Below are 72,089 nucleotides of genomic sequence, written 5' to 3' on the forward strand. Positions count from 1 at the left end.
CTGGACGCCACGATCGCCAGATTTAACACCCTGCGTCTTCTTTCTGTGGGGCTACATCAAGGACTCGGCGTATCTGCCCCCCCAGCCACAGTATCTGAACGACCTGAGACAACACATCACTGAATTATTGGAGTCCATATCCAAGAATATGCTGGCACACGTCTGAACAGAACTGGACTACCGCCTAGACATGCCGTGTCAACGATGGAAATCACTTTGAACATTTGTAGTGTATAGATAAAACTTGGATAAATAGTGTGTCTTTTCATGTTTATACATTTGTGTTATGTTCTCTATAATTTTGCACCATCCTTTTTGAATCACCCTGAATATTAAAAAATAATCAACAGATAATGTTGGACCTCGAAATTATATGGTGTTAAAAGGCAGACATTGACTTTAAAGGCTATTTACACCTTTGACAACTTTTTTTTTGTTTGTTAATAAAACAGTGTATCAGTGTGCTTGGTGCAACTTTCTAATTCCATTTTATTAAAAATTATTTTTACTTTTTGGCATACAGCTGCTTTGTATCCTGTATACAGATATCTTGTGCTGAGACCTGAATCCGTCAGGTCAGCGTGACTGACTGGTTCAGAGACAGCGGGTCCTGCGTGTCTCTGACAAGCAGGATCCACTTGTTATCGATCACATGTCAGTTATGAACTTAGATGTGATCGATTACAGGTGGATCCTGCATGTCAGAGATACAAAGGACCCGCTGTCACTGAACCTGTCAATCCCGCTGACCTGATGGATACAGGTTTCAGCGCTAGATCTAGCTCTTCTGTATAAAGGATACAAAGCAGCTGTATCTCAAAAATAAAAAAATATTTTGAATAAAAAGCAATTAGAAAGTTGAAGTTGCACTAAACACACTGATTTTTATTTTATATATATATATATATATATATATATATAGGTGTACATAGCCTTTAAGAGGGAGGTTCCTACATAACCTGTACATTTACATTGCTTACTACTTTCATATTAGGAGAAGTGATGAAATCAGACTGATGGGTAGCTGGCTGCTTTTCACATGGATCTTTCACTTAAATCAGATACTAGTTTTTTCTATACGAGCAAGGATGCTAGAACTATTTAGTACTGTACTTTAGTATATTTTACTGTACTATATATTTTACTTGTACTTTACTGTATTAAGAGCTGTGCTTTCCTAACAGTGTAATTTGCTAAAAAGACCTGATATGGAAACCAGTGAACTGCTATGTAAGTAAATTATCGTTTCCTTTTACCTATTTATTAAAACAATGAACTTGTGATATATTTATTATTTACAGAAAAAAGAAATGTAAGAAAACTCACCACACATTCAGGACAACTAAAATATGTTGTATATTGGACGAAAAAAATATATTTAATTTTTTTTCAGTTGAGATGAAATACAGATAATTTTAGCTCATTCTTATGACTATTCATGTGCTCCTCCCTAAATGCCTGCTTAGTTTAGTACTTATATTTAGTTTTTGAACAGGAATTTTGGGAGAGGAAAATAATTCTTGATTAAGATCTCTTTGATCCTGTGTAATTTTACAAAGTAAATGTGAAAGGCCTGGAGACAAATCATGTAAGTTGAAATTGATTTATACACTAATGCTTCTCTCTGCGCAGAACCCATGAATATACAAACTGCACAAAGCAAAATTGTAAATACCATTTTTATTGAAGAATGACAGAGCTGAGGTCTGGTCTTAACTTCAGCACCATGGACAGTATCAAGTATTAAATTCTGGTTTTATACAGAGAGGTAATACCATACACAGACAACCCGACTGTGTATTAACTGTAATTTAAAAAAAACCTCATGAACAGTTAATAACAATAAGAAAAGTTTTGTCTATTATAATAATTTGATGAGTCTTTGGTGTTTTTTTTTTTGTTTTTTTTTAAGCTGGAGGATCTTCTCCTGGTACTGTGATTGTAATTTTCATGATTTTACAGTTCACAAAAAATGCTTATAAAATGGTTCATATAAGTAATCTGAGCCAGAGACCTCTATTACTTTTCATCTTTATGATTACATTGTTGGTTTTCCAATTTGTCCATAAAAAATTTAAGTGTCCGTGATTTTTAGCTAAGTGTTTCAGAAAAATCAGATATGGAGATTGGTGATCATGAATACATGTGACACACTCTACAAAAAATTCTAAATTTCAACTACATAGTGGATCAGATTGTGTGAATGATCTGATTTGTTCAGCATTTAAGGCCCCACCGGTGCAGAGAGTTTAAGGGTATGTGCACACGATATCGACCATTACGGCTGAAATTACGGAGCTGTTTTCAGGAGAAAACAGCTCCGTCATTTCAGACGTAATTGCTTGTACTCGCATTTTGCGAGGCGTCATTGATGGCCGTAATTTGGAGCTGTTCTTCATTGGATTAAATGAAAAATGGCTCAAATTACATCCAAAAAAGTGTCCTGCACTTCTTTGCCGAGGCTGTTATTTTACGCGCCGTCTTTTGACAGCGACGCATAAAATTACAGGTCGTCGGTACAGTACGTCGGCAAACCCATTCAAATGAATGGGCAGATGTATATATATATACACACACATACATTATCCTTTTTATGTAATTTTCTTTTCTGCCAACCCCCCTACCAGATCTGATAAGGACTGGGGGGATGGCTGTATTGTGTGGCTGGATGCCTCTAGTGGAAGCAGCTACAAGGAAGTAATTTGCTCCCTGACCTGCCATCTTCATGTAGTCCACCAGCCTCTTTCACCCAGCAGTCTACAAAGAACCCTGCATTACCAGATGCTGGCCAGCATGATGCGATAAAGTTATTACTCATTCTAGTGTGAGGCTACAGACTGCCCAGGACGCGGTCCAGAAGAGACCCATGACGTGCAGTGCTGGACTCCTTAGTGGGAACGAGAATAGGTAAGTGTAGCGTTAACAGGGCCGGCCTTAGGTTGGATGGTGCACTGTGCAGGACTCTCTATTGCTGCTCTCCACAAACCAAAAATTAACCACATATATAGACACGCACATACTGGAACATATATACACAGTACATGCATAAAGGAAGATATTTAGACAAACAGGAAAATATATATATGCACACATTCTGGAATATATACATACATAAAAGGTAAATATATAAAAATACAGACATGTATATATATATTTATATCAACACACACACACACTGGCACATAAATACACATACAGGAACATATACAAATACATAAAGGCACATATATAGACATACAGGAACATATACAAATACATAAAAGGCACATATATACAAGCACATAGACACATTCAAATACAGACCCATATATACCCACACAGGCACATATATACACAGTGTAGACAATGTAGTAAATTTCACTTGCCTTCCTATGTAACACCACATATTACACAATGATAACTCTGAGTACAGATAATATAGTAGATTTCACCTGCAGTCCTATGTAACACCCCAGATAACACAGTGATAGCTCTCTTGAGTACAGATAATGTAGAAGATGTTACCTGCAGTCCTATGTGACACCACAAATAGAGTGATAACGGAGTACAGATAACGTAGATTTAAACTGCAGTCCTATGTAACGCCACAGATAACACAGTGATGATCCTCCAAGTACCGATAATCTAGTAGATGTCACCTGCAGTCCTATGTAAGGAGACATATAATACAGTGATAGCCCTCCTAGTACAGATAATGTAGTAGTGTTATCTGCAGTCCTATGTAACACCACTAATAACACACTGATAACTGATGTGTGTGTGTGTGTGTGTGTGTGTGTGTGTGTGTGTGTGTGTGTGCGTGCGTGTGTGTGTGTGTGTGTGTGTGTGTGTGTGTGTGTGTGCCTGTGCGGGTATATCATGCAGTGCACCTCCAACTGGAGATAAACTTTAAAAATATTATTTTCATAAATTAATTACCATGAATTGGTTGAAGTTTTATAGATTACCATATATGAAAATGTGGTGTTTCCCTTAAGGGGCAGCAGAGTATATAAGGGGCAGCTTAGTATATAAGGGGCAACATAGTATATAGGGACAGCAAAGTATATAAGGGGCATCATAGTATATAAGGGGCATCGTAGTTTATAATGGGCAGCATAGTATATAGGGGCAGCATAGTATATAGGAGCAGCATAGTATATAAGGGGCAGCATAGTATATACGGCGCAGCATGGTATATAGGGGCAGAATAGTATATAAGGGGCAGCATAGTATATAAGTGGCAGCGTAGTATATAGGGGCAGCATAGTATATAAGGGGCAGCATAGTATATAGGGGCAACATAGTATATACGGGAAACATAGTATCTAGGGGCAGCATAGTATATAGGGGCAGCATAGTATATAAGGGGCAGCATAGTATATGAGGGGCAGCATAGTATATACAGATGTAGCCATCTTTACCTTGACTTTTAATACATGAAATAAACAACGGCTAGATCTCTTATCTTGACTTTTTCAATTACTTTTTAACGTCTTTTGTTGTGTGATATCACGCTGCAGCAAGTTATCAGAATCAAGTTAAAGATGGCTACATCCGTAGGGGGCAGTATAGTATATAAAGGGCAGCATAATATATAAGGGGCAACACAGTATATAGGCAGCAGCATAGTATATAAGGGGCATCATAGTATATAAGGGGCAGCATAGTATATATGGGGCAGAATAGTATATAGGGGCAGCATAGTATATAGGGGCAGCATAGTGTATAAGGGGCAGTATAGTTTATAGTGGAAGCATAGTATATAAACGAAAGCAAAGTATATAAGGGGCAGCATAGTGTATAGGGGCAGGAGAGTATATAGGGGACATCACAGATATCTTCAGTATTAAAGTAGAACAAATAAAATGAACACACACATACAAAGAGACTTATATACACATGCAGACACAGGTATAGACTCATTTATAGACACACACACATACATACTGGAACATATACACATACAAACTTACCATCTCTCCTTTCTGACAGGATCACAGGTTTCTGGCTGTGGGCGGAGCTTCCTCCTCTTCTCTTGCTCCTCGGCCGTTGTTTACTCCGTGTGTGTAACTAAAATCAGAGCACAGAGTAGAGGCAGAGCCCAGTGGCGCCCCCTACATGCTGGGAGGCTGCAGCGCCCTGTGCACTCACACAGGTCGCACACCCCTAAGGCCGGCCCTGGTAGTGTATTAATAAAAATCAATAGGTAGTTCACCGTTAACACCGTTAACAACACAATGGGGGGGGGGCAGAGATACACTAAGACTGGCGTTTCAAATGTCAGTCTTGAACTAATTTACGTCAGTGGAAAATGCGCCAAATTTATTAAGAGATGCACACCTTTCAGTAAACTTGGTGCATCTTTGGGCTGTTCGGTGACAGAAATGCAAATCTACATCTGCTGTAAAATGGTGCAGATTTGCGCCATAACTTACGCAGCTCCTGACGTAAAATATAATAAATATGTCGTTCCGGTGGAAACACTGCCCTATTCGACTAAACCCCGCCCCCTTTTTTCGCCACTTTTGGAAAAGTAACGAGAAAAGTGAAAAATCTAAAATTTTAGACCAACTATGGTGTCCATTAAAATGTGCTACTTTTTTATACCAGAAACCTGGCTTATATCGGCTTAGAATTCAGGGCATTTCTGGTGAATTCTATTGCAAGGGGTGAAATTCGCTGAAAATCTGTGACAAAATCTGCAGCAGGAAAATTTTCGCTGCATCTGGACTAAAATAAATAAGGTTTACACAATAAGGCTACATGCACACGTACATCCGAAACCAAAACCGCAGGTGTACACACGGAATTCCGCATCTAAAATCGCTCCTAATGGTGCGGTTTTTTTATACGTTTTTAGGTGTGGCATTTACATTTTGATGCGGAAATAGGTGCGGTTTTATGCTGCGTATTTTGGTGCGTTTTCCTTTAAAGCTGGTCAGATACAATTCGCAAGCGGAAACGCAAGATAAAATGACATGATTTACGAATTTTAAAATATGCACCGCAGGTCAATTTACCCGCAGAAAAAAATATGCACCGTGTAGATGAGATTTCTTGAAATCTCATTTACTTTGCTGGTACTGTATTACGCTGCAGATTTGCCTCATGAAAATGCACGCAGAAAATCCACACGTAATACGCAACGTGTGCATTCAGCCTTAATTAAAGAAACAAAGTAAAATATAGCAGTATCACATAAAACATTTCACAATGCACTGCATATAAGATCAGCAGCACCTGTTGGGCCTCCGCAGGGCAACGGAATAGAATTTGTATTGATAAAAGTATCACTACAAATTAGCAACAAAAAGCAACAGTAATCATTTAAAACTGTGGTGACCATTATAAGTGACCATGGCCTATGTTACAATCGCTTAGGCTCCATGCACACAACCGTGCCCGTAATTACGACCCGTAATTATGGGCACGGACGGCCGTGGACAGCTGGCCGTATTTACGGGCTGTGCTCCCATTATAAAGTACGGGAGCACGGTCCGTAAATTAAAAAAAATTGGACAAGTTTCAATGGCAAATATACGTCCATAGAAACTAATGGGTCCGTAATTACGGGCAATTTTACGGTCGTGTGCATGGGGCCTGAAGATGTATTACAAGACTCCACAACTTCATGACAAAGTCACTAAAGATGTATTACAAGACTCCACATTTTCCATTTTAATTTTCCAAATGTGTAGAATAATAGGGTCTTGTCATATAGATCATGTAAAAAGTCACACTATAAATATATTCGGAAAAATAGGGTCTCCTGTAAAAGTGAAAAAATAAGCATTTTTTTAATTGTTATCTTATAAGATGCGTGTATTTATTTATTCATTAGCTTTATACTGTAGTCTGTAACAACAACGCTCTGTGCTTATCTGGTGAAAACAAACAAACTCTGCACTAAAGGCTGCGCTGCTCACCACTCCTGAGGTTGCCATGCCCTTTTTGATAGAGTGGAGTTAGATATTCATTGTGCTTGTAGTTCCACATGGTGGTTACAGCTGTGCTTGGCATGCTTGTATATTTACACAGGTGAAGTCCCACATGGTTGCGGCTAAAGTTTTGTGCATTTGCAGGTATGGTTGCGCTTCATCTAAATGTACACTTGGGAGGTGCAACTGTGTCTCTTTAAATCTTTCTAATTTTTGTAGTGGTTTGGCTACTAATTATTAGGGTGGGCACTATCTACGTATATTTACCTATTTACTTTGGAGCACATTGTGAGGGGATTCCCTTTCTCTATTTTTGGGAGCACTGTGTGTGGTACTATTTTTGGGGACACTGTGTATGGCACAGCAGGCCCACTATTGAGGGCATGAAGAGTATTGGGGGTAGTAGCAGGCGCTGTAGTGATGGTAGCAATAGCATGGCACAAGGATCAGCAGGATGGTACTGGGGAGGATGTGCAGCAAAAGTGAGGAGCAAGACAAGTTTGTGGCTGGAAAAAGCATTTATGATGGTCTGGGCCGGATAGAGAAGAAACAAGAAGGTAAATGACTACAACCAAAGAAGACAGAAGAGTCAACTGTGAGTCATTGGATTTAATTGTCGCTTATTCTGCCTCTCACTGCATCTGATCAGTTTTCAATTTGAGGATGCCCCACAGATCACCTGTGTGGAACTGGTATCTGACCACTTTATGGTCTCTGTATGACGGTATTGTTCAGTTACTGTATGGTGGTATTATTGGACTTCATATCGTCTTTGTTATTTAGTCACTGTTTGGTGATATTATTCAGTAACGGAAAAGCTGTATTATTAACTGAATGGTGCAAGTGTTCAGTTGCTATGTGGTGTTAATACTTTGCCTTATTATAGTTCTTTCTACTTTTAACATGAAGGTAACTCCCACTTATGTATCTTTATACAAATGACATTCATGCCGAATGTACCAGTAATTTATTTTTAATGCATTTCCAAAACTAGTGTAAATGCGTTGATACGTGATCGCCATTGACTTAATGGGGGTATGTAGTGTTAGCATCTAGGGCAGCTTAAGTTATAATTATGGCCTTAGGTTCGTACAAAACTGATTTTTGCTGGGTCACTAAGGTGTTTTTCTACAGTATAGTTGTCCCATTCACTTGATACTCCTCTATAGAAGACACAATAGAGGACACCATAGGACAGTGGGCCGTTGGGTCCTTTATTTTATTTACCCAATTTTTGTATGGGAAAAAATAGTAATATGCTTTACAGTGGTATAACATGTACCCCTGGGGCCTCATAGCCATAACCACCATCAGTAGTTTATACATTTGAGTAATATAAATGTTATGATTTTATTTTCTTCCTTGTTTTGGCTCTTGCCTTCATTTATCTACTGCCTTTCCTTTTTTGCTTATTGTGCTTCCATTATTACTTTCTATCTCAACTGGAGAAAAACAGTGATCATTACTCTCCATTATCACTAAGGCTACTTCAAGAGTCAAGGTGGGCCCCCCTCAGGTGCTAGGACCTATAGCATCTGCCGCGCCTGATACCTTTGAAGTTACACCCTTAATACTTTTCTTTTAATTATCCGATTCACTCAGATGTCATCATTGCATTGAAATTTTCAAGAAGAAAAATCACAGAAATAAATGACTGGACCCTCCCCCTGTGCTCTATAAACATAGACAGGTATGTATGAAAAAGGGGCTAAATATAACTATATTTTCCACCAATGTGAGGAGTGAGATTGGAATTTTTCCATGGGTCTTAGACAGGTAGTAATGCAAGGGGAAGGAAAAAGTGCTATGTGATTCAGACACTATTTTTGTATATACAGTTAGGTCCAGAATTATTTGGGCTGTGACACAAGTTTTGTAATGTTAGCTGTTTACCAAAACATATTGAATATCCAGTTATATAATCAATATGAGCTTAAAGTACAGACTCTCGGCTTTAATTTGAGGGTATTCACATCCTAATTTGCGGAAGGGTTTAGGAATTACAGCTCTTTAATATGTAGCTGCCTCTTTTTCAAGGGACCAAAAGTAATTGGACAATTGTCTCAAAAGCTATTTAATGGGCTATTCCCACGTTAATCCATCATCAATTAAGCAGGTAAAAGGTGTGGAGTTGATTCCAGATGTGGCAGTTGCATTTGGAAGCTGTTGCTGTGAACCCACAACATGAGGTCAAAGGAGCTCTCAATGCAAGTGAAACAAACCATCGTTAGGCTGAAAAAAAATGAAGAAATCCATCAGAGAGATAGCACAAATGTTAGGAGTGGCCATATCAAAAGTTTGCTACATTCTGGAAGAAAAAGAGCGCACTGGTGATCTCGTGAACTCCAAAAGACCTGGACATCCACGGAAGACAACAGTGGAGGATGATCGCACAATCCTTTCCATGGTGAAGAAAAACACCTTCACAACATCTACTCAAGTGAAGAACACTCTCCTGGAAGTAGGTGTATCAGTATCTAAGTCTAACATAAAGAGAAGACTTCATGAGAGCAAATACAGAGGGTTCACCACAAGGTGCAAACCAATAATCAGCCTCAAAAATAGAAATGCCAGATTAGACTTTGCCAAACAACATGTCAAGAAGCCAACCCAGTTCTGGAACAGCATTCTTTGGACAGATGAAACTAAGATCACCCTGTACCAGAATGATGGGAGGAAGAAAGTATGGAGAAGGCTTGGAACGGCTCATGATCCAAAGCACGCCACATCCTCTGTAAAACATGGTGGGGGCAGTGTGATGGCATGGGCATGCATGGCTGCCAAAGGCACTGGGACAGTAGTGTTTATTGATGATGTTACTGAAGACAGAAGCAGCCGGATGAATTCTGAGGTGTTCAGGGATATACTTTCTGCTCAGATTCAACCAAATGCAGCAAGGTTGACTGGACGTCGCTTCACAATACAGATGGACAGTGACCCAAATCATACTGCAAAACCAACCCAGGAGTTTTTTAGGGCAAAAAAGTGGAATATTCTGCAATGGCCAAAGTCAATCACCAGATCTCAACCCGATCAAGCATGCATTTCCCTTGCTTAAGACAAAACTTAGGGCAGAAAGACCCAAACGGAGTGTCATAATGATCAGCCGCGCATCATATAATGATGACACACGGAGCTGTTAAGTGCCTTTTGTGCACGCAAAACGCAGCGTTTTTTGAGTGCGCAAAACGCACACGCTGGTGTAAATCTGGCCTAATTCTGAAAAACAGGGGACCATTGTGTGGCAGCTGCATAATGTGAAAACCTACCCTGGTGAAACAGGTGATAGAAAAGTGTTACTTTCCGTTATCTAATAAAATATGGGTGTACATATTCATACTTATAGACAACCCCGGTTACATATATGATCACCTCTTATTTTCTGGTAATAATATTGTTGGTATTACTCTGTTTATTCATAAAAAATTTGCTGGTGAAAATTAGAAATTACAAAAAGGAGATAGTTTTAAGTGTCATAGTGCAAATCCTTACGACACATCAGTCCTAGTTCACATGGAGTATTTTGCAGGCAGAAAAATCTGCCTCGCAGATTTTAACCTGCTGGCAGAACACTTGCCGCGTTTTTCGCCTACGGCCATTAAGTGCTACGGGCAAAAAACGCAGCTCAAAGCACATTCTCTGCCTCCCATTGATGTCAATGGGAGGTCAGAGATGGAAACGCTTGAAGAAAGCGTTTTTTACCGTTTGATTTCAATGAGAGGCGATTTCAGGCTTTTTTGGCACTGTTTCCGACGCGGTTTCTGCATTAAAAACAGCGCCAAAATTCTCAGTGTGAACTAGCCCTAAAGAGCATGGCTGACAAGTATAATCCCTGCACGAATCCATACAAATATTGTAATTGAATTGGCAAAGAAAAACACTAAACTGGCTCATAGAGGGGGCTGGGCAAGGGAACCCTCTACTATATTATGTCCATATGTCTTAATAGGGAATATGGAGTGCTGTCATCTTGAAACAACACCCTTTAAATTTCTCCTTAACTGGAATCATGAAAAACAGAACTAGATTTAATTCCTCTTCCACTAAACTTAATTGTTGTTACTGTACACTCAAGAAGGAAGCATTTGTCTGGCATCTTCCAAACCTTGTGAAACTAAATACAAATAATGCACAAACACAAATCCGGAACCCAATGGTAGTGTTTATACGACTCTATCAGACGTTTGGGGGCTGGGGACTTTATCAACCTTTCTATGCCAGTTATCTGGCGTAGAAAAGTTGCAAAAGGGTGCGGTGCAAATTATGGATTTTGTCCTTTTTATGCTGCTCTCACCACTTTTGTGGAAAGGGGGCAAGGCTTCACAAAAGTGGACAGAGCCACAGTAACCTGAAATTGGCATAAATGATAGTTCAGGAGCTGACGTAGATTCCACTCTGTCGGGTGTAGCACATCAGAGGCGCATGCCGGGCCTTGGACATTGCCCACCTATCAGACTACCCCCCCCCCCACCCCCTTTGGACAATTAAAAAATGTAAAAAAAAATGTATGCTCACCTCACACACACCTCAGGGGTGGACTATATGTGGAGCACTATATACAGGGTTGGGCTATATCTACAGGGGGGCTATATACAGGGGTGGGCTTTCTGTGGAGCACTATAGGGGGAGCTATTTGTGGGATATTATATACAGGGGTGGGCTATATCTACAGGGGGACTATATACAGGGGTGGGCTATATCTACAGTGGGGCTATATACAGGGGTGGACGATCTATGGAGCACCATATACAGGGGTGGGCTATATCTACAGGGGGCTATATACAGGGGTGGACTATATGTGGAGCACTATTTACATGGGTGGACTATATGTGGAGCACTATATACAGGGGTGGGCTATATCTACAGGGGGGCTATATACAGGGGTGGGCTATTTGTGGAGCACTATATACAGGGGTGGGCTATATCTACAGGGGGCTATATACAGGGGTGGGCTATCTGTTGAGCACTATATACAGGGGTGGGCTATATCTACAGGGGGGCTATATACAGGGGTGGGCTATCTGTGGAGCACTATATACAGGGGTGGGCTATATATACAGGGGCCTATATACAGGGTTGGGCTATATGTGGAGCACTATATACAGGGATGGGCTATACCTACAGGGGGCTATATACAGGGGTGGGCTATCTGTAGAGTACTATAGGGGGAGCTATTTGTGGGACACTATATACAGGGGTGGGTTATATGAGGCACTATCTCCAGGGGGCTCTATGGCAGACACTATCTACAGGGGGCACAGTGTGTGTGTGTGTGTGTGTGTGTGTGTGTGTGTGTGTGTGTGTGTGAGAACCGGTGTATGGTGCTATTATAATTAGAGGTGCAGTGTATGGCGCTATTATATTTAGGGGCGTAGTGTGTGGTATAATGATAATTTTATCTTTATTTATAGGTGTAGAAATGTTGGAAAAGTGAGAAGCTGAAGACATCTGAGCGGCAAACTGCAGAAATGGGCTGTGACCGGGAGAAGACATCATAGAGGTCTGGACCGGATGGAGAAAAAGTACTAGAATCTGAGACGTCACCGGTGAGTCACTTAATGTAAATGTTCATTCTGCCTCTAATCAGCACTGTAGTCACTGTATGATCTGCAGCGAGATGATGGGTGGTATGATTATGATATGATTTATTTTTTTGTGAAACAGCAACTCCCAGCATAGCCTTACCATTGTTCGGGCCATGCTGGGAGCTGCAGTTTTACGCCGTACAAACCTGTACAGCAGGGGTTGTACTAAATTGAGCTGTATTTGTGCTGGTGTTTTATTTATGTACTGAGCTTGGTTCTGGTGCTGTATATATGTACTGAGCTTGGTTCTGGAGTTGTGTATAGAACTATATTGCTTGTAAAATGTACAAATGTTTTTATGCTCGAGTTACATAAATAGAAATGTGGAAAAAAAATTACACGTCATTGATTGGTAGAGAAAACAAACACGGCGAGGGGGAAGGAGATGTCGGGAAAGAGGTTGGGGTGGGGGGGCGCCAAACTGAATCTTTGCCCCGAGTGCTGGAGAACCTAGCTACGCCTCTGATTTAAGGTATCTGTTAGGCGTCATGCACACTTCCTTCACCGTTTTCATGTCCGTTTTGCTAACCGTGTGGTTTCTGTTTGTACTCCACGTCCATTCCGTTGTTCCGTTTTAAACAGACGTTGTGCTTCCGTTGGACTTCCATTTTTAACGGTCTGATAAAAAAACTGAAGGTATTAAACTTCATTTGAACTTGTCACATGTCACAGGAAATACCCAGAGGAAGGTCACATGATCGTTTTGGCGTGCTTTTCTGTAGCTTTCAGAGCATAGAGAACGGTTTGAGAGATCCCTCTGCTTGTCTTGCTTTGGTTTCTTGTGACCTTTTGACTGAAAAGATGAGCTCCAAACTAGTTGATCGTGTACTTTTAGCCTGGCGTATTTCTCGGTGCTTTGGACAGCAATCTGCTATGCTGGAAGAAGAACCGAGGAGGAGAAGGAGGTATTGGGTTCATCCTATTGTCTCCCAACAGGCTTCTAAAGGGCATTTCCATACCCTCTACCACAGGGGTCTCAAGCACGTGGCCCGCGGGCCGCATGCGGCCCCTGGGGCTGTCATCTGCGGCCAGTGGGACACAGAGCCGCTAGTATCGGCTCTGCTCCGAGACTCTGGAATTCCCTGACATCGCTGTCCACATATGAACAGCGATGTCTGGGGCTTCCCCAGAGCCGGAGTCCCGGGCAGAGCGCTAGTACAGGCTCTGCTCCGGGACTCTGTGGAATTCCCTGACATCGCTGCCCATATATGGACAGTGTGTCAGGGTCTTCCCCAGAGCGGAGTCCCGGGCAGAGCGCTAGTACAGGCTCTGCTCCGGGACTCTGTGGAATTCCCTGACATCGCTTCCCATATATGGACAGTGTGTCAGGGTCTTCCCCGGAGAGGAGTCCCGGGCAGAGCGCTAATATCGGCTCTGCTCCGGGACTCTGTGGAATTCCCTGACATCGCTGTCCATGTTTGGACACACGATGTCTGGGGCTTCCCCAGAGACGGAGTCCCGTGCAGAGCGCTAGTATAGGCTCTGCTCCGGGACTCTGTGGAATTCCTTGACATCGCTGTCCATATATGGACAGTGTGTCAGGGTCTTCCCCAGAGCGGAGTCCCGGGCAGAGCGCTAGTATAGGCTCTGCTCTGGGGAAACCTCTGACATCACTGTCCATACATCGACAATGATGTCAGGGGCTTCCCCAGAGCAGGAGTCGCAGTGATGTCAGGAGCACAGCTGGAGTCCCAGGAAGAGCCTACTAGTGCTCTGCCCAGGACTCTATATATGGATAGTGATGTCAGGAGCAGAGCTGGAATCCCAGGCTGCACTCACAACTCTACTGTTATATCATGTACTTTACTCCAGTCACATCCAGAGCTGCAGTCACCACTCTACTGTAACATGTTATACTCCAGTCACATCCAGAGCTGCACTCACAACTCTACTGTAACATCATGTACTATACTTCAGAGACATCCACAGCTACACTCACAACTCTACTGCAAGATCAGTAGATGCAGATGCAAACATCTTGTCTTATACTCCAAACAAATCTAGAGCTCCAGTCACAACTCTACTATTATATAATGTGCTATACTCCAGTCACATCCAGAGCTGCAGTCACAACTCTACTGTAACATCATGTCTTATACTCCAGCCACATCCAGAGCTGCAGTCATAACCCTACTGTAACATCATGTCCTATACTCCAGTCACATCCAGTGCTGCAGTCACAACTGTACTGTAACATCAGGTCCCATACTCCAAACAAATCCAGAGCTGCAGTCACAAATCTACTGTAGTTCGAGTGCTAGAAGCGGCTCTGCTCCGGGACTCCAGCTCTGGGCAAGACCCTGACATCCCTGTGGTAGCATCTGCGGAGGGCACTGTGGCCTTATCTAGGGGTGTGTTGCATTATCTACAGAGGGCACTGTGGCAGCATCTACAGAGGGCACTGTGGCATCATCTATAGAGGACTCTGTGGCAGCATCTACAGAGGGCACTGTGGCAGCATCCACAGAGGGCACAGCGGCAGCATCCACAGAGGGCACTGCGGCAGCATCCACAGAGGGCACTGCGGCAGCATCCACCGAGGGCACTGTGGCACTATCTAAAAAGGGGCTGCCCAATCTTGACATGTGTGTCTGCCAAACGCTGCTAACTGAGCCGCCGGACTGCATTTAGCGACACTTAAACTGGAAAGCTGGATTGTTGAAATAAGCACGTGGAGAAATATCTCAAATTTTAAACCTAGCGGTATTATTATAGTAATGTAGTATTGTAGTAATGTAGTATTATTATTATTATTATTATAGTAATATAGTGTTATTGTAGTTCAAATAACTAATTGATTAATAATAATTTTGTATTGTATCAAATTTGAAAGTAATGCGGCCCGTCAACTTCCCATTTTTTCTATATGCGGCCCGTCAACTTCCCATTTTTTCTATATGCGGCCCACTTACCCGTCCGAGTTTGAGACCCCTGCTCTACCGTGACCTACAGCAGGACCCAGAAAAATTTGTACATTTTAATGTTTTTATTTTTTAGATTTCTGGCAACAGGCAACTCCTTTGCCTCTCTACACTACGAGTTTCTTCAGGGGAACACCACCATTTCTCGTATTATCCGGGTGACATGCGAGGCAATCTGGCGTCTACTCAGAGAGATGGTGATGCCACAGCCAACGGCAGAAGATTGGTTAAGAATTGCCGATGGCTATCTTGAATCCACCCAATTTCCAAACTGCATTGGGGCGCTTGATGGAAAGCACATTCGTGTGTGGATGCCGCCTCACTCAGGGTCCCAATACTACAATTATAAGCAGTTTTTCTCTGTAGTGCTGTTGGCCTTGGTTGACAGCAACTACAGGTTTATAATTGTGGATATTGGGGCCTATGGGAGCACTGTGGATGCTTGCATTTTCAGGGCTTCCAGAATGGGTGAACGGCTCCAATCCAATCAGCTATCCCTCCTGGACCGCAGCCCCATTTGTAATTGTGACTGGCGAAGGATCCGCACGTCATGCGTCCATTCCCTCGTCGAAGTTTGGACGTCAGGAGACGCATTTTTAATTACAGCCTAACATGTGCACGTTGGTTTGTGGAGTGCGCCTTTGGGATTTTAACCCATAAATGGAGAGGCCTGATGTCCGCCATACAGATGGATACAGACAACGTGACCCTGGTGACACGAGCATGTGTCCTTTTACACAACTTCACCAGGATTCACGATACATGTTTGGATACGAATATTGACCAATATGGCCCTTCTGCAGAGGTCCCTCTTGATCAGACGACCCATCGAAGACCTGGGTCGTCTGGCCCGGCTATCCGTGAAATTTATGCAGACTATTTCCTGACCACTGAGGGAGCAGTTCCCTGGCAGCAGGACTCTATCGTTGCTGCTCGTTAAATATTTATTTTTCAAGAAAGGTTATAATTGTTATTTAACTCAGTTAAAAAAGTTATACCTGTTTGGTTAGTTAGTGTAGGGACTCGCAAGACAATGAGGACCCTTGACGTGGGCATGTGAGCTTATATATTTTTGCAAAATGAATTTTTTAATTTAGTACATAAATTGTAAATATAAAAAAAAATATGGTATTTGGTCAAGCCAAAAAGCATTGACTATGCAAAAAATTTAATTTGCAAAAATATAAACAAATACCTCATTATGTGTTGAATGACCCATCTGCATCTTATCAAAGTATGCTACACATTTGGCTAATACACTTTTTTTTTAAAATTAATCAAATTTGTAGGTAAAATCAAATAAGTTTAATAATGACCAAAGAAAAAAAAACAACATTGTTCATATTCACTAACATGGTGCCAAAAAAAAGCATTGAGTAATTCAGTAATTACAATTGAAAAAGGTCATGGCCTACTAATCCTGCAGGAGAGGGAGCAGGTCGACGGGGGGCATGTCTGTCATGCATTTCGTGGCCATGATGATGCCCTTGGTAGGGGTATGCCACGGTACCCTGAAAGCTTTGTCCACTAGATGAGGGGCCATAATGATCAGGTTGTATATTCATTCCTCTATCCTGGCTAAACAAGGTAGGTGAGGAGTCATATGAAGGTCTATGTTGGTGCGTTGGTTGCGCTTCCAGAGTAATCAAGTTTGAGCTTTGTGCTCCACTGCCAATGGGCTCGTCATAAGGCAAACGCCGCAAATCCACTGCACGGACGATGGGCCTTGGATCCTTCGGTGCCTTTGCTGCCTGGAGCATAACGATAATCGCTCTCTGTACTCGAAGATGACGATCTTCTGGAAGGCACGTAAGATGAGGGGTGAGGCTGCGAAGAAATGTCTCCTCTGGTATTTCCGCACTACTTCTGTTCATATACTCCAGGACTCTGGACTCAACTATAGCCCTGTTGTCCACAGTAGCAGACCCGCATTTGAGCCACAAAGTTCTCTGAGTTTATTTGGTTGAAGCCATCGGAGTAGTGGTGGATGTCTGCAACGAGTCCTCGGTTACTACTTGAGGAGATTCCGTTGGTGGAGTCGACTCAGCTTCCGGCTCCTCTAGTTGCGTAGCATCACTGTCAACTTCCTGTGCACCTTGCAGATAGTCAGTTGTTCTTTGAAATAAAAATAAAATAAAAAAATAAATAAATTTTATTACACGAAAATAAACTTGTGTTGAAATTACTACTTTTTGCATAATTAATAAGGGAAACACTTTCCTCATAGTAGGCCATCTACTGTACATCCTATTGGTGGGTGTTGCGACTACATGCACCAACGAATATCAGCTGTCATGAACATGGCATAATGCTCGGACCTATGGTTCTTTCTACGACATCGTTTAGAACCTGTTTTGACGGTCAATTTCTGACACACTTGTAGTGGTAGTTCACAGTATTCTGTACTATGAATTGCCGCTATGTGTGAAAGTTTGACATTGCAAGCAGGTTAAAAAACGTAAGGGGAAGCAGGCCTCGTGCAAGCGCAGGGTTCTCCAAAACAGCAAATATGCATACGATCTTAAAATAAAATTAATAATAGGCCTGTAATACGTCATGACGAATAATATAGTCTAAAATGAAAATATAAATCATGATATGATCGGCGCTGTAATGTAGATTACAGCAGTGTTTTTTATTTAGAAAACCGATAATTTTTTACGGAGTTATGACCTATATTAGCTTTATGCTAATGAGTTTCTCAATGGACAACTAGGCGTGTTTTACTATATGGCCAAGTGGGCGTTGTGGAGAGAAGTGTATGACGCTGACCAATCAGTGACCAATCAGTGACCAATCAGCGTCATACACTTCTCTCCATTCATTTATACAGCACATAGCGATATAGCTATATCGCTATGTGCTGCCACATAAACACACTATAACGTTACTGCAGTGTCCTGACAATGAATATACATTACCTCCAGCCAGGACGTGATGTGTATTCAGAATTCTGACACTACTGTAGCGTCTGTGTGAGACTACAGCACAGCGAGATCTCGCTGTAAATGACAGCTTACAGCGTAATCTCGCGAGACTACGCTTGCTATGCTGTAACTCACAGAGAAGTGCAGAGAAGTGGTCAGGATTCTGAATAAACATCACGTCCTGGCTGGAGGTAATGTCTATTCATTGTCATGACACTGCAGTAACGTTACAGTGTGTTTATGTGGCTGCAGCTATATCGCTATGTGCTGTATAAATGAATGGAGAGAAGTGTATGATGCTGATTGGTCTGATTTGTCAGCGTCATACACTTCTCCCCACAACGCCCACTTGGCCATATAATAAAACACGCCCAGTTGTCTATTAAGAAAGTCATTAGCATAAAGCTAAAATAGGTCATAACTCCGTCAAAAATGATCGTTTTTCTAAATAAAAAAAGCTGCTGTAATCTACATGACAGCGCCGATCACATCATCCACAATATAGGCCACTTATAATGTGGTAACACAGCCTCTTTAAGGACTAAATTCCAATACTTGTTTGAGGACCATGTAGGATTTTTTTCTTGGAATGCGCCTGACCGCTTTTTGATATTTGGGACTGCTCGCGTCTGAATTAGTCCTGGCATCAATTCCACCTAGTTTTCACCTCGTGGACTTTGAAATTATAGAAACAAAAGTAATAAAAACACGTTAATATTGCACTACATCTTTTTTGGGGTGGGGGGATTGGGGCTGTATGGCGTTATCTACAGGGGGAGCTGTAAGGAGCTATATACAGGGGCGCTGTATGGTGCTATATACAGGGGGGCTGTATGGCGCTATATAGAAGGGGGCTGTATGGTGCTATATACAGGGGGGCTGTATGGTGCTATATAAAGGGGGGCTGTATGGTGCTATATACAGGGCGTTGTATGGTGCTTTATAAAGGGGTCTGTATGGTGCTATATACAGGGGGGCTGTATGGTGCTATATAAAGGGGGGCGCTGTGTGGCGGAATCTACAGGGAAGCACTATCTACAAGGGGGGGCACCCAGGGGAGGGGGGCCCCCAGTCAAAAGTTTGCTATGGGGCCAAGTCTTTCCTAGTTACGCCCCTGCCTCTGACACACTTGGAGCTGCGCAAAGTGTATACCAGAAAGAAAATTTAAATTGCAAATCACATTAATGACTCGTTAAGCACATGCACAGCGGGTCAATGCACCAAAACATTAGCGTGTGTGCGTAAAGTTTGACCCCCAAATTGTACACAATGGCATAATGGCAAAACAGGTACAAAATAAAACAATTACAGCAAAGTGCAATGTGTGTATTTACTTACCTTTTTCTGACGCTGTGCACTAGTTCCCTTCTCCCATCTGCGCTGCAAAAGCTCCTCTTTATAGCGTTCGTGGTAGCATTCTGATCGTGTTTCCCAGAGTTTAGGGTGGTCATGCACCATGCTGATCAGTCTCTTCACATCCATCTTGTGTATTGAATGCTGGGAACTTTGGCCCGCCCTGCAGTTGCTTGGCAACGGATCCGCCAAAAACGTTTTTTTGACGGACCCATAGACTTCAATGGGCCTCACGGTCACTGAATGAAGGACAAAAGTAGGACATGCACTACTTTTAAAGGAACGGACGAACGGAACCGTCAAAAAAACGGAAGTCCCCATTGAAATGAATGTGTCAGGCTGCTATCTGTTAAAAAAACGGATAGCACCCTGAAGAAAATAACTGAAGTCGGCATGGGGCCTTAGTAATGAGTAGTGGAAATTGTTGAATCCATTAATTTAGTATCGCTGTCCTACAGAAAACAAAAGTATTAACACTTGGTATGATAAACTTATATACAGCAGTATATGGTATAGTAACAGCAGTGGAAATATTAGCATACTATACAATATATAGTAGAAAATATCACTTTTAGAAAATATTTATTGTGACACTAGCACAAGACCAGTGCCCTAGCATCATGAGCAACCCAGCGCAATTTTCTACTTTTTCATAGAGAACATAAATACTAGTAAATGGCTTTGCTTTTTATTGCATCTAATTGTCAATAATAATATACTATAAGTAGCTTCCTCAGACTATTCTGTTTTCTTCTTAATATAAAATACACTTAATATCATCTTAAATTGAAGTCCTACATTTCAATCCACTAAGCAATCGGAAATAATAAATTTGTAATGATCCTGACATCGGAGGAAGGTAATAATTCAGCGCAAAGAAATGTTAGTAAGAATTCAGCTGAGGCAACTGTGTGTAGGAGCAGAGGTGGATATAGACAATAGTGTGCCCCTGTGCAGAACTGTGTTTGTGCCCCTTAGGGCATTATCAGACGTGGCGTATTTCTTCCGCCACTGTCCGCATCAATGCCGCACATAATCTGCATTGCAGATTCTGTTGTGGCTCTGCCTAAAATGGGCATTAAATTGATGTGAACTAGCCATTGCGTATTGAGGTGAAAGTACTTCCCTTCTCTCTATCAGTGCAGGATAGAGAGAAGGGACAGCCCTCCCTAGTAAAAAAAATTCATATTTACCCAGCCTTTGTCTTGGTGACACATCCCTGTCTTGACATCCAGCCCGACCTCCCTGGATGACGCGGCAGTCCATGTGACCGCTGCAGCCTGTGATTGGCTGCAGCCGTCACTTGGACTGAAACGTCATCCTGGGAGGCCGGACTGGAGGAAGAAGCAGGGAGTTCTCGGTAAGTCGGAACTTCTATTTTTTTTACAGGTTGATGTATATTGTTATCCGAAGTCACTGTCCAGGGTGCTGAAACAGTTACTGCCGATCGCTTAACTCTTTCAGCACCCTGGACAGTGACTATCTCCTGACGTCGCCTAGCAACGCTCCTGTAATTACGGGTGCACACACGTAGTCACCCGTAATTACGGGAGCCCCATTGACTTCTATGGGCCTGCCCGTGCCGTAATAACGGCCCGTGATTACGGGCGTTTTTACGTTAGTGTGCATGGGGCTTCAGTCTGGCTGTAGACCTAGAAATACATAGGTCCAGCCCGAATGAAGAAATGTTATGTTCGTAATACAAATACGCTACGCAGCACACATAACATCTGCGGACTTCATTGCGGAATTTTGACTCTCCATTGAAGTCAATGGGGAAATTCCACAATGAGTCCGCAACAAGTCCGCTACACCTCCGCAACAACCAGTGTATGCTGCGGACACCAAATTCCGCACCGCAGCCTATGGTCCGCAGCGGAGTTTTCCGCAACGTGTAAACGAACCTCACTAAAAAGCTGTGGAAGGCAATGGAGAAATGTGTACGCTGCGGATTTGTACAGCGGACTGTCCGCAGCGGAACTCCAGAGAAATTCCGCCACGTCTGGTCATGCCCTTAGTCTTCAACATTGGCAAATAATAATTTGCTCCCTTGCAAAACCCTCACCGATTTTGTTGTGGGACTGCTAACAATCCGTAAGCCATGTGAATAATTACAATCCCCATAAATATATATATATATATATATATAAATATATATATATATAATTTTTTTTTATATACATATATATATATATATATATATGTATATATATATATATATATATATATATATATATATATATATATATATATATAGATAGATAGATACTACCATATAAGTACTGTAGTAACATATGAGTACACCAAGAAAAATAAAAAAATTTAGGTTGTATTGGCCATTGTTTTTACTATTTGATATTAACCCCTTCCCTCTTTAGCCACTTTTGACCTTCCTGACCGAGCCTCATATTTCAAATCTGACATGTGTCACTTTATGTGGTAATAACTCCGGAATGCTTTCACCTATCCAAGCGATTCTGAGATTGTTTTCTCGTGACACATTGGACTTTAAGTTACTGGCAAAATTTGCTCGATATGTTCAGTATTTAATTGTGAAAAACACCAAAATTTAGCGAAAAATTGCAAAAATTAGCATTTTTCTCAATTTAAATGTATCTGCTTGTAAGACAGGCAGTTATACCACACAAAATTGTTCCTAATTAACATCCCCCATATGTCTACTTTAGATTGGCATCGTTTTTTGAACATCCTTTTATTTTTCTATGACGTTACAAGGCTTAGAACTTTAGCAGCAATTTCTCACATTTTCATGAAAATTTCAAAAGGCCATTTTTACAGGGGCCAGTTCAGTTGTGAAGTGGCTTTGAGGGCCTTATATATTAGAAACCCCCAAAAAGTCACCCCATTTTAAAAACTTCACCCCTCAAAGTATTCAAAACAGCATTTAGAAAATGTCTTAACTTTGGTATAGGTATTCACATGTGAATGATTAGTGTAGTCCGCTACATGCAAACAAGTGCTGTAGGAAGTACTGTAATATTTTTTTTTTGCCCTTACCTACAGGGAACATATAATATATCCACCCCCATGTATGAGCATGTGTACATGAAGTACCCACTTTAAGTATCTTCCAAAGATAAGTGAAGAGTTGTTGAAGGGTCAATTTTTGTCAGTAATCAGTAATACGAACATATCTTAAAGGCACAGTACCTGTGAATAAAAACATGTTAGAACATGGAATAACACAACAGGAGAGTCCAGTTAACTTCACTGAGACATCGACAGTACATGGGCACTGCAACAGGAGAAGAGTTCAAGTTCACTACTCTGTAAAGGGGTGCGGAACAATGTCCAACTTCACTTTTGCGGATGCACTGCCTTAAAGAGACACTATTTCTAATTAAATTTTCATCATCAATAGTGATAGTCTATCCAATGACTATATTTTACTTTCAACCTTGAGAGTTATTTAATACATGTAATGACTTTAATACAATATAAACAGGCATTTGAAAAAGAAAACTTGGGAGTACATCGGTGTGATTTTATTCTATTTTCCAGGAGTTATGGCTCTTAAAGTACTATATCTAGTTACAGCTATGGCTTAACGTTTGGCACTTTAAAATTTGAGACTAAAGTGTTGACATCACTTCTGTGAGATACCGAGAAGTCTAAGTGGCATAGAATTCAAGACTGTCAGTGGGTCTTGTTTTTTAAGTTGTGGAATAGGGTCTATTGGCAGCCGTCACAATCACTGCGGTGGTAGTTTTATCGCACTTAACATACAGTAAAAGCACCTAATAATTTTACTAAGAGACAAATAAGGGATCATTACAAACCACAAAGAATAACCTGCAGTCTGAACCACTAAAAGTAGTGCTGTAATGGCCGTGGTCGCTGACTGCCGGCATTTTCCACTTACTGGCAGCAGACCTCTGAAGACTTGCCAGCGTCATTTCCCTCAGAGACGCCGGTGAGGACTGCTCTTCACTTCGACTGATGCCTGTAGGGTGCGTGGGCGCACCCTCGCTCTTAAAGGGCCAGTGCGCGCACCTTTAAATCCTTCCCCAACCTATCCCAGCACAACTGGAACTCTGCCCACTCCTTTCTTGCCTGAGCAATGTTGTGTCTTTCCAATGTTTGTCTTTCAGATGGTTCCTTAGCTGTATCCTGAATCAGGTATCCAGTATCTGTGTCTGGTTATAGTGCCAAATCGAGTGTCCGAGACGACATCACCATCTGTGTCCTGTACCCGTGCCAAATTGAGTATCCGAGACGACTTCACCATCTGTATCTGCTGCCCGTGCGAAATCGAGTGCCAAGACAACTTCACCATCTGTGTCTGGTGCCCGTGCCAAATCGAGTGCCGAGACTACTTCACCATCTGTGTCCAGTGCCCAAGTCAAGTTCAGTGTCTGAGACGACTTCACCATCTGTGTCCGGTGCCCATGCCAAATCTAGTGTCCGAGACGACTGCACTACTCCTGCCCGGTGTCTTATCCATGTCCAGTGTCCGGGACGACTGCACTAATCCTGTCCGGTATCCTAGCCAAGTCCAGTGTCCAAGACGACTGCATTACTCCTGTCTGGTGTCCTAGCCAAGTTCCATTGTCCTGCACAGGCTTCCCCTGATTGTCTAGCATATACCCACCTCTGTCTTTCCAGGTACTTTATCATCACTGACTCCCATAGACTCTGTTGATCAGTAGTTGCTCCATTACGACGGAGTGGCCCAGTGGTTCCACATACCTGCCAGTTGTTACAAGTGCCAATTTGGGGGGAGAGGAATGAAGAAAGTGTACTACACATGGTTTGTTCACTGTTTTATATCTTATGTGACTTGAAATGCGGATGTCTTAACATGGCTGGTGGAAGGGGCATAATAACCGGAATACATCTTTTCTGAATGTGGTCATATACAGGAAGAAATAAATAATTGAGCTTAAATGTTAGTTACCTGGTTTGAAAATTTTGATGTATGACTTAAATCTACTTACATTGCAAGTTAAAAAATAAAACAAAGACAAACAATAATATGTAGGATTAAAGACAAGACTATATAACTATGTTGGCTTGGTAAGGTGGGTAATGGTATTCATATTGGTAAGGTAGCTATAAATATTTCCTCGCAATCAACAAACAACCCAGTACTTACCAGAAATATTTATTAACTACCAGTAATTTCTATAAAACTTTAGAGTCTCTTAGGACACTGTATTGAAACGCCATGTTTTGGTTGTAAAAACTAGTAACCTGCTTGATTTTCTACCTTTTCACTCCCATGTTGCCATAGATCAGGAATTGCAATGGACTAAGTGTAAAACTAATAGGAGGAGCCTAAGTGAGAGGAGAGGGAGGAGATAGGTGGGGCCGTGCTCTTCTATGAAGTGTTTGTGACCTTGTGACAGAATTACAGCTGTTAAAATGGCTGTTGTATTGGACTCAGCTACAAGAAGAAAAAGTGGTATCATAACTCTTTGATAGAGATTTGTTTTGAGTCCAATTTGGTCTGAATGGGCCGTCCTATTCGATTCTGTCCAATAAATTCGCCGCAAAACGCAAGTGCCCTGAAAACTTGTGTCTGAACCTTTGATGTCTTCTAGGACTGTATCCAACCCCTTTTTACGCCCCTTAACACCAAGACAGCATGACAGCAACATATATGGGTAGGGGGAGGGATAACCACAATGTGTTTTGGGGCTGCCTGCAAAGTGCCTGAGGTATGTGATCCTTTTTCTAATTTGTAGGATGGCACCCAGTGCTTGTTGTGGCCACCATTTGGTGCCATTCGTGCGCCGCAAAACCCTAAATGTTTCGGAATTCGCTGAATCTGAAGCTTTTGGGAAATTTCAACCAAATTTGTGTAGAATCATTTAGAATCAATCTCTACTGGCTGACATAATAATAAAAAAAAAGCCACAGTAAACGAACAAGAGGATTTATTTGATACATTTCAATTTTTGCATTGATCCACATGTGAAATTTTATTCCTAGCGCAGTTAAACACTATGATTGTAGCATTAGAACATGGTGACTGAGAAATATTTTGACAAAAATCTTTTATCTAAACAAATATATATCCACTAATCACAATAGTTAATTTTCAAATTAACATTCAAAATATCAAAGTGGGCAAATGATCAACATTTCCACTTTTATTTTTGCTTATGTCTGAGATGTAACTTCTTCCAGATTGCTAAACATTTAAGTCTTTGTATACAGCAACTTCCATGACGCTTGCCAGAATATTACAGCTTCCAGTGTCTTTATGGGAAATGTTGTGGCCTAGAACATGATATAAAAAGATCTCAAAGAGCTGAGTAGAAACCACAAAACAGACAGAATATAACCACTCACCACAAGAAGTAGCAAAAGAACTAGGATAACCTGCTGCTATCTTGCAGTAAATGGCATAATTTGACCTACTCACAAAGATTTGCCCCATTAAATACCGGATGTTTCTTTGGAACATTGCCCATGTGTCCAGTTCTTTTTTGTTTTTATCATGTTAATGCTGGTAATACTGTGTTATAGTTAGGTTTACACCACATAATATGATAGTATTTTAAAAAATGCATTTGGATTTTTCATAGGTGTATCAGATTCATGCAATAATGTTCCTGTATTTCATAGAACCCAAATGAAAAAATTTTAAAAAATATGCTTGACTATTTATGATTGGTTACAGGAGGAGCATGTGAGCGGTGGCACGTAGCGTCATTCATACACGCCACCATCATGCCTACTTTACCCGGGTGCTGAACTTTGGGTGGGGCAGTGTGAGCAGAGAGCTGAGCAGCATGGAGCAGTGGGATGGGTGCCTGCAGCAATAAGCGTATATGGAAGCAAGCGTTAAATCGAATGCTGATGGCAGACTCTTTCTGATGATGTGAGTTGCTTTTGAGGTTAACCCTGGCTTTGATAAGCTTCAGCAGGAGCGATGAGAGAAATGATGTGAGCGCGGTTATGAGTAATCTGCACCCCTAAGGACTTCTCCACATGTAACGGATTTGCTACAGAAAATTTCCGCAACATTTACGCATCAGCAAGCACACAATCCGCTGTTGAAAATCTGCACCATTTCATGCGTTTTTGCTGAAAAAAATAGTACAGATTTTTGGTGCTTTTTTTGTTACATTTTTTTTCGAGGGCTGTGTGGTGATATTCCTGCTTCCTGTGATGTCATTTCCACCCCCTGTAAGAAATTCCACAGCGTTTCCACAGCAAATGAATCATAAAATCACAGGAAATCTGTCCACTTTTCGCAGCAATAATTGACATGCTGCGGAAATAAAATTACACATCGCAGGTGAATTTCTGGACTGAATTTTTCCACAGCTTATGGATGACATTTGTTAAATCACACCGACTTTGCTGCTACTGTATTCCACTGCGTATTTTCCGTCTGCAATTCCAGACGGCAAATACCCAGCAAATCCGTTACCAGTGGACACCCCAAATGAAAACTGGCAGCAGTGTTAAGGTATGTTCACACGGCCTATTTTCGGCCACTTTTCGGGCTGTAAACGCCCGAAAAACGGCCAAAAAATCGGAAGCAGAACGCCACCAAAGATCTGCCCATTGATTTCAATGGGAAAACGGCGTTCTGTTCCCACGGAGCGTTTTTCGCTGCGTTTTTTTACGTGTAAAAGAAGTGCAGGACACTTCTTGGGATGTTTTTGGAGCCGTCTTCCATAGACTCTATTGAAAAAAGCTCCAAAAACGGCTGAAAAAAACGCAGTGAAAAATGCAGCGAAAATCGTGAGTGGCACAAAAAACGCCTGAAAATCAGGAGCTGTTTTCTCTTGAAAACAGCTCCGTATTTTGAGAAGTTTTTGACTCTGCGTGTGAACATACCCTTAGGCTTCGTTCACATCTGCATCAGGGCTCCGTTCTGACGTTCCGTCAGAATGGAACCCTGACTGAAACGACGGAACCCTAGCACTACGAAGACAAACGGAAACCATTTGCACTGGATCCGTGACCATTGATTGGTGATGCAAACACGGACAGGCAAGTAATACACTGCAATACAAAAGTATAGCAGTATATTATAAAAGCGATCGGACGAAAAGTAAAAAAGTTAAAAAAAGTTTAATAAAGTTAATTTAAAAAAAATAAGTGAAAAAAAACCCACACTTTTTCCCCTTACAAAATGCATTATTATTAAAAAAAAGAAAAAAGAAAAGTTGCACATATTTTGTATCGCCGCATCCGTAACGACCCCAACTATAAAGTTATTACATTATTTAACCCGCATGGTGAACGCCGTAAAAAAATAAAAAACAATGCAAAAATTGCTGTTTTCTGTGAAACCTGCCTTAAAAATATGTGATAAAAAGTGACCAAAAAGTCGCATCTACCCAAAAATGGTACCAATAAAAACTACAAGTCATCCTACAATCGGCGGAAAGATAAAAAAAAGTTATGGCTCTTCAAATATGGAGAAAAAAATAAGTGTTTTTACTGTGTAAAAGTAGTAAAACATACAAAGTCTGTATAAATTTGGTATCGTTGCAATCATAACAACCCGCTGAATAAAGTTATTGTGTTATTTATATCACACGGTAAACGGCGTAAATTTAGGATGCAAAAAAGTGTGGCGAAATTGCTGTTTTTTGTCTATTCCCTCCAAAAAAATTTTTTATAAAAGTTAATCAATAAATTCTATGTACCCCGAAATGGTGCAATTAAAAATACAACTTGTCTCACAAAAAACAAGACCTTATACAGCTATGTTGACGCAAAAATAAAAAAGTTATAGCTCTTTGAATGAGACGATGGAAAACCGTAAAAAATTGCTTGGTCATTAAGGCCTAAAATAGGCTGGTTATTAAGGGGTTAATAGAGCTAGAAAAGGAAGTTTTTGGACAAACATAGAGCACAAATGGATTGGGTAGAGGCATCGCTTCATAAAGAACAAATGGCACAAATTTCTATAAAACACAAAACAGAAGACATTTATAAAGGAAGGCCTGCTCTCCTGGATCCAATTCTGGTTTTGTCTTACAAAGTGCATGCAAAATCTGCAGCAAATCTTCACTGTATGAACAAGGCCTAAGGGTATGTTCACACGTAGTCAACAAAAACGTCTGAAAATCCAGAGCTGTTTTCAAGGGAAAACAGACCCTGCTTTTCAGACGTTTTTTACCAACTCGCATTTTTACCAACTCATTTTTTTACCAACTCGTTTTTGGAGCTGTTTTCATTGGAGTCTATGAGAAAACAGCTCCAAAAACGTCTGAAAGAAGTGTCCTGCACTTCTTTTGACGAGGCTGTATTTTTACGAGTCGTCGTTTGACAGCTGTCAAACGACGACGCGTAAATAACAGGTCGTCTGCACAGTACGTCGGCAAACCCATTCAAATGAATGGGCAGATGTTTGCCGACGTATTGTAGCCATATTTTCAGACGTAAAACGAGGCATAATACGCCTCGTATACGTCTGAAATTTGGCCGTGTGAACATACCCTTAAGGTCATGGCACATTTTTTCTCACAACTGCTGTGAAATTGTGGAAAAATGGCAACAGTGGAAAAGCAACAGTATTCAACAATTTTGCAAAAAAAAATGCAGTATTTTGCTGCAAATTTGTAATAGTCACGAAAAGAAACTGCAGCATGACTGCTACGCCTGAATATACCCTTCAATATTTATTTTAAAAAAAAATACATGATCATCCATGTGCAGAGGCAGCAAACCATATGCTAGGGAATTGTAGGTACCATGAAACATTGTTAAAGAGTACCTCCAATGATAATTCCGGAAATAACTCTAGACAGAATGTTGTTCCCACACACAGGATAAGCTGCGGATTTTCTGCACCAGTAAATCTTCAGTGGAATCTAAAAAAAAACAAAAAACGCAGACCTTGCATTTTTGCTGAGCATATTGCTGCGGAAACGCTGCAGTTTTTCCGCAGCATTCTTTTCTGTGGATTTTGGCCGGGTTCCCATGGGTCGGATACGCTCCATAAAAACTACGCGACGTATCCGACCTGGAACCCCTAGCACATGTGGTGTGGTTTTTCGGCCGGTAATTTCGCTGAGGCAAGCAGTGTAGAAATAAAAAATAAAAAAAACGAGCATACTTACCTAGGCCATTGTCATGGTGACACGTCCCTCTTTTGCCGTCTGGTCTGGCCTCCCTACAGCCCGTGTGACCGCTGCAGCCTGTGATTGGCTGCAGCCTCACATCGGATGAAACGTCATCCCAGGAGGCCGGACTGGAGAACGAAGCAGGGAGTTCTGGGTAAGTATGAATTTTAATTATTTTCTGAGTTGTGATTTTTTTCGGCGTAATCGCTGCGATACCACCGCAAAAGTTACAACACTTGGTTTCTGTTGTGGGTTTTGCATCCCAATTAAATTCAATGGGGAAAACTCGCAACAGAAAACGCAGCATAAGGGCATGACCACACATGGCGGAATTCCTCCGCAACTGTCCGCATCAATGCCGCACCTAATCCGGGTTGCGGATTACGGCTGCGGATCTGCACAAAATGTGCAGAAAATTGATGCGGACTAGCTGCTGCGGACTGCGGGAAAAGTGCTTCCCTTCTCCCTATCAGTGCAGGATAGAGAGAAGGGACAGCACTTTCCCTAGTGAAAGTAAAAGAATTTCATACTTACCGCCCGTTGTCTTTATGACGCGTCCCTCCTTCGGCATCCAGCCCGACCTCCCTGGATGACGCGCCAGTCCATGTGACCGCTGCAGCCTGTGCTTGGCCTGTGATTGGCTGCAGCCGTCACTTACACTGAAACGTCATCCTGGGAGGCCGGACTGGAGACAGAAACAGGGAGTTCTCGGTAAGTACGAACTTCATTTTTTTTTACAGATACATGTATATTGGGATCGGTAGTCACTGTCCCGGGTGCAGAAACAGTTACTGCCGATCGCTTAACTCTTTCAGCACCCTGGACAGTGACTATTTACTGACGTCTCCTAGCAACGCTCCCGTCATTACGGGAGCCACATTGACTTCCTCAGTCTGGCTGTAGACCTAGAAATACATAGGTCCAGCCAGAATGAAGAAATGTCAAGTGAAAAAAGCAAGACGCATCCGCAGCACACATGACATGTGCATGACAGCTGCGGACTTCATTGCGGAACTTTGAATCTCCATTGAAGTCAATGGAGAAATTCCGCCATGAGTCCGCCACTGCTCCGCAACAGACAGAGCATGCTGCGGACACCAAATTCCGCTCCGCAGCCTATGCTCCGCAGCGGAATTGTACGCATCGTGTAAACGAACACTGCTAAATTAAAGTGAAAGTCAATGGAGAAACGGCTCCGCTGCGGATTAACGCTGCGGAGTGTCCGCAGCGGAATTTAAGTGAAATTCCGCCATGTGTGAACCCGCCCTAAATTGAGATGCTGAGGATTTAAGTCCCGCAACGCAGGTCAATGTTTGAAAGTTTTCACTGCGTCTTTTTTCCGCAGCGTGGCCATGAGACTTTCAAAATCTCATCCACTTTACTACTGTAAATACTGCAGAACTTCCGCACAGAATTCTGCTGTGGGTATTCCGCAGCATTTATGCTACGTGTGAACTCGGCCTTGGTTTTAAACATTCATCATAGCAAAATATTAGTGCACCTGCAGATTTCAAGCGGTATTTATTCTTCCTATTGAAGCCTATGGACCAAACACGCAGTATCTCTGCATAGAATCCGCAGTATAAATTGACATGCTGCGGATATGAAAGTCGCACCGCAGAACGCTTTCCAAATGACTTCTTTCTGGGGGTTTTTTTCCGCAGCGTGGGCATGAGACTTTTTAAATGTCATTCACTTTGCTGCTACTGTAAATGCTGCGGAATTTCCGCACAGAACTCCTATGCGGAAATTCCGCAGCATTTACGCTACGTGAGAACCCGGCCTAAAAGTGACGGTGGGAGATGCCAAAAGCCTCTCCTGCAAAGGAACTTTGCCCTTTTTAGCCCTGTGCCTTACCACAGACAATTGGAACACATTACTACACTTAGCCAAGCCGCTTGTCAAACACAAATTAGGAATGTAAGAAATGAAAATCCATAGGAAGAAGTCAAGGGAGTAGGTTCATTATCATACCCATATATGCAAGGGCAATGAAAGCAGTTGGTCCCCTGACCCCTGTAATGGTTCGGGCACCCACAACATGGGATCCAGGACCCAGACCCCAAACATCCAGTGTTGTCAAGGTGGGGGCATACTTGTATACTCCCTTGGAAGTACCATTTGAACTGCGGAAAAAAAAATGGACAAACTATTTGTACTTTTCTTTGTTTTTCACTCTACTCTATGAAGAGGGAATCTCTGTGATAATATCAGTAAGTATATAGACGCGGTTCTCAAGCCTTTAGTGGAAACACTTACTTCGTATTTGAGGGACTCTGCAGATCTGATCCAGAAATTGGGGGTGTTCATCTTGAATCTGACATGCTAGCCACCTGTGATGTCGAGTCATTATATACTAATATTATGAAAAACTAGAAGGACCCTGGTAGTTGGTGGGTATATGAAAGAATCAAAAACTACTAATATGCCTGAGGCGCAATGAAACCCTGATTTCCAACTATTTAAATAATAAAGTGAATAAATAAAATATAACTTTTAGTAACATAAATTAAATATTCAAAAAGGGACACACAACATATAAAGTAAAATTTAGTGAATGTTGGCAAGCAAAGCGTGTTGAGTCAGAGTACGTTGCTACAACATTTAAGTGAATACTTGTAGTGACTGAAGGCAAAGTGCATCGGCCAGCGGCTGCAGACCGCTGAGCTAACCACTAGGTAACTATTAGATTTCACATGTAATGCTAGCCTAACAATGAAATTAAAACCAAGACAGCCCCCCTACATGTTTCGCTACAAACGTAGCGTCCTCAGCCCTATTAATCCCCTGAGGATGCTACATTTGTAGAGAAACATGTCGGGGCTAAATTTTACTTTATTTGTTGCGTGTCCCTTTTTGGATATTTCATTTACGTTAATAAAAGTTATATTTTATTTCCTTACTTTATTATTTAAGTAGTTGGAAATCAGGGTTTCATTGTGCCTCAGGCATAATAGTAGTTTTTGATTCATTATATACTAATATTAGGCACCAGGATGGCCTACGGGCAGTATCTTATTTTTTGAGGATGACGGATATGAATTCTTCCATTACCCAATTCATCCTAATCATGTTGGAATTTCTGCTTACGCATTATTTTTTTTACCTTTGGAGGTTACTTCTACCTGCAGCTCCAGAGCACGGCTATGGGGGCGGCATGCACACCCTCATATGCCAATCTGTTCCTGGGACTGTGGGAGAGGGACCTATTCTTATCTGATCGGATGCCGTCAATGGACAAGGTTGTTCTTTGGACAAGGTTCATTGATAACATTTTTGTGATATGGCAGAGGACTGAGGCTAGATTCAGACCGGCGTTGCGGATCTCGGATGAGAAAAATGGCAGTTTTTCATGTCCGAGGTGCATCCGTGCTCTGTGCTGTGGTACGCGATATCACGCATTCCCCATAAACTAGCATCTATGGAGGGATGCATGAAGCATGAAAAAATAGGACATATCCTATTTTCTCACGGACCCTTCACACGGTCCGTTGAAACAACGGCCGTGTGAACGGCCACCTTGAATTATATAGTTATTGTTTGAAAGGCCGTCACACGGACATTTAACACGTTGGTGTGAATAAGGCGTAAAGATGAATTTTCTTCTTTTATGGCAGAATTGACTTGTAATAACTCAAACATTCGACTTATTTATTAGTGATATAGAAGATGGGATTAATAGCACTATTTCTATTTTTGCAGATGACACCAAGCTATGTAATATAGTTCAGTCTATGGAAGATGTTCATGAATTACAGGCAGATTTAAACAAACTAAGTGTTTGGGCGTCCACTTGGCAGATGAAGTTTAATGTAGATAAATGTAAAGTTATGCATCTGGGTACCAACAACCTGCATGCATCATATGTCCTAGGGGGAGCTACACTGGCGGATTCACTTGTTGAGAAGGATCTGGGTGTACTTGTAAATCATAAACTCAATAACAGCATGCAGTGTCAATCAGCTGCTTCAAAGGCCAGCAGGATATTGTCGTGTATTAAAAGAGGCATGGACTCACGGGACAGGGATGTAATATTGCCACTTTACAAAGCATTAGTGAGGCCTCACCTAGAATATGCAGTTCAGTTCTGGGCTCCAGTTCATAGAAAGGATGCCCTGGAGTTGGAAAAAATACAAAGAAGAGCAACGAAGCAAATTAGGGACATGGAGAATTTAAGTTATGAGGAAAGATTGAAAGAATTAAACCTATTTAGCCTTGAAAAAAAGACGACTAAGGGGGGACATGATTAACTTATATAAATATATTAATGGCACATACAAAAAATATGGTGAAATCCTGTTCCTTGTAAAACCCCCTCAAAAAACAAGGGGGCACTCCCTCCGTCTGGAGAAAAAAAGGTTCAAGCTGCAGAGGCGACAAGGCTTCTTTACCGTGAGAACTGTGAATCTATGGAATAGCCTACCGCAGGAGCTGGTCACAGCAGGGACAGTAGATGGCTTTAAAAAAGGGTTACATAATTTCCTAGAACAAAAAAATATTAGCTCCTATGTGTAGAAATTTTTCCTTCCCTTTTCCCGTCCCTTGGTTGAACTTGATGGACATGTGTCTTTTTTCAGCCGTACTAACTATGTAACTATGTAACATGGAAGGTTGATTACTCAGCGATTGATTTCTTGGATGTACTCATTAAGCGTGATGACAATGGATATATACAGACGGATGTGTATAGGAAGGAGACTTCAGTAAATTCGTACTTGCACGCCTCATCGTCACATCCAAGACATATGATCCGAGCCATTCCGACAGGCCAATTTCTCAGAATGAAGAGACTCTGTTCCTCGGATGAAGATTTTGAGAAACAATCCTCTATCTTGAAACAGCGGTTTTTGGACAGGGGCTAGAACAAAAAATGCGTCTGGAAGGCGTATCACAGAACTCGTAAAACCACACGATCACAATTGCTCCAACCGGAATCTTTGCTGCACAAACTAGGTATGTGACTAATTATTATGATAGATGAGGGGAAATGACACAGTGTTTATCAAAGTATTGGCCTATATTGAGAACGGATCCTATCCTATCGGAAGTTCTACCATGTAGACCAGCTGTTGCCTCTAGACAGGCAAGGAATTTGCGTGATACATTAGTTCACAGTTATCACAAACCATCTAAAGTAAAACCAATTTTTGATGCAGGCAAACCATGCTGGGATTGTCGAACATGTGGCCATTGCATTGCCTGTCCAAATATTGTTACAAGCGAGGAATTTTTTGCTTCAGCAGGTGAAACCAAGTATAGAATCACATGGCCTATAACATGCAATACGAAAGGGGTGATTTACTATGCCCAGTGTCCCTGCCCCAGGATATACATTGGTCTGGCCACAAGAGACCTCAAAGTAAGGACGAAAGAGCATGTAAATGGGATTGAGGGAGCAAGGGGTACTCGACCAGAAATGGTGGAGCATTTCAAAACTCTACCTAGACACTTCTTCCTTTATCATGGATGTGACTTCAAATCTTTGCGTGTCATGGGTATTGACCATGTAGAAATGGATTTGAGGGAATGGTCCCTCATGAAGAGATTGTTGCGTTTAGAGGCCAGCTGGCTTTGGAAGCCTAAAACAGTCCAACCATTGGGTCTCAACGAAAATTTGGGCTTTGCGGCATTCCTTTAAAAGGTGTTAAGATCTCCCTTGTGGTGTTTTTTTGGTGTCCAATAATATTATTGTGTGTTAAATTTTTAATTTTAATATAGTTTTTTCTATTTTAGGTTCTTTTTTATTTTAGGATTGTTTCAGATTCTTCTGATGATCCTTAAGTTTGCCTTGAGGTCTCCTTTGTATATTGCGTGAACGCCTGCTACACGATTCCGTTATGGATGAACATATGAATAATAATATTTTTTGATTTATTATATATATTTTTTATTACTTTTTTATTTTTTATTATTTATATGTTTTTGTTAACACTCTTTTTTCTTTTCCTATGCTTCCCTCTGGTTTTCCTGCACACGGAAGGTGCCAGAAGGTGTTTCTGGCATGTGACGCACACACCTTTTGGTGTGTATGTCTCATGCGTTTTGGATTTCATTTATTTCATATATTATTTATTGTTTATTTTCCTTTATATCTACTTACTCACATTTGTATAATATAGAAATACACATTTTTTTTGTATAGTTTCTTTACCACACTGTGTAACTGTCACGTTTAATAATGTTGTTTTTCTACAATTTTACTGTCAAGGTTCTCACTTTTCCAAGATATATATTTTGAAATTCACATAATGCAACTCTTTGCATACACAACATATAAAATCTTCGCATATATATATAGACTCTCACTTCTCAATATGTGTACCTTTTGGGTCTTTTGTACATTCACTATTGGCTTTGTTTCACCCAATATATGTGTGTGTGATTGTGTATGTGTGTGTGTATATTAATTGAAAAAAAAAATTTTTTGTAAATAATCTTCTATCTGTCACTTTTTGGGTTGATTGAGAGGAACCCTTTCTATGTTGGTTATCAGCTTTTGTATAAATGACACTTTTTGTCATATATATTTCACCATCATATTCATGTTCATTATATAACTATGGTGTTGCACAATCATCAGAGGTATTGCCATTATAATTTCATTAGCTCACCAGTACATAAATACCTCGTTGTGACTCTCTGGCACCATCCCCAGATGACGGATTCCTGCCGAAACACGCGTCAGGGTGTGACGCCAGACAGCCAGACATTGCTTCATGGGTAAGCTTTTCAAAAATCATATACATGTTTTTTTTATGAATGTATCTAGTTGTTCAGTACAGCTGCTAATATGTATGGATGATTTACATATATGGCTTTTTTATGTTGGGTAGTATTTGATAGGGTTCTGAGAGTGCATTGCAATGCTTACTTCATTCTTTACTATTGTTAATAGGTCAATATTGCTGTCTGACTCTATACCCCCGTAGATACTTTAGGATTGATTATCCATTGTTCATTCTGATTTTGGAGCTTAAAACCCCTCTCCTGAGATACTTTGATATTTTATATACATGTATGTTGTATATATTCATTACTGTCCTAGATGAGTGCTGTCTGACCTCCATCTTACACACTGTGGCAATCATCTTTGATACATTTATTATGTATTTTTAAATGTTTTTGTAAACAATAAAATGTATATGTTTTATAGCAATGGTGTGGTATTGACTATTTCGGTAGGTTATTATTTTGGATAAATTGATATTGTTCTAGATTTCTAATAATAATAAAATTATTTGAGAAATATATAGTCCTTTCTTCAGAATCGACTCCCGACATATAAAAATACTGCTTAAAACTGCCCCGTGTGACCAAGGCCTAAGATCCAGTTCACATTTTATAGTCATAAGAAGGAATGGGGCTTTAAGAGAGGAAAAATGTAATCGAAAACTTGAGTCTCCTCATTTTTGGATCTATCACTAATTTTGACTACAATAACCTGCATGGAAAACCGGCATCAGAAAGTATAGTAGTTTTTATGCCTACAGGTTTTTTTTAATATGATTAGATATTTCATCATTATATATCAGCAATTTTTTGCATATTTTGTATTTATAAGGTGGGTTCATCAAATTCTAAAATTAAAACATAATATTTTTCTGGATTCTCTAGTGATATCCGGCTGACATATATATATATATATATATATATATATATATATATATATATATATATATATATATATTATATGTCTATTCGATACATTCGATACATACATTTTCTAAACTGCATCACTTCTTTTCACTTTGTTTTTTCACTTTCCTTCCTTTTTTTTTTTCTTTTTTTTGTTACATCACTATATTTTATTACATTCTAACTTATGTCTTACACACTCGCCTTTTTCTTTCTACATAGGACCCCCTCTCTGACTGCACGTGGAATTTCCATACCACTTCGGGCTGATTCGGACAGTACATGGCGTTTTCACACTGGGGGTCAGATTCCCCTTCTCCCCTCTTTCTATTATGAATAACAGTATTTTGACAGGTGATCAGTATCCCCTTGCTTTTATTTTATGTTTAAGTTATTTTTTCTCTTTCCCTACGTATGTCAAAACCTTTTTATTATTTCATTTTTATTCCCTGTCTTAGTATACTTACCTTTTAGTATAGTTATAAAACATATTTCTTCCATCTTCTTCCTTTCAAATATTAATAGATTTTTTTATATGGTTCACGATATGTACGTTTTTCTTTTTTGCAAAAACTGTGTTCATACTGATGCCCCAATAATTCTTGCCACCACCAATATGGTCGACGATACATAGGGCATGTGCAGTGCTGTAGACTCAAACACATAGGTTCTCTTACCTTAACATCATCCCGTCGGTATTTCCGCCGGATGATTGGCGTGGCGGGTGACAAATTTAAATGGTGATGACTATATGACCTCTTACGTAGGTCTTGGTCTTCCGGCTTTGTCTTTGAGCAATCCTATCAGTCTGTTTTATCTATTTATTTGCTTTCTAAAACATTGTCCCATTTGTCAAATTAACCTATTTAAAGGCGTCCTACACACCTCCTAAATCACGCCTCCTGAGAACTACGACGAAACGCGCGTCAGGGCAGTCATACACGCTAGTTACTCCACCACTCTTGTATTTATCGTGTCATGTAAGTAAAGCTGCTTCCTTTTGGTTTGTGTGTGAATTATTATTCTGATATCGATACTATTAGTTGGCTATTGCTACTGACGCATAATACTGATGCTAACTTATACAATATCTTTAATTGCATTTATGTGACTGTATTCCATACTTCCATTTCTATTGCAATGAGTATGGACACATTCCTTAGTGGCATACTAATTTAAACGTGTTCTTTCGATAGTTAACATGAATCCTTGCAAATAATAGGCAGCCTTCTTTGTATTCATATTTGTTGATCACATCTTTTTTTTTTAACTCATTGTATGTTTTCACTTTGTTTCTTTTATATTATTGTCAAAATAAAATATATAATATTTTTTAAATTTAATTTATCAATGGTTTCCATGCTCCTATTTTGTCGAGTTGGTTTAATTTACATAGTCTTTTGGGAATTTTAAGCCGTTTTTCTATAAAAATTGACTCAATATAGGAATAATAATATTTTTTGGACTGGTTTCTTTCGGTCTTTTTTGAAGTGGTTAAAGCATAATTAGAACCAATAAAAAAATGTTGATAAACTTTCCAGTCCACTTATCAAAGGATCCATTTCAATAACAGTTTTGAGGGAAGCAGAACGAGAATTATTACACAGTATTTGAAAATATTCACTAAATAAAATATAAAAATGTTAGGGTTAAACAAAAAAAATTGTGTCTATTATTATTATTATCATTAATATTATTCTTTTTCTTCTTCATTTTATTTTTATTATTATTTGTTTCTGCCATTACAGTATGAATTATGTCATATGACAAAACATATTTAAAGAATACCTCCCCCCAAAAACAAAGAAATACCATTCAGCCAGAGCTCTTACAGTAAGAAGAGATCTGGGCTGTTGTTTGTATGTATGTATGTATGTATGTATGTATGTATGTGTGTGTATGTATGTATGTATGTATGCATGTATGTATGTATGCATGTATGTTGGGTCCTTTCCCTGAATGTCCTTGTGCTTGCCTGTGACATGAAGCTTAAACAAAAATTGTCACTACTGAAATTTTTTTGGGCCATGCAGATCTAATATGTTTGAAACGGAAAGACATTCATGGACGACCACCAGGCTCCCTCCATATTAGATTTTCAGGCACAAGGACTGCATATGTCACAATTGTAAGTACACTGCATACAGCAGCCCACATCTCTGCTTCCTGGTTCTGGAACCTGAATGTTCTAGAAAATATTAGATGTATTTTAAATTTTGGTAGAAAGCATAAAAAAAAGAAACAAAACCAAAAACTACAGAAAGAGCCATAGAACAATGCAGCTTTTTGTAAATGCACACACATTACACTGCTCCTACAATGAAGACTATTATAATGCACGCAATACAAAGGGGCAGATTGAACATTGAAGCTGGAACTGGCAGAGGTTTTCTCTGGCTGCTTCACGACTAAAATAACAACCTCGAACATAACGGGGTGAAAGAGAATCAGAGTCTTGTAGGAAATGCTAATGCCCTGATTTATAATAAAAAATTTAAAAGAAATCATTTATATTTCATTGGGTCTAAATAGCTCCATAAAAGTTTTATCCAAAGTGCCGCTGTATTTATAGTCAGCTCTTCTCTGGTGAAGGTAATTAATAGACAGATAATTTGCATGAATATCTTCCCAAACTCCACATTACCGTCTCTGTTTGTTTTTACTGTAAGTACAATAAAATTAGAATGAAATACCGACAGGAGAATATTATTTACTGACAAGCTGTAGCAGCGAGCACAATTGCTTCGTAACATCCCTCTGCCCAGAAGGGAAAACAAGTCTTATATGTGTGTTATGGAAAAGTTAACAACATGATCAGCCCAGCTCTGTTGTGTTTTTGTGTTTTTTGATGTTGTGTCGACAGACAGAAGATGACAGTAGCACATGAACAGCTTGCAGTGAGTATTGTAGTTACATTTCTCCATTGTATGTATTTAGTGGTAGAGACTGTGGCTGACATTACTTCTGTGATGTCATTATTAATTTAGTCAATCTGCAAGTAACAATTTATCTAAAGGGGTACTCTAGTTGATACGATCCAATTTTAGACCTTGGGTCCTGCATAGATAAACTGATCACAGTACGGAGAGGAAGTTAGTTGTATGCAGTAGACAGAAAGGTGGACATCCATTCTGTCAATTATTTAGAATGGTAGTAGTTGCACTCTTCCTTTGTCCTGAACTTCAGGGTCAAGTGCCCACAATATTTTTTGCGGGGCTTTAGTTATTAGGGAGATTGTCTTGAACAAGAGAGTCCCTTCAATTAGTTAAAGAGGTGGTCGTCTTTTTTTAAAAATCTGTTTTTGTTAGAAAAGCCTCCCAACAATAAACTGACCCAAGAGTGTCCCACTAGCGGGACCCTCAGTAATCAGCTGAAATCTGTGAGGAAACCGGGAAGCAAGTGTTCAATATCCCTGCAGCGCCACTGCAGGAAAATTTATGCATTACAAAGTTCTCATCGACATCAAAGAGTTGTCCATACATTATGTAGACGTACCTGGTCCTCCACACACTCATTGCCCTGGCTGAGATATGAGGATCCTGAACAGGAGATTACCTTCTAGTAAATCTGAATTTCTAAACAGGAATTTTTAAATAATTTTATTGATTTTGTCACTTTTATCAAATCAGACAACACCCTTTAGGTCTACTTCCCGCACAAAATTTTTATGGCAATTTAACCTGCATCAAAATATGCTTCTAAAAACACTAGAGGCGTATTTTTTAGTTGGTGTCATTGTGTACATGCTTTTTTCGTCCTATAGAGAAGCCTATAAAAAGGCTTAAAAAAAGCCATACCCAGACCATGCTATGTTTGGGGAAAAACTCCACTGATCACAAAATTGCCTAAAAAACGCTGCAAAACCAAAACGCAGTGATGTGTAGTGCATTTTACATCTTACTATAGAATTCAATGTAACATCCCGCTGCACTAAAAAGAAGCCACAAAAAACTCTGCAAAAAAAACTGCAAAAAAAACCCACGATAAACGCCACAATAAATGCACGAAAACACAGCAAAACACTGTGTGTGTATCCAGCCTATGGCCAGGATCACACACACAATTTGGATGCAATTTTTGGTGCAGTTTTTAAGCCAAACTCCGGATTGAACACAAAAGAAAGGAGATGCATCAGTCTTTTCTTTGTACATATATTTCTTTTTAGATCCACTTCTGCCTAAGGGCATGACCACACGTGGCGGATTTCCTCCGCAACTGTCCGCATCAATGCCGCACAGAATCTGCGTTGCAGATTCTGCTGCGGATCTGCACAAAATGTGCAGTAAATTGATGCGGACTAGCTGCTGCGGACTGCGGTAAAAGTACTTCCCTTCTCCCTATTCAGTGCAGGATAGAGAGAAGGGACAGCACTTTCCCTTGTGAAAGTCAAAGAAATTCATACTTACCGCCCGTTGTCTTGGTGACGCGTCCCTCCTTCGGCATCCAGCCCGATCTCCCTGGATGACGCGGCAGTCCATGTGACCGCTGCAGCCTGTTATTAGCCTGTGATTGGCTGTAGCCGTCACTTAGACTGAAACGTCATCCTGGGAGGCCGGACTGGAGACAGAAGCAGGGAGTTCTCGGTAAGTATGAACTTCATTTTTTTTTACAGATACATGTAAATTGGGATCGGTAGTCACTGTCCCGGGTGCAGAAACAGTTACTGCCGATCGCTTAACTCTTTCAGCACCCTGGACAGTGACTATTTACTGACGTCTCCTAGCAACGCTCCCGTCATTACGGGAGCCCCATTGACTTCCTCAGTCTGGCTGTAGACCTAGAAATACATAGGTCCAGCCAGAATGAAGAAATGTCAAGTTAAAAAAGCAAGACGGATAACATAACATGTGCATGACAGCTGCGGACTTCATTGCGGAAATTAGAATCTCCATTGAAGTCAATGGAGAAATTCCGCCATGAGACCGCCACTGCTCCGCAACAGACAGAGCATGCTGCGGACACCAAATTCCGCTCCGCAGCCTATGCTCCGCAGCGGAATTTTACGCCTCGTCTAAACGAACACTGCTAAATTAAAGTGTAAGTCAATGGACAAACGGCTCCGCTGCGGATTAACGCTGCGGAGTGTCCGCAGCGGAATTTAAGTGAAATTCCGCCACGTGTGAACCCAGCCTAAAAAACTGAGCCAAAAATGACACCAAAAACTTCATTAAAACTGTGTGCGACCTAAAACATAAAACATGCCCTAAAAACATAATTTGGCAAGAGGTTATCAAATCTATGCAGCTTATTTGTATAAATTGACATTTTATGTAACTTTGGTATAAATTAATCTGTAAATGCCTAAACATTTATATAATTTTATTAAACAAATATCGGCATATGCTTTAATATAACATAACAATTTGCATGAAATAGAGGTCTACTATCCCTGTATGATTTATTGCTAAGATAAGAGACTCAAAACACTACAAAAGGACTCACTATGGAACAGTACAGAACAGTAGGACTAGATTTCAGGTATTAAGTGCATGTGTTTTTGTTGAGGTTTTGCTGGTTGTTCTGTGAAGTCAGCTTTCATGCTACGTATATTACTCAATTTAGGCCTATGGATACATAATGGCTTTGGAGAATACAAAACAAATGGCATTTATTTGCAGCAGACTTACCCATATATCTGAGAGGATAGCTTTAATTAAAGCCCTGAAATATTTATGATGTTGGCCATCCTATTGCTGTTGCACGGTAGAAACTGACAAGAGAAGCCAGGGATAAACAATAGGATCCCAACTGCATTCCCCGCAGAATATATCCCCAGACTAAAAGGTGTCTGCACAATGCATACCGTATCTAAAAGAAAAATTGCTTGAGTTACTATTTTTCTTAAAGTGAAATCGCATTTCTAACGGTCATATAACAACTGATTATAACTCGGCATTCTTTCTGGTTTGGTCTGTGCAGATGTCCAGTCTTGATAGAGATAAGTGGTAAAAGAATGACAAAATCAAGGCATTGGGGGAGATTTATTAAATGGGTATTCCCATCTTATAAAGTGATGGCATATCTCTAGGATATGCCATCACTTTATGATTAGTGAGGGTTCGACCTCTGAGACCTACACCAATTTTTGGCCCCCACCGACTCTGAATGGGGACAGCTGCAGTTCCCTGCACAGCCGGGTGGCTGGGAGCACCGCGGTGCAGGAAAAAAGTAAAGGAGACCCCATGATAAATCAGCCAAGGGACAAATGGAGATACCATAACCCATAACAACCAATCAGGTCACAGCTGTCATTTTCCAGAGCCTCTGAAAAAGAGGGTTGGAATCTGATTGGTTCCTATAGACAACTGATTCACTTTTCCCTTTCACTACCTTTGATAAATCTCCCTCATTGTGAATGCAATATGGGCACTCAACGCGATAGTTCCCTAGATGTATGTATAATTTTACTGAAGCTGCAGAATGAAGCTAGCCAATTAACTTTCAAACTGAAGATTTTAATGCAAATCTATAAGTCATCTTTCTGAAGGTCCATTTCTTGATATTTTGCCGCAGGAACAAAGTCTGGATAACCATGGTTTGTAGGCAGATGCATAACTAGAAATTGCTAGGCCCCATTGCACACAGGAGCAAGGAGCCTTAAGGGATACTGCCCGTTATATATTAAGTCAAAATCCAAAGCTTTAAATAACTGAAACCTTCATTTAAGGATCTGCGTCTTTCTTGGGATCTGGCAGTAGGTGTTAAACATTTCATGATTCTACCTATTGAACCTTTGAAGGAGTTCCTCCCTGGATACTTTATTACTAGTTGCAACTCTTCACCCAAGAGAAATGGAACAGGCCTGGTCTTGAATAGAAACTCTTATGAAAATTTTTAGAATGGCAGTGCTGTGCCATGATCGGCTGCCATTTAACGTAATGTCTCAATGGTTGTGACGTCACTACCCGGAGGACCAGCAGCAGGTGAAGCAGCTAAACCCTTTGGTGTAAGGAGTCTTTTTCAAGACTAAGATTTTTCTTCTTCTACATATGGCACATTAAAAGGCTTTTCCAAGATTAACCTTGATCTCATTTCGCTATATATATTTCTGTCCTAAAGGTTGGAAATAAAGTTTTACAATAAGTTCACATGTGGCAGGTTTGGTGCAGAAATTTCTGTTACTGTCTCATTCATCCTAGAGGAACTTGCAGAAATCCATGCACATGCTGCAGATGCAACCCCATTCAGATTTATTATATGGATTTTTCAGCCTGAGAAATTGCTGCGAGGAATCTACTGCATGTGAATAAACCTTTATACCAAAGGGTACTACTAGACTTCAGGAAAGAAAATGTGATAGGCACCAGGTAGTTCCGCACAATGCCATACATGTACTTCATCGCAATTGTGTTGGCACATAAGTGGGAGTGTGGCTGCAGCAATGGTTGGAATCAGTGTTTTGGGATTTTTCAGGACCAGCGTTTTTAGAGTTTAACCCCTGATGCACTGTGATTAGTACTGATCGCAGTGCAGAAAAAGGGAGGGAATTATCTTTGTCCTCTGCCCCAACATCTGAATTGCAACCCAAAAAATTAGGTAAAACGCAATTTTTTTACCTAAATAATTTTTATTGAATAAAATGTCAGAAAAAGTTAAAAACATATACCTAAAAACATATACCTATATCCCCGTACTTCTAATGACCTGTAAAAGTTACATCATTGGCATGAGGTAGTTCCCGCACAATGCTATAAATGTACATTATCCAAATTGTGTTGGCACAAAAGTGGGAGTGTGGCAGGAGTAATGGTCAGAACCAGTCAGAATCAGATATTTGGAGTTTTCGGGACCGGCGTTTTTAGCTGTTAACCCCTAATGCACTATGATTAATACTGAATGCAGTGCAGAAAAAGGGAAGGGGCTCTCTTTGTTTTTTGCGCAGGCATCTGAGTTGCAACACAAAAAATTGCATGAAAAACTGTGTGGTCCTGGTCTAAAAAAACAGTCACATATGCAGTATTAAAGAGGCTCTGTCACCAGATTATCAAACCCCTATCTCCTATTGCATGTGATCGGCGCTGCAATGTAGATAACAGTAAAGTTTTTTGTTTTTTTTAAAAATGATCATTTTTGGCCAAGTTATGAGCAATTTTATATTTATGCAAATGAGCCTTTCTAATGGACAACTGGGCGTGTGTTTTCTCTTATTTCCAACTGGGTGTGTATTGTGTTTGTAACATCTGGGCGTGTTTACTTGTTTTACTAGCTGGGCGTTGTGAATAGAAGTGGATGATGCTGACATATGATGCTGTCAAACACTTCTATTCACAACGCCCAGCTAGTAAAACAAGTAAACACGCCCAGATGTTACAAACACAATACACGCCCAGTTGGACATTAGAAAGGCTCATTTGCATAAATATAAAATTGCTCATAACTTGGCCAAAAATTATCGTTTAAAAAAAACACAAAAACGTTACTGTTCTCTACATTGAAGCGCCGATCACATGCAATAGGAGATAGGGATTAGATAATCTGGTGACAGAGCCTCTTTAACATTTAAAGAGGACCAAGATTAACCTCTCTAAATTGAAAATTCATTACCCTCCAGAAATAAATAAATAACTAAATATATTGCAAATTATTTTTTAAAGAAAATAAAAAAAACGATACGTAGGTCATGCGCCCAGTATGTAAATAACCCGATGCACCGTAGAGCCACAAGATCTCACATTAACTTACGATATCTTTCGGCTTTACACTGTATGCCGCCGTACGGACTTATGGGAAGGCGCTGGACATAAGTCACGTCATTTATATACTAGCCAAACAGATAAAAACAAGGGGACATACACCGTGTTCCAAATTATTATGCACATTAAATTTAAGTGTCATAAACATTTAATTATTCGTTTTTCAATTAAACTCATGGATGGTATTGTGTCTTAGGGCTCTTTGGATCATTGTAATCAATCTCAGACACCTGTGATAATTAGTTTGCCAGGTGTGCCCAATCAAATGAAAACTACTTAAGAAGGACGTTCCACATTATTAAGCAGGCCACAGGTTTCAAGCAATATGGGAAAGAAAAAGGGTCGCTCTGCTGCCGAAAAGCGTGAAATAGTGCAATACCTTGGACAAGGTATGAAAACATTGGATATTTCAAGAAAACTTAAGCGTGATCATCGTACTGTGAAAAGATTTGTAGCTGATTCAGAGCACAGACGGGTTCGTTCAGATAAAGGCATAATGAGGAAGGTTTCTGCCAGACAAATTAATAGGATTAGGAGAGCAGCTGCTAAAATGCCATTGCAAAGCAGCAAACAGGTATCTGAAGCTGCTGGTGCCTATGGAACCTCATGGTGTAGGATCCTCCAGAGGTTTGCAAGTGTGCATAAAGCGATTATTCAGCCAACCCTAAACAATGCTCACAAGCAGAAACTGTTGCAGTGGGCTCAGAAATACATGAAGACTAATTTTCAAACCGTGTTGTTTACTGATGAGTGCCATGCAACCCTGGATGGTCCAGATGGATGGAGTAGTGGATGGTTGGTGAATGGCCAGCATGTCCCAACAAGGCTGCGATGTCAGCAAAGAGATGGCGGAGTCATGTTTTGGGCTAGAATCATGGGGAGAGAGCTGGTAGGCCCCTTTAGGCCCCTTTAGGGTCCCTGACGGTGTGAAAATGACCTCTGCAAAGTACGTAGAGTTTATGACTGACCACTTTCTTCCGTGGTACAAAAAGAAGAACCGTGCCTTCCGTAGCAAAATTATCTTCATGCATGACAATGCACGATCTCATGCTGCAAAGAATACCTCTGTGTCATTGGCTGCTATGGGCATAAAAGGAGAGAAACTCATGGTGTGGCCCCCATGTTCCCCTGACCTCAACCCTATTGAGAACCTTTGGAGCATCCTCAAGCAAAATATCTATGAGGGTGGGAGGCAGTTCACATCAAAACAGAAGCTCTCGGAGGCTATTCTGACATCCTGCAAAGATATTCAAGCAGAAACTGTCCAAATACTCACAAATTCAATGGATGCAAGAATTGTGAAGGTGACATCAAAGAAGGGGTCCTATGTTAACATTTAACTTGGCCTGTTAAGTTTTTTTTGATTGAAAGAGCTTTTGATTTCTGTAAATATGACCTCCTGATGCTGCAAATTCAACAAATTACCATTTTAATTCTCTTTACAGCCTTTAAAATGTTTTGATCTGTGTTGTGCATAATAATTTGAAACAGTGCATTTTGAGTTTTTTACTTCTAAAAAAAAAACTGTTATCATTAGGAGATTTGTTCAATAAAATTCGCATTATACTCCAACGGTTGATGGCTTGGAGATTATACTGACTGTCATTTGCATCGACTATTTAGGAAAATCAGCGAAAAATAACATTTGCATAATAATTTGGAACGCGGTGTATATACACAAAAACACAGAAAAAGGCCATACTTACCATTGGACACAGACAGGTCAGAAACGCTGATGAAGGAGAGTGAACAGGTGCATTAAATAATGACAGCCACTCCCACTAGTCTTGAGGGGAGTGGCATGTAGTGCATGGGATGAGTAGTAAAAAATAATAAATGAATAGTGTATGTGCAAGTGATAATAATATAAGTGAAATATAGGGGGCAGTCATGAGTAAAGTGCCTAAATAAATGAATAATGGGGTGCAAGTGTGTGAAACTCGGAGGGATAGGGTGTATGTCATGAGGCGCAGCGTGTATATCCAGGTAGAAGCATATTTGTGACGCCTTGATAATACATAGAGCGGGCTACCCTGCTTGCTATGCCAAACAACAACACACCATACTCTCCCAGCATCAAAGACCCGGCTGTGTCCAAAAGAAGCAAATATAAGTAAGAATGAAAAATACCTGGGGTATTAGTAATAATTTTGGCCAAAAGGACGCAAGCTCGCAATCCACGACAAGGATCCCCAGACTTGCGAGTCCCTAACTCCCTAACTGGAACTGTGTTTTCATTTATATACCAGGCGCGCAACCTATGTAGGTTTTATTTTATTTTCTTTCAATTTTTTGGAGTTGCATTTAGATAAGTATTTCTTTTTTGGGGGCCAATGATTTTACGGCTAAAACAGACTGTGGGTAATCCTGGTGATAGATTTTATTTAGAGAAAAATCCGATCAGGGCATAAAGTTATCCTGAAATCCACAATCCAGTGAATGTGACAGGCGGGTGACATATATGGGTGCATGGGTCTAGTACTTTAAGTCAGTGAAACAAAGACTATGTCCATATATGCAGATGTAGCAGAGCTGCATTTTTAATTTTTCTGTTTTTTTGTATACCATAATAACTAGATAACCAAGAAAACCACAGTTAACAAGACGTGAGATAACAGTTAATTGTGCCAAATGACAAACCCATCTCTGCTGCATCAAAACTATAATAAAGTAAAATCACGGTTACCAAACAGCACACACTTCACCATGTCATCACATTCACATTTACTCATTTCAGTTCTTTCACCGGAATTGTATTTAATAAGTGCCCCCACTAACCCAATGTTACCAAACAAACACTACCTGCTGACCTGCATGGCATGCCAAAGCTTCATTATTACTCTGCTAATCTACAACATATGCGCACAATACCTGCTAGTGCCTTTGGCAATGAACTTGTTAAATATGGCTTGAATAGGATGAAAAGAGAGCATGTGGCTGGTATTATTTGTTGTCTGACATCATAAAACAGAGAATAAGAACCTGGAGCAGGTATGACATGGCTGTTCCATTGCATAATCTGATTTGGGATATGTATAGAATTACCCAGACAGTGAATTATTTATCGACTAAACGGCCCAGCATCAATTACCTGTCATGGTGCTCTTATTCATTAAGAAGATTGGGCAGCACACACTAACAAAAGAAGAGGAAGTTGCTAAGTTACAGCCGTCGATGGCCATGACAGGAGTATCTCTCGACATAGCAAACTACGAGCACGGCATGGGTCCTGTAAAAAGATACCAGAATAAATGTCCAGTTGTCTTTATCCATCACAGAAGTCAAAGAAACCGGCAATCTGCCCCTTATAATGGAGGCGATCAAACAGATCTGTATATTCTTGATCTTCACAATGCTGCAGCTACATCAATGACATGGTGACATTAGGATCAGTGGTGTAACTATAGGGGTGCAGCGGTCGCAATTGCAACCAGGGCCCCGAAGCCAAGGGGACCCGCGGCCCTTCGCACCACATCAATGAAAAGTTACTGTAGTAACTGGGGCCTATATAATAAACTACACTGGCCCCCGTTACTATAGTAACTGACAGTACTTACATTTCTCCTTCCAGAGCGCAACGGCGGTCCTGACGTCACAGCACTATGCGCAGCGCAGGACATCACAACACTATGCTCTACGCTCAACATCCCGACCCTGAATGGAGTTAGGACCTCCACTGCAGCCGAAGAGGAGGGTAAGTTTAATACCACTGTCTGCTAGAGCTGATACGTCGGACTCCAACTCCCGGGACCCCCGCTAATCAGCTGTTTTTAAAGGGGGGGAAAGCGCTCGTACGGGCTACTTCCCCTTCATTCAGGTCACTTTCTCACACTGAATCGCCGACATGGACATGTCAGCGATTCACAGTGTGAGCAATTAAAGAAAATAAAGGGCAACCAGCGCTCGTACGAGCACTGCACCCCCTTCAAAACAGCTGATTGTCGAGGGTCCCGGGAGTCGGACCCCGACCCATCAGCTATTGATGGCCTATCCTGAGTATAGGCCACCAATGTTTAGGGACTGGACAAGCCCTTTAAGCTTACCTTGTGGTAGGCTTAGATACAGGGTCCAACAAACAGTATCACATATGCACATAGGCCCTGTATCTAAGCCCACCATATGTGTTAGGCTGTGTTCACATTACCATTGCCCTTCCGTTGAGGTGTTCCGTAGGAGGTTTCCGTCGGGTAACCCCTCAACAGAAAGGCAAACTGAAACATCAGCTCCTGTGTAAAGGATCTGCCAGACACAGCTTCTGTGTCGACGCCCGTGGTTAGTCAGTCTGCACCTGCTCCTAAGTCTGATGGACTGACTCCTTCTTCTACCACTCAGGCTGGGAGGCTGAGGAGTGGGAGAGCCTATCACAGCCTGGCCAGATGGAGCTAGCTCCCGCCCTCTGTCTATTTATACCTTCATTTCCTGCTTCTCCTTTGCCTGTGATTCTGCTTGTTTCCTGGCTCTGCTGCTGCTGCTTGTACTATTTGTCCTCTGCTTCATATTGACCCTGGCTTTACTGACTACTCTCCTGCTCTGCGTTTGGTACTTCGTACACTCCTGCTTTGACTCGGCTCGTTCACTACTCTAGTAGCTCACGGTGTTGCCGTGGGCATCTGCCCCTTCTCCCTTAGCTTCTTTGTACCCTTGTCTGTCTGTCTGTCGTGCACATAGTGAGAGTAGGGACCGTCGCCCAGTTGTACGCTGTCGCCTAGGACGGGCCGTTGCATGTAGGCAGGGACTGAGTGGCGGGTAGATTAGGGCTCACCTGTCTGTCTCCCTACCCCGTCTTTACATCCTGTTTACCTCACCATTGATCTCAATGGTGAAGGAAACGTTGCTAAAGGTTTCCGTTTGTCACCGTTATGACAGGGTTCCGTTGTTCTTGACGGTACCATAGCACAGTCGACTGCTCTATTGAATATATATATACTGCGCTATGTGAACTGGCCCTTAGTAATATATTTATTTATTCTTTTGTGTTGTTGGACTACGTCGGATTCGAGGCCTACATCGATGACGGCTTTTTTTTTATTATCAATAAAATGGTTAACGAGGGTTGTGTGGGGGTTTTTATTTCAATAAACCTATTTTTTCTATGTCTTTGTATTTTTTTTAAACTTTATTGCTACCGCCTTAGTAATGGCCACTGATTGATTGACAGCGTCCATTACTAAGGCAGGGTTTAGTGTTAGCCAGTGCAGAGGCTAACGGTAACCCCTATTATTACCCTGGTACCAACCGCCACCAGGGGTGCCAGGAAGAGCCGGTCCAGTACCCGACCATCTGTAGTGTTGACGTGCGGCTGCTATGTTGTATCTGGCTGGTTATAAAAATGGGGGGGACCCTACCTCATTTAAAAAAAAAAATCATTAATAATTGTAAAGAACGATGTGGGGTTCCTCCATTTTTATAACCAGCCAAATACAACATAGCTGTAAAGGATCTGCCAGGCACAGCTTCTGTGTCAATGCCCATAGGTAATCAGTCTGCACCTGTTTCTATGTCTGTGAGACTGACTCCATCTTCCACCACTCAGCATGGCAGGCTTAGGAGTGGGAGAGCCTATCACAGCCTGGCCAGACGGAGCTAGCTCCCGCCCTCTGTCTATTTATACCTGCCTTTCCTGTTTCTCCTTGCTTGTGATTCTTCTCGTTTGGTTTCCTGGCCCTGCTGCAGCTTCTGAACTATTTGACCCTGCTTCATATTGACCCTGGCTTACTGACTACTCTCCTGCTCTGCGTTTGGTACCTCGTACACTCCTGGTTTGACTCGGCTTGTTCACTACTCTCCTGCTCTGCGTTTGGTACCTCGTACACTCCTGGTTTGACTCGGCTCGTTCACCACTCTTGTTGCTCACGGTGTTGCCGTGGGAAACTGCCCCATTTCCCTTAGCTTCTGTGTACCCTTGTCTGTTTGTCTGTCGTGCACTTACTGAGTAAAGTTACCGTCGCCCAGTTGTACCCCGTCGCCTAGGGCGGGTCATTGCAAGTAGGCAGGGACTGAGTGGCGGGTAGATTAGGGCTCACTTGTCTGTTTCCCTACCCCCAACATTACAATAGCAGTAACAGGCTAGCATTATAAGGGTGGGAAGGGCCACTATTTCTGGGCTTTCCCAGCCTAATAATAGCAGCCTGCAGCCGCCCCAGTGCCCCTCGATCGCTACAGATGGTCAGGTACAGGATTTACCCGGCTCTTCCCTTTACCTGGCGGTGGGTACCGGTGTAATAATGTGGGTTAGTGTTAGCCTATTCATGTCTAACATTAAGGCCCACATTAGAAATGGATGTGGTCAATCAGCTAGTGGCCATTACTAAGGCGGTACTAATAAAGTTTAAAAAAAATACAAAGACACAGAAAAAATATTTTATTGAAATAAAAATCGCATACACAACCCTCATTATCCATTTTATTGAGAATGAAAAAAAAATTTGTTATCGAAGTAGTCCTCGAATCCGAAGGAGTCCAACAACCGAACTTGTAAAAAAAAACACAAACACATAAAAAAGCGAAACAATTCTCAGGGTATGTTCATACTGCCTATTTTCAGACATTTATGCCTCAAATTACGCCTGAAAAAACGCCCCTAATACGCCAACAAACATCTGCCCAGTACTTTCAATGGGTTTTGCAAATGTTCTGTTCCCACGAGCCTTTATTTTACGCGTCGCTGTCAAAATACGGCACGTAAAATGACGACTTGTTAAAAGAAGTGCAGGACTCTTCTTGGGACGTTTTTGGAGGTGTTTTTCATTGACTCCATTGAAAAACAGCTCCAAAAACGGCCATAAAAACGCAGCGAAAAACCTGAGTTGTTAAAAAAGCTCCGTTTTTTAAAACAGCGGCGTAAAAAGAGTGAACTAAATGCTGTTTTTCCAATTGATTTCAGATGTTTGTAGGCGTTCAGCTACCATTTTTCAGGCGTTTTTCGAGGCGTAAATTCCCCGAAATACGCCAGAAAACACTGCGTGTGAACATACCCTCATGGTATGTTCACACGCAAACTCAAAAACGTCTGAAAATATGGAGCTGTTTTCAAGGGAAAAGGGTATGTTCACACGCAGTGACCAAAAACTACTGAAAATACACAGCTCTTTTCAGGGGAAAACAGTTTTTTTAACAACTCGCCTTTTTCGCAGCATTTTTTACGGCCGTTTTTTAAGCTGTTTTTCAATGGAGTCAATGAAAAACGCCTCCAAAACATCCCAAGAAGTGTCCTGCACTTCTTTTGACGAGCCGTCATTTTACGCGCCTGTATTTTGACAGCGACGCGTAAAATAAAGGCTCGTGGGAACAGAACATCGTAATTCCCATTGAAAGCAATGGGCAGATGTTTGTAGGCATTTTTCAAAACGGGCGCGCAAAGAAACGGCCCGTCGGAACAGAATGACGTTTTTCCCATTTAAATCAATGGGCAGATGTTTGGAGGCGTTCTGCTTCCAATTTTTCAGACGTTTTTCGGGCGTTTACGTGTGAACATACCCTTACTGTATACTTACCTTTCTTGGGTCCAGCACTGGAGCCGCAATGTCAGCGAGCTGTGCCCTGTATCTAAGCCTATGCGTGATACTGTCTGCTGAGCCACTGTATCTAATCCTATCATGTGTGATACTGTCTGCTGAGCCACTGTATCTAATCTTATCCATAGCTATAGGGTTGTAGCGCTATAAATATGCTGTCTCCTATATACACATATTCATACACGCACACACATTTTTTTGGGGGGGTATATGTATTAGGGCTATGTCCCCTGACGTATGAAGACCTTAGTAACGCCCTGGCTGCTAGTGCTGCATCGTTGGGTCACTCAGGAGACCCAGCAACGCAGCTGAAAGCTGCGGGCCGTCGGCCATGAGAAGTTTGGGGGGGGGCCCAAGAAGAACCTTTGAATGAGCTTTTAGCTATGCCCCTGATTAGGATCTAAGTCCTAGTGACACATCTACACATTTTAATTGTTTATTATATGTAGTAGTATAATTGGTTTGATGCTGAAGATGTAACGTACAAGACAGTAAAACCAATAATGGTCTTCATACATTTTTTTATTATCATTTTCGGCTACGTATAGAAATTTATTAGAGGCGTCAGGACTCTAAAATGTTGTACTTAGTCAATAGTTGACAATCTTAAGGGACTATGTAAATTAGGCTAACGTAAAAAACAAAAAATCAATTTGTTATACACTATGGGAGAGTTTTATCAAAACTGGTGCAGAGTAAAAGTGGAGCAGTTGCCCATAACAACCAATCTGGTTGCTGCTTTCATTATCCAAAGGACCGCTGAAAAATGAAAGGTGGAATCTGATAGTCTGCCATGTGCTAATACACCTTTGCGCTGCACTAAATCCCCTCTATGTCTCAGTTTGGTCCTTGAGCCATATTGGAAACCACAGCTGCTGTGAGGAAAAATATAAGAATGTCTACAATATTTTCTGTACAAACAGCCTATTTCATTTTTTTCATTTTCGTATTTTGATCATCACTTTTCAAGAACAATAAAGTTGGTTTTTTTCATTGAAATAGCCATATGAGGGCTTGTTTTTTGCGGGACGAGTTGTAGTTGTCAATGGCACCATTTAATGCACTATATAATGTACTAGAAAACTCCCCAAAAAAATCACTGGCGTGGTGGAATGGGAAAAAAAACAGCGATTACTGTTTTTTAGGTTTCGTTTTTTTGGCGTTCACCGATTCATAGCGGGAGAGCGATTGGGGCACAGGGGGAGCCTCCTCCTTCTGTCTAACCGCTCAGATACAGCAGTTGCTATTTACCGTGGCATCTGAGTGGTTAAATAGCTGGAATCGAAGTTCACTCTGATCCCGACTGTTGCAGGCAAGTGTCAGCAGTTTGAAACTGCCACGTATGGTGCAAGTTCAGCTCCTGAGCCTGCACCATATTTAATGGCATACATCCAATATAATAGTACGTTGGATGTCGCCGAGGGGTTAAAGGGGTACTTAATTTTGGACAAATTTCTACTTGTCAGAAGGCTCCATTGACAATAAGCCGATAGTACAGTGTACCCCGGCTGGGACCCACAGTGATCAGCTGTTTTCTGTAGGAAACCTGGCAGTAAGAGTATGTTCACACGCACTGTTTTCAGACGTAATTCAGGTGTTTTACGCCTCGAATTACACATGAAAAAATAGCTCCATTACGCCTACAAACATCTGCCCATTGCTTTCAATGGGTTTTACGATGTTCTGTTTCCATGAGGTGTAATTTTACGCGTCGCTGTCAAAAGACGGTGCATAAAAAGACGCCCGCGTCAAAGAAGTGCATGTCACTTCTTGGCATGTTTTTGGAGCCGTTTTTCATTGACTCCATTGAAAAACATCTCCAATGATGTTCGTAAAATACGCCACGAAAAACGCGAGTAGTTACAAAAATGTCTGAAAACCAGGAGCTGTTTTCAATTGAAAACAGCTCCGTCATTTCAGACGTATTTTGCTACTGCGTGTGAACATACCCTAAGTGTTCAATTTTCCTGTAAACCCACAACTTGGGAAACTAAAATGATCATTCAAATCAAGGGGGATTATCCGTATAATACAGGACAGGACAGGTCCTCCAGAGCAAGGGACAATCTTTGCACCCATTTTTCACTTTGGCCAAAAGGGTAAAATATTCTAGACTATGCTACTGGCATACAAATATATACCTTAAGTTTATAGACAAATGCTAATTCATTCCTATGCAGTCCTTGCCAAAACTTTTGAGACTGACACAATTTTGGTTTTCACAAAGTTTGTTGCTTACGTTTTTATAGTTGCAATTTGCATTAACTCTTGATTGTTATAAAGAGTGATCTGATGAATTTTAATTAATTGCAAAGTCATTCCTTGCCATGAAAATTAATCACAAAAACCCCATTTCCACTGCATTTCAGCCCTGCCACAAAATGACCCGCCGACATAATTTCAGTGATCTTCTTATTAGGTCAGGATAAAGTGTTAATGAGGACAAGGCAGCTGATATCACTCTGTCATGTTGATTGAATTATAAGAGCAGACTTCTTGCTTTAAAAGGGGGATCGTGCTTGAAATCATTGTCTTCTTCTGTTAACCATGGTTAACTCCAAGGAAACACGTGCAGTCATCATTGCTTTGCATCAAAAGGGCTTTTACAGGCAAGGACACTATTCCTTATAAGATTGCCCCTAAATCAACCATTTATCGGCTCATCAAGAACTTCAAGGAGAGAGGTTCAATTTCTGTGAAGAAGGCTTCAGGGCGCCCAAAAAAGTCCAGCAAGTACCAGGACCGTCTCCTAAAGAGGATTCAGCTACGGGATCGGTTCAACACCAGTGCAGAGCATCTGCATGCACATTGAGGCGAAGGCTTTTGAAGGCTGGCCTGGTGTCACGATTTGTGGGTATGTGGACCCACTGGGCCGTACCGCCGTAGCGGGATAGCAGCTGGCCAACAGAGTACCAAGTCAATATATAAATAGTCCAAGCACAAGGGTACCTGTAGTGGTTCAGACAGTAGCAACGGCTAGGCACAGATGGAACCTTGACAGCAGACACCAGACGTGGTGTAACACAGCAGGCGAAACCGGTGGCACAACACGACTCCAACAGGTTTAAGGAATAGGAACAAATAGCACGGGATACAGGGTACAGGTAGCAGGGCACATGAACAACGGGAACAGGATAACACTAAGGGACCATTTGCAAGAGTAACATAGGAAAACACAACAATGCTCAGGAAATGAGCAAAGAGGCAGGGTGATCATGGGCTAATTAATGATAATTCCCATGTGCGCGCGCTGGCCCTTTAAGGCCGGGCACGAGCGTGCGCACGCACCATATGGGACACAGCGGACCGGAGCGGAAGTGAGTGCCGGCTTCTCCTGGGGAGGAGATGCGGGCCAGCGCTCACACATCCATGGCTGCGGCCGCTGGCGGGGTCACCTGGCGTCAAGAAGGGCAACAAAGAAGCCATTTCTCCACAAGCAAAATATCAAGGACAGATTGACATTCTGCAGGAACACTTCCATGAATAAAGAATGGTATCTAAACATCCTCCAAGAGCAACTTCTCGCAACGATTCAGGAGCAATTTGGTGATGAACAATGTTTTTTTCCAGCATTATGGAGCATTTTGTCACAAGGCAAATGTCTAAGAAGCTTGGCGAACAAAACATTGTAATTTTGTGCCCATGACCAGAAAACTTCTCAGATCAAAAATTCTATTGAGAACCTTTGGTCAATACTCAGAAAGCGGGTGGACAAACAAAAACACAGAAATTGTGACAAACTCTAAGCACTGTTTAGGCAAGAACTGGCAGCCATCAGTCAGGATTTGCCCAGAAGCGGATATCTAGCATGCCAGGGCAAATCGCAGAAGTCTTTTAAAAGAAGGGTCAACACAGTAAATATTAAATCTTTGCATAAACTTGATGTATTTGTCAATAAAAGTTTAAAAATGTATCAAATGCTTAGAATTGTACTGTACTTCAGTATACCATAGAAACATCTGATTAAAAGATCTAAAAACACTGAAGCACCAAACTTTGTGAAAACCAAAATTTGTGTCAGTCTCAAAGCTTATTGGGGGGACTTGTACATACGTATGCTATTGATGTTGATTAAAAAAAAAAAAAAAAGGGACGTATACCACTCGGTATGCTCTTCAATACAGTCGACAGTGCACCATAGACCACAGTTCATGTTTTCTACTGGTTTGCTGATTTACCAAGTTTTCATTTTTTGCTGGAAAAGTCATCAGATGTGAATGAATTTTACCACACACATACTTTTAAATAAATAAATAAAAATAATATATATTATATATAATATATATATATATATTGTAATGTACTCACCTCATCACGGTCCAGCACCGTCTCTACCGGCCGCCGGCGCCGCATTAAGTCTCTTGGTGGGGCTGGCAGGGATGTCAAACAGCCCATGCAGAGATTGCGTGGATGTCTCACCAGCCAGAGAGCTCTGTTTAAATCTCCGGGTATCGTAGGAACCAGACCGTAACAGTTTTCTAAAATACATGTACTAAAAAGTCTGCACACATACCTTTCTTTTAACGATAGTCTCTATCTAAAAATAAATAAATAAATACTGGTATAGCTCACATTTTATCTATAGTATTGCATTTATGGGATAACAGAATTGACTAAACATGGCACCAGTCATGTGACCCACCACCCACACATCATGTGACCACTGACACTCAGTTATCTAACAGATTAATAGTATTTTACTGAGGTGTATAATGTATTTGCACCTACAGCAGCATCTCATCATCATGTCTGTGAGTCTCTGTGTAGAAACATCTCTTAGGGCCTGTTCATATCAGCGTTGTCCTTGAGGGGTTCCGTCTGAGCTTTCCGTCGGGGGAACTCTCAACGGAGAGGCAAACGGAAAGCTTAGCTTCCGTTTGCATAACCATTGATCTCAATATTTACGAATACTTTGCTAATGGTTTCCGTTTGTCATTGTTGTGAAAGGGTTAAATTTTTTTTGAAGGAATCATTAGCGTAATTTACTGCGCTATTGATTCCTTCAAAAAAAGGAACCCTTCAACAACAGTGCCCTACTAACAGTGTGATGCCTGCTGTAAGTGGCATGGTGCAGATAGGTGTCATACGGTGACGTCACACACAGCACAGGCAATAGGAGACCTGCAGAGAGATTTCCTCCAATTGTCGTGGGAACAAGGCTAGGTATTTATTTTATTATTTTAAGTAGAGATACTATGGGGGCATTATACAATAAGGGGGATACATTGGAAGTATTATACTGTGTGGGACCACTATGGGGGCATTATACTGTGTGGGAGCACTATGGGAGCATTTTACTGTTAAAGGGGGGAGGAATCCTCCAGCTCACCGGTACCAGTTTCCGATCCCGGACTGCGCACAGATCCACATTGCGGCTGATGGTTAAATCAAAGAAAAGAAGGAAACACCCCATGACTAAGAACGAGTGATCCGTTTGAAAGGTGTAGGATTGCTCCATCCGCCCCTTTGTGCTTTTTGCATATTAAAGAAATAATAATAAAGTTGGAAGATTTTTCCTTTTAATGTGCTAGATCAAGTTTCCTTCTTTTCTAGCATTTTACTGTGTGTAGGGCACTATGGAGGCATTATACTGTGTGGGGGGGCACTATGGGGGCATGATGCTTTGTTGGAGCACAAGCTAACTGGGTTTGTATGGATAGGGATTGGGCAGTGATTGCGCAATAGTTGTCCCTCTTTACAATCTTTTAAATTTTGAGGTATGACTCCACCTTTATTCACTTAGCCCATGGATGTGTCCTCTATGTTGACCCAACACATGTATGCCATATAATCCCGTTGCGAACTGAATACCAGGGGTCACATGATGCGTGTGTGTGGTCACATGACTGACGCCATATTTAGTCCTATTCAGTTAGCCCATGGATGCATTACACAGGACTAATCTGTGGGCTATAATACTCTCCTTTGAAGAGACAAGGGCCTACTACACTGATATAACAAAATGTATGTGAGCAGAATTTCTAATACATGTATATTAACCCCTTAACGACTGGCGTATTGTGTTTTTACGTTGGCCGTTTGAGGTAGTTCTTCTGAAGCGCCGCCTTTTCACGTCGGCAATTCAGAAGAACTTTTCTCGCATCGTGCGGGGATCTACTGAAGCCTGTGCTGTTGCTAACAGCCTCGGGCTTCAGGGCAACGATCAGAGACCACTAGCAGTGGTCTCCGATCATATTTAACCCCTCAGATGCGGCACTCAATAGCGAGCCACATCTGAGTGATTTTAGAGGGAGGGGGCTCCCTCTCTCATCGCGAGGTGCCAATGGTGTCTATGGCAGCCTGGGGGCCTAACAAATGCCCCCAGGTCTGCCTTTAGTGATTGCCTGTTAGGCCATGCCAGAGGCATGACCTAACAGGTGCCTGTCAGTTTTACACTGACAGGCAATAATACACTGCAATACTGAAGTATTGCACTGTATTATAATAGGGATCAAAATATCACACAGTAAAGTCCCCTAGTGGGACTAAAAAAAACAAAAAAAAAAGTTAGATAAAGTTTGAACTAAATAAATAAAAAACACACGTTTTCCCCTTACAAAATACTTTATTATGAAAAAAATTAAAACGTTATGCATATTTGGTATCACCGCGTCCGTAACAATCCCAACTATAAGACGGTTACATTATTTAACCTGCACGGTGAACGTCGTAAAAAATAAAATAGAAAACAATGCCGGAATTGCTGTTTTCTGTTCAGGTTACGTTCATAAAAATTTGGTAAAAAGTGATCAAACCGTCGCATCTACTCCAAAATGGTAGCATAAAAACTACAAGTCGTGCCGCAAAAACAAAAACTCTCATACAGCTGCATCGGTCAAAAAAAATATAGTTATGGCTCTTAAAATATGGCGACACAAAAACAAATAAATTTTGAGAAAAAAATTTGTTTTTACTGTGTAAAAGTAGGAAAACATAAAAAAAAACTATACAATTTGGTATCGGGGCAATCATAACAACCTGCTGAATAAAGTTATTATGTTATTTATACCACACGGTAAACGGCATAAAATGATGGCGCAAAAAAATTGACAACATTTTAGGTTTTTTTCCAGTACCCCACTATAAAAAGTTAATAAAAGGTTAATCAATAAATTATTTGTACCCCAAAATGGTGCTATTATAAAATACAACTTGTCTCGCAAACGAAAAGTCCTTATACCGCTATGTCGATGGAAAAATAAAAACTTTATAGCTCTTTGAATGTGACGATGGAAAAACCTAAAAAATTGCTCGGTCATTAAAATACCTTCGGTATTAAGGGGTTAAAAAACAGTATAGTTTCCTATTCTATAAATAAACACATTAAAATAAATAAGAAATGGACAACCCCTTTAATGTATAATCAACTTAATAAATCTGCTTTCATTGTTGTACCTGAGCAAATAACAAAATCCATCTGTTCATTTGGAAACACTAATTGGAAAGAACTGCCATCATTTTCTTGTTTCACGTCTATATTCAGAGAAAATCTTCAACTATATTAAGTTTAACAAGAAATGAATTAGAACAATTCATTAATAATTTACTCTCTGATACTATTTGTATGGCACTGATGCTGTTTATCATCAAAGCAGAACAGACAACTTAATAAGGCTCTGTTCTCACCGCACATATGGCGTTTACGCCAGGAAAATCTCCCGATGTATGCGCTGAACGGATGACACTCTCGTAAGAAACTCTGTATTATACAGTTGCATGAGTCACATATTGACTCCCATTGTAAAAAACTGTATACCGCAGTGTATGTTTTTTTTAAAGGATCCTGTTAGGGATCTGCCAGGTACTTCATCTAGCTATACTCCTGGGATTAATCAATCCACACCTGAGGCCAGACCTGTTCGACTGACACCATCTCCCACCAACCAGGGTGGCAGGCTCAGGAGTGGAAGAGCCTATCGCGGCCTGGTCTGTCGGAGTTAGCTCCACCCCCTGCCCTTTATTACCTGCCCTGTGCTCTCCCTCAGTGCTTGTAATTCTTTTGGATTCCTGGCCCCACTGCTGCTTGCTCCAGCCTGCTTCTGCCGTGCTTCTGCCTTGCTGCAGTTCTGCTTGACCTGCTTTGCTTTGCCCCTGGCTTGCTTCTGTCTCCGTGCCCGCTCGGGTGTACTCACTTCGTCCTGGTCCTGACTGTTCGTTCGCCGCCCCGTTTCCTCGTGGCGTTCCGTGGCTACTGCCCCTTCCCTTGCGTGTTCCCTGTTTGTCTTCCTGTGCACTTAGCCAGCGTAGGGACCGCCGCCCAGTTGTACCTCGTCGCCTAGGGCGGGTCGTTGCAAGTAGGCAGGGATAGGGCGGTGGGTAGATTAGGGCTCACTTTCCCTTCACCTCCTTCCTGCCATTACAGATCCCCTTGTATTTAAAAGCGCAGCCGGCTACGCTTCTCAATACAGTGGACAAAACGGTATGCCAACCTATACTGCCCAAATGTTTCCCAAAATCACACTCTTTAGGCATACGTTTGGCCTATTATGCCCTATAGACACATTTGAGGTTTCTGTCATGAGATTTTCACTGTAAACATTGCAAACGTGCACCATGATCATAGTTTAAAGGTAACCATCCATATTAATGAATTCCACAGGCTTGAGGTAGACCCTGGTTCAGGGTCGAAACGCGTAGCTTTTATTCCACTTTTATGACATTTCATGTATGTCTTTTAAAAAATAAAAAAATGTTTTACCCTCATTTGACATCTTGTCCCAACTGGGATTCTAGTTGAATTTAATCTACAAGTGCAGGAACGCCTTCCATCAGGGGTGATCATTTTTTTCTTTTTCACTATATGGCTTCCACATCGACTACCGCTGATCATTCAGCCGCTAGTGTTCACCCAGAGGGCTAGCAGACTGCACGCATACGGAGTATTGAGGCTCCATTGGTTTATTGATCGAGTTGTGCCGACCATCCAGCACAACTTTAAAAGGTGAGTGTAAAATCTCACTTTAACCCATTCCCGCTCCTGGACGCACTATTAGGTCATGGTAACCATAGCGTTCACGCTCCTTGACCTAATAGTACGTCTCGGGAGTAACGGCCATTTCGGCCGTCCTCCCGACACATACAGGAGCTTTGACATCTGCTGTCTCGTACAGCAGCTGTCACAGCTCCTACAGCGGGGACCGATCGCTGTGTCCCCGCTGATTAACCCCTGAAAAGCCGTGTTCAATAGCGATCACGGCTTTTTAGGGGTTAAGCTGCCATCGCCGGCCTGCTACACGATAGCGGCCGGCGATGGTGACTATGGCAACCGGACACCAAACAATGGCGTCTGGCTATGCCATAGACGGAAGCCTAGTGGGTCCTGACGAAGTCAGGACACACTATGCTTGCTGTCAGTGAGTAGCTGACAGCTCTGATACACTGCACTACGCATGTAGTGCAGTGTATTAGAATAGCGATCAGGGCCTCCTGCCCTCAAGTCCCCTAATGGGACAAAGTAATAAAGTTAAAAAAAAGTTAAAAAAAGGGGTGTAAAAATAAGAAAATAAAAGATTTAAAAGTAATAAAAGTAAAAATCCCCCCTATTCCCTTATCAGTCCTTTATTATTAATGAACGCCGTAAAAGAAAATAAATAATAAACCTACAAGAATCACTTCACCTCCCAAAAAATGGAATAAAAAGAGATCAAAAAGTCGCATGTACCTCAAAATGGTACTGATCGAAACTACAGTTCGTTACGCAAAAAATAAGTGCTCGCACGGCTTTATTGATGGAAAAATAAAAAAAGTTATGGCTCTTAGAATAAGGTAACACAAAAAGTTAATGATTTTTTACAATACGTATTTTATTGTGCAAACGCCATAAGACATAAAAAAAAACTATAAACATCTGGTATCGCCGTAATCGTATCGCCCCGCAGAATAAAGTGAATATGTAATTTATAGCGCACGGCGAACGCTGTAAAAAAAATCTAATAAAAAAACAATAGTAGAATTGCTGTTTTTTAGTCACTTAAAAATAGAATAAAAACTGATCAAAAAGCCGCATGCACCCCATGAAAACTACAATGAATTCCTCAAGGGGTCTAGTTTCCAAAATGGGGTCACTTTTGGGGGAGTTTTCACTGTTTTGGCACCACAAGACCTCTTCAAACCGGACATGGTGCCTAATGAAAAAGAGGCCTCAAAATCCACTAGGTGCTCCTTTACTTCGGAGGCCGGTGCTTCAAGTCAATTACCGCACGAGGGCCACATGTGGGATATTTCTCAAAACTGCAGAATCTGGGCAATACGTATTAAGTTGCGTTTCTCTGATAAAACTTTTTGTGTTATAAAAAAAATGGTATAAAGAGGATTTACTAACAAAAAAAATATGTACATTTCACCTCTACTTTGCTCTAAATTTCTGTGAAACACCTAAAGGGTTCATAAACTTTCTAAATGCTGTTGTGAATACTTTGAGGGGTCTAGTTTCTAAAATATGGGCCCCTCAAAGCAACTTCAGAACTGAACTGGAACCTAAAAAAATAAATAAATTAGGCATTACTTCGCTTCTTACATTATACTGATAATGAGCAGTGCCCACCCCGAGATGACCCCAGTTTTGACCGTTTGTATAAACGGAGACCCCTATTACACCGTTTCAGTGCCCAATTTTTCCCAAGCATACACCCCCGAGAAGTGTATTTCTATTGATGAGTCCTTGGTACATTTTAAAGGGAGGGTCCAATTCCGCGAGTACCTGCCGGGTAAGAGGGCAAGGTATGGCGTGAAGATGTATAAGCTGTGCGAGAGTGCGTCAGGGTATACCTACACATTTAGGATATATGAAGGGAAGGACACCAGTATTCAGCCCCCAGAATGCCCCCCCTTACTGCGCGTTAATGCAAAAATTGTGTGGGATTTGGTGCACCCAATGCTGGACCAGGGTCACCACCTCTACCTGGATAATTTTTATACCAGCATCCCACTCATCAACTGCCTCGCTTCCAGAAGTCCTGCGGCATGCGGCACTGCTAGAAGAAACCTGAGAGGCCTCCCTAAGACTCTGCTTGGGCAAACAAGAAGGGGTGAGAGCAGGGCACAATCTAGCAGCAACATATTGTGTGTCAAGTACAAGGACAAGAGAGATGTCCTTGTATTGACAACCATACATGGCCACACCAGTACCCATGTACCAGTACGAGGTACCAGTACAGAGACCCCAAAACCAGACTGCATCCTGGACTACAGGGTGGGCCATTTATATGCATACACCTAAATAAAATGGGAATGGTTGGTGATATTAACTTCCTGTTTGTGGCACATTAGTATATGGGAGGGGGGAAACTTTTCAAGCTGGGTGTTGACCATGGCGGCCATTTTGAAGTTGGCCATTTTGTATCCAACTTTAGTTTTTTCAATGGGAAGAGGGTCATGTGACACATCAAACTTATCGAGCATTTCACAAGAAAAGCAATGGTGTGCTTGGTTTTAACATTACTTTATTCTTTCATGAGTTATTTACAAGTTTCTGACCACTTATAAAATGTGTTCAAAGTGCTTCCCATTGTGTTGGATTGTCAATGCAACCCTCTTCTCCCACTCTTCACACACTGATCGCAACACCGCAGAAGAAATGCTAGCACAGGCTTCCAGGATCCGTAGTTTGAATTGCTGCACATCTCGTATCTTCCAAAGATAAAAGTCTAAGGGGGTCAGATCGGGAGACCTAGGGGGCCATTCAACTGGCCCACGACGACCAATGCACTTTCCAGGAAACTGTTCATCTAGGAATGCTCGGACTTGGCACCCATAATGTGGTGGTGCACCATCTTGCTGGAAAAACTCAGGGAAAGTGCCAGCTTCAGTGCATAAAGAGGGAAACACATAATCATGTAGCAATTTCAGATATCCCGTGGCCTTGAGGTTTCCATTGATGAAGAATGGCCCCACTATCTTTGTACCCCGTATACCACACCATACCATAAATTTTTGTGTTCCAACAGTCTTGGAGGGATCTATCCAATGTGGGTTAGTGTCAGACCAATAGCGGTGATTTTGTTTGTTAACTTCACCATTCACATAAAAGTTTGCCTCATCACTGAACAAAATGTTCTGTGTAAACTGAGGGTCCTGTTCCAATTTTTGTTTTGCCCATTCTGCAAATTCAGTGCGCAGATCTGGGTCATCCTCGTTGAGATGCTGCAGCAGCTGGAGTTTGTAAGGGTGCCATTTGTGAGTAGCTAATATCCGCCGAAGGAATGTTCGACTGATGCCACTCTCCAGTGACATGCGGCAAGTGCTACGCTGTGGGCTCTTGCTGAATGAAGCTAGGACAGCCACTGATGTTTCTTCATTAGTGACAGTTTTCATGCGTCCACATTTGGGCAAATCCAACACTGAACCAGTTTCACGAAAATTGGCAAGCAGTTTGCAAACTGTAGCATGGGAGATGGGTGGTCTCGTAGGGTGTCTTGCATTGAAATCTGCTGCAATGACCCGGGTACTGCATTCACCAGACATCAACACAATTTCTATCCGCTCCTCACGTGTTAACCTCTGCGACATGTCAATGGCTGTAAACAAAGAGAAACTTGTAAATAACTCCTGAAAGAATAAAGTAACGTTAAAACCAAGCACACCATTGTTTTTCTTTTGAAATTCTCGATAAGTTTGATGTGTCACATGACCCTCTTCCCATTGAAAAAACTAAAGTTGGATACAAAATGGCCGACTTCAAAATGGCCGCCATGGTCAACACCAAGCTTGAAAAGTTTCCCCCCTCCCATATACTAATGTGCCACAAACAGGAAGTTAATATCACCAACCATTCCCATTTTATTTAGGTGTATCCATATAAAGGGCCCACCCTGTACAATAGGTACATGGGAGGGGTGGACTTGTCAGATCAAATCCTGAAGCCCTACAGCGCCATGCGGTGTGGTATAAGAAGTTGGCCGTGCACATCATACAGATGGCATTGTACAATGTGTACGTGCTACGTCGATGTGCAGGCCAGAGGGGAACTTTCCTGGAATTTCAAGAGGTGATTATCAAGAACCTAATCTTTAGGGACCAAGAAGGGGGGGGGGCACCCAGTACTTCTGGAAGCGAGGCCACACGCATCGTACCAGGGCAACACTTTCCAGGAGAAGTTCCCCAAACTGGCAAGAAGGGTAAAAGTCAGAAGAGGTGCAAAGTCTGCTATAAGAGGGGGATAAGGGAGGAAACAATATATCAATGTGACACGTGTCCCGAAAAACCAGAGCTCTGTATGAAAGAGTGTTTTAAAATTTATCTTACATCCCTTGGTTTATAATTTACCCCAATTTTACTTACCCTGATGTTCTCCGCAGAGGTTATCCCCCTCCTCTTTCCCCTCTGGGCCCTGCTGCGTGCACAGGCAGCTGATAACAGCCACATTGAGGGTATTGCCGTACCCAGGAGAACACACATTACAGTTTATGGGGTGTATGTGTCCGGTCAAAATGCTCACTACACCTCTAGATGAATGCCTTAAGGGGTGTAGGTTTAAAAACAGGGTCACTTCTTGCGGGTTTCAACTGTACTGGTACCTCAGGGGCTTCTGCATACATGACTTAGCACCAGAAAATCCCCAGTAGGCCAAATGGTGGTCCTTTCCTTCTGAGCCCTCCCATGGGCCCAAACCACAGTTTATCATCACAAATGGGGTATTGCGGCACTCAGAACAAATTGCGCAACAGAATGGGGTATTTTGTTTCTTGTGAAAATAAGAAATTTTCAGCCAAAACGACATATTATTGGAAAATTTAATTTTGTTTTAATTCCCAGCCCAATTCAAATAAGTTCTGTGAAAAAACTATGGGGTCAAAATGGTCACAACACCCATAAATGAATTCCTTGAGGGGTGTAGTTTCCAAAATGGGGTCACTTCTGGTGGGTTTCCATTGTTTTGATACCTCTGGGGCTCTGCAAATGCGACATGGCACCCGAAAACCAAACCAGCAAAATCTGCACTCCAAAGAACACACAGCGCTCCTTCCTTTCTGAGGCCTCCCATGGGCCCAAACGGCAGTCTATCGCCACAAATGGGGTATTGCTGCACTCAGGAGAAATTGGGCAACAAAATTGGGTATTTTGTTCCCTGTGAAAATAAGAAATTTTGATCACAAATGACATCTTATTGGAAAAAATTTCATTTTTTAATTTCACAGCCCAATTCAAATAGGTGCTGTGAAAAAACTGTGTGGTCAAAATGGTAACAACAACCATAAATGAATTCCTTGAGGGGTGTAGTTTCCAAAATGGGGTCACTATTGGGGGATTCTTGGAACCTCAGCACCTTTTCAAACCTGGCACGCTGCCTAAAATATATTCTAATATAAAAAGAGGCCTCAAAATGCACTAGGTGCTTCCTTGCTTCTAGGGCTTGTGTTTTAGTCCACGAGCGCAGTAGAGCCACATGTGGGACATTTATAAAAACTGCAGAATCTGGACAATACATATTTAGTAGTGTTTCTCTGGTAAAACCTTCTGTGTTACAGGAAAAAAAATTGAATAAAATTGAAATTCAGCAAGAAAAATGAAATTTGCAAATTTCACCTCCACTTTGCTTTAATTCCTGTGAAATGCCTGAAGGGTTAAAAAAAAACTTTCTAAATGCAGTTTTGAATACTTTGAGGGGTCTATTTTTTAAAATGGGGTGGTTTATCAGGGTTTCTAATACATAGGCCCCTCAAAGCCACTTCAGAACTGAAGAGGTACCTTAAAAAAAAGGCTTTTGAAATTTTCTTAAAAATATGAGAAATTGCTGTTTATGTTCTAAGCCTTGTAACGTCCAAGAAAAATAAAAGAATGTTCAAAAAACAATGCCAATCTAAAGTAGACATATGGGAAATGTGAACTAGTAACTATTTTGGGTGGTATAACCGTCTGTTTTACAAGCAGATGCATTTAAATTCTGAAAAATTCTATTTTTTCCAAATTTTCTCTCAATTTTTCACCAATAAACACTGAATATAATCGACCAAATTTTACCACGAACATGAAGCCCAATGTGTCACGAGAAAATAATCTCAGAATCGCTTGGATAGGTTTAAGCATTCCGACGTTATTACCACATAAAGTGAAATATGTCAGATTTGAAAAATGGGCTCTGAGCCTTAAGGCCCAAACTAGGCTGCGTCCTTAAGGTGTTAAAGGAACAGTGTCATCACAAATTATTTTTTTATATGTTAAAGATGTTAGTGCTTTATTAAAAACGTTTATATTCATTTGTGTGTTTGTGTTTTACTTTTTCTTATTTTTACACTTTTTCTTCCCTATGGGGGCTGCCATTTTTTGTTCCATTTCTGTCTGTGTCGATTAACGACACATACAGCCATGGAATACGGCAGCCACAGTCCCATAGGGACTGCGAACGGCTCCCGTCCCATTGACTTCCGTGTACGGCGTCTGTGTGGGAACGGCGCATGCGCCGCTCCCACACAGTCCAATTCGAAATTGGCGCCGTCCGGCGCCATTTTCCTGTGGACCGGAAGTCGCGGCCGGACAGTAATATTACTACTTCCGGTCGCGGCTTCCGGATATGTGCACTTGGACCAGCGGCAGCAAACGGAGCGGACGGGCCGGAGGGAGCCGCGGCGGCAGGAGCAGGTAAGAGATTTCAATGTATGTTCGTGTTTGTGTGTGTTTACTACTGTATGTAAACCTACTACGCTGTGTGTTAGCTCAAAAAATGGCGACACACAGTGTAGGAGGTTACACCGTTCAAACCCCTCGTTTATCCCGGCACTAGCCAGGATAAAGGAGGGGGGGATGCTGAGAGCTCACTAGAGCGAGGGCTTTTAACCCAATGTTGCAATGCTGCAATTTTGGGAAATAGCTCCATCTAGTGACCAAAAATGGGTAGTATTATAAATTAGAAATAATTTATAATATTTCCTGACTCGTGAAAAAAATAAAAAAAATTTGAACAATGTTTAATCACCCACACACTAAATGTTTAATTTTTTTTAAAAAAACATGTTTTTCTGGCAACACATTCCCGTTAAGCATATTACTGTTGACCACCTTGCAACAACAGCAATACCCCAGAGGAGCGCTCGGTGTCTTCTTTTTTCTTTCCATATCACTGTTACATAAATTGTGAATGGTTAGGATCCTAGCACTGAGACCCCCACTGATTACTAGAACATATGGGCTGCAGCTCTCTGTGGAGCACCCAACTCATTGAGTCAGAGGCGTAACTTAAAGAGGCTCTGTCACCAGATTTTGCAACCCCTATCTCCTATTGCAGCAGATCGGCGCTGCAATGTAGATAAGAGTAACGTTTTTATTTGAAAAAAATGAGCATTTTTGGCCAAGTTATGACCCTTTTTGTATTTATGCAAATGAGGCTTGCTAAAGTCCAACTGGGCGTGTTTAAAGTAAAAGTCCAACTGGGCGTGTATTATGTGTGTTACATCTGGGCGTGTTTACTACTTTTACTAGCTGGGTGTTCTGACGAGAAGTATCATCCACTTCTCTTCAGAACGCCCAGCTTCTGGCAGTGCAGACACAGCGTGTTCTCGAGAGATCACGCTGTGTCGTCACTCACTTCCTGCCCCAGGTCCTGCATCGTGTCGGACAAGCGAGGACACATCGGCACCAGAGGCTACAGTTGATTCTGCAGCAGCATCGGCATTTGCAGGTAAGTCGAAGTAGCTACTTACCTGCAAACGCTGATGCTGCTGCAGAATCAACTGTAGCCTCTGGTGCCGATGTGGCCGACACGATGCAGGACCTGGGGCAGGAAGTGAGTGACGTCACAGCGTGATCTCTCGAGAACACGCTGTGTGTCTGCACTGCCAGAAGCTGGGTGTTAACGAACAGAAGTGGATGATGCTGATTCGTCAGCATCATACACTCCCATTCCTAACGCCCAGCTAGTAAAAGAAGTAAAAACGCCCGATGTACACACATAATACACGCCCAGTTGTACTTTTACTGTAAACACGCCCAGTTGTACTTTTGCAAGCCTCATTTGCATAAATACAAAAATGGTCAGAACTTGGCCAAAAATGCTCGTTTTTTTAAAAATAAAAACGTTACTGTAATCTACATTGCAGCGCCTATCTGCTGCAATAGCAGATAGGGGTTGCAAAATCTGGTGACAGAGCCTCTTTAAGCTCTTTGGTTCCAATGAAAAATGTGTAACAAGGCCCCAACTATCAAGCAGCATTTGGATTATTTGTCCCCTGTGTTGAGCTTGTTTCAGTTGTGTCTAGAAAGACACTGGCAGAGTAATTTGCCCACAGTCTGATCGAGTGTGATGGGGAGCAACGTTCAGCAGAGCGCTAGAGCACCATAGTCCCTTAGTTCTAGTGATCAGCAGGAATTCCAACACCCCATCCCTAGCAATCACAAATTGCGGTAAACGAGGCCCAATGTATAAATGCATTACATACAAGCTCTTTCACATTATTTTACATGTTTTCTTATTTTCCTGCATTGCCTGATGAGGTAACATGCAAGAACCCCTGTTTTACATGGCTGGTTACCAGTGTTCTGTACGCTAGAGTGGAAAATGTTGGACATAAATGAATATAATATCCTGGGCCTTCTTGCTGTTCTACAAATACTTGTGTTCTGTATCTAGTTTATATATTTTGCTTGTAAAATGCTGATTTCCATACTATGTTCTTTGTATTTTCTAATATATTCGGGTTGATTTGTTATTTGTTGAGTTGTATAATACTCTGACACACTCAACAGTGTTGCATCGCATGAGTGTTTCATAACTGCTTAATAGTAGTACTATTATAGCTTTACAACATACAGTTTAATTCCACAGTGATATAGTAGTTCCACACAGTAGTGGTAAATATATGGTTGTGCTGAGGCCGGCCTTAGGATCATAGCAAAAATTCCCCATAAAAATGTATAATGCCCCCCACAGTATAATGCCCTATGTAGTGCCCCACACAGTATAATGCCCCATTAGTGCCCCCATACAGTGTAATAATAATATTTAATAATATATTATAACCTCTTCAAGGACACAGTATTTTGTCCTCTAATTGTGCCCACACAGTATTATGCCCCCTAAGTGCCACACAGAGTATATTGCCCCCTGTAGTGCCCCTACACAGTATAAAGCCTGCTTAGTGGCCTCCATACAGTTTAATGCCGCCCTCCCCTGGCTGCCACACACAGCCCCCCCCCATGTAGACAGTGCCTCCTTGTAGATTGTGCCATACAGCCTCCCTGTAAACAGTGCCATAATCCCCACCTCCTTCCTGTAGACAGTGCCATACAGCTCCCCACGTCCCCTTTGTAGACGAGGCCATACAGCCCCACACCTCCCCCTTGTACACAGTGCCCCACAACTCCCCCTTGTAGAGTGTCATGCAGCCCCAATCTCATTGTAGACAGTGCCATACAGCCCCCACCTCCCCCTTGTAGACAGTGCCATACAGCCCCCATCTTCCCCTTTTAGATAGTGTCATAAAGCCCCCCACCTCCCCCTTGTAGACAGTGTCGCCAAACAAAATAATTCTACTCATCTAGGCCCTGTTCCCA

This window comes from Rhinoderma darwinii, chromosome 3 (assembly GCF_050947455.1).
Source record: "Rhinoderma darwinii isolate aRhiDar2 chromosome 3, aRhiDar2.hap1, whole genome shotgun sequence".
NCBI lineage: Eukaryota > Metazoa > Chordata > Amphibia > Anura > Rhinodermatidae > Rhinoderma > Rhinoderma darwinii.